Below are 58,390 nucleotides of genomic sequence, written 5' to 3'. Positions count from 1 at the left end.
AAAAGACACAGAGAGAGAAAGAGACAAAGAGCAAAAAAGGAAGAGAAAAGGAGAGACACAGAGAGTGAAAGAGACAGAGACAGAGACAGAGTGGGAGAAAATGGGTGAGAGAGAAAGAGAGAGAAAGAGAGAGAGAGAGAGAGAGAGAGAAAGAGAGAGAAACAAAAGATAAAAAATTGTGAGAGAGGGGAAATAAGAAAGGGAGAGGAAGAAAGAAATCCAAAGAGAAATAGAAAGACAGAAGGAGAGAATAGAGAAAAGAAAGCGTAAAGAGAGAAAGAGAAAAGAGAGAAAAAGGAAAAAAGGAAGTTAGAGCAAAAGAGGTTAAAAGACACAAAGTGAGAAAGAGACAAAGAGCAACAAAGGAAGAGAAAAAGAGAGACACAGAGAGTGAAAGAGACGGAGACAGAGTGGGAGAAAAGGGGTGGAGAAGAGAGAGAGAGAGAGAAAGAGAGAGAGAGAGAGTGAGAGAGAGAGAGAGAGAGAGAGAAAGAGAAAGTGAGAGAGAGAGAGAGAGAGAGAAACAAAAGATACAAAGTTGTGAGAGAAGGGGAAAAAAGAAAGGGGGACTAAAGAGGAAAAACAAAAAGTCAAAGAGAGCAAAAATAGAGGAAAAGAAAGATATGAAAAGGGGTAGAAGGAGAAAGGAAGACTAAAGGGGGGGAAATAAACAAAGCATGACAAGGGGTAGGGAGAGAAAAGAAGAGTAAAGGGGAGAGAAAGAAAGCGTCAAGGGGGAGAGAGAAACAAAGAAAGAGAGGGAGGGGAACTGAAAGACAGAAAGAGGGTAAAAAACAAAGAGACAGATAAAGTGAAAGAGTGAGAGCTAGTGGAAGAAAGATAGAAATAAATACAAGTACAGTGTCTTTGTTGGAGGCACCTGGCTTTGGCAACATCAAGTAGACATATTTCAACCTGCAGCTTGTTTTTCTCTTGCGCTTCTCCGAGTCTTGTCTCGTGGGCCAGATTCAATCGCTTAGCGGGCCTGATCTGGCCCGCGGGCCGCCCTTTTGACACCTGTGGACTAGATTATGAAATGAGTTTCTCTCTCCGTTTCTTTTTAACTTATTTTGCTCTAACTTTCTTTGTTCCTTTTCTCTCTTTTCTCTTTCTCTCTTCCTACCCTGCGTGCTTTCTTTTCTCTTTTCTCTCCTTCTGTCTTTCTATTTCTCTTTAGATTTCTTTCTCCCTCTTCCTTTCTTTTCCCCCTCTCTCACGACTTTTTATCTCTTTTGTTTCTCACGCTCTCTCCCTCTCTCTCTTTTTCTTTCTTTGTCCCGACCTCTCTCCTTTTCCCTCCCTCTTTCTCTTATTTCTTTACCCTTCTTTTTCTTTCTCTTTAATCTACTAATCCGTTTTTTTCTTTCATTCTTCCTTTTTTCTTCCTTTCTGTCGTTCTTTCTTTCTTTCTTTCTTTCTTTCTGTCTTTCTTTCTTTCTTTCTTTCTTTCTTCCTTTCTTTCTTTCTGTTTCTCTTTCTTTCTGTCTTTCTTTCTTTCTTTCTGTCTTTCTTTCTTTTTGTCCATCCCTCTTTTTCTTTCTCTTTAATCTACTAGTCCGGCCCCCGACAGAATCTTTGTTCTATCGTGTGGCCCCCGAGTTCAAATGAGTTTGACACCCCTGCCCTAAACAAACCATATCATAAAACTACAAACGGCATGTACGTAAAACATACACAAAAACAGACGGAAACGCGAACGAAAACATGCATCCAGACAAATTTAAACATACATACATGCACAAAAAACACAGGTAAACGCACCCAAAAACATACGGAAATAAGCACAAAAACGTATGTCAAGAATCAGAACCGGATCAGGACCCAAACGCGTGACGTTCTCACACAAGCCTTTTATTTGACGGGAAATGGGGAGACATGCACGTTAGGCAGCGGTCTGGCGTGGAAAGACAGGAAGCCAGAGGCCGACGAGATCGATACCAATTGCCCGAGCAGATATCGGACTGATGGGGTCGATACCGGACAGGACAGGATTGATATTGAAACAGGATATCGAAAGTAAACAGGGCAAACTAGACGGGAACGAAAACTGGAGAGGAAAATAAACAGGACATAAATAGACGGGAACGAAACTGGAAACCGAAAATTAAACAGGACAAAAATAAACGGGAACAATACCCAACAGGAAAATAGGACCGAGTCAGAACCCACGTCTTGCAGGGCAGAGGTTCGTTGATGGACTGACAAAGGAAAAATGAGTGCACTGAGTTAAAAAAGACGGAAAGCCAATCTGTCAATGAGCCGCAGCTGGCCCCACACGGGCGGGGCATATTGGGCACCATGGCAACCGTGACAACAAAATCATATGTAAACACGCAATAGCATACGCGAAAACACAAAACTGGACGTAAATACGCACAAAAACGTACGTAAACGCACAAAAACCTACATAAACACACACAAAAACATACATAAAAACAAATAAAAATGTCTGTAAACATGCACAAAAATGAACATTAACACACACAAATACATAGGTAAACTCACACAAAAATATATGTAAAGACGCAAAAACATACGTGAACGCGCACAAAAACATACGTAATAATGAATAATAACATCGACAAATACCTAGAAAAACGTACGTAAATATGCAAAAAAATATACTTAACTACAGACAAAAAAAGTGCCGGTATGTAAACAGACACAAAAACGGACGTTAATACGTACAACACTTTAAGTAAACATGTCACAGTTGCCATGGCGCCCAATTGGCCCTGCCCGTGTGGCGCCAGCTGCGGCTCGTTGACAGATTGGCTTTCATTCTATTTAAGTTCAGCGCCCTCACCCTCCCTTTGTTAGTCCGTCAATGAACCTCTGCACCCGCAAGACGTGGGTTTTGACTCTGTGTCTGCTTGTGTTTCCTGTCCGGTATCGTTCCTGTCTATTTTGTCCTGTTTAATATGTATCTCCAGTTTCGTTTCCGGCTATTTTGTTCTGTTTGTTATTGATCTCCAGTGTCTGGTAGCGTTTCCGTCTATCTCGTCCTGCTTGTTATCAGTCTCCAGTGCCTGATATCAATCCTGTCTGTCCTGTCTTGTCCGGAATCGACCACATCTGTCCGATATCTGCTCGTGCAATCGGTATCGATCTCGTCGGCCTCTGGCTTCCTGTCATTCCACGCCAGACTGCTGCCTTACCTCTTCCGCCCAACAATCGTTTGGGTTAACGTGCATTTCCCATGAAATAAAGCTTGTGTGAGAAACGTCACGCATCTGGGTTCTCCTCCTGTTTCGGTTCATGACAAAACACACGCAAAAACGTACATAAACATGCACAAAAACGTAAATATACAAGAAAATGTACCTAAACACCACAACTGATTAAATCTTGGTGAAGAAAAAAATATCAAGAGAAAAAACCCTCGAAAATGGTTACAACCGTTTTATAATCAAATCTTACATCCATGACTTTCTATCCTGTGGTTATGGGTTTTAACCCACAAAAATGCGTTCATTCGAGGAATCAACTCCTTGCCCTGAAGAATTCCGAGCCGGCGTGATAAGGGGGCCCTATCGTGGATGGAGAGCCGGAGCTAGCTAAGCGGCTAGCGGCGTTATAAGTCTTCAGTACCGTCCGTGATCGTGGTAAATGTGAACTCTCTACCAAATAAGACCGAGGAACTGGCTGTGCTGGTGAAAAACATCAAAGAGTACAGGGAGTGCAGTTTGCTGTGTTTTACGGAAACGTAGCATCCCGGACGCTAACGCTTTAGCGCTGTTAGGGCAGACAGAGATACAAAAGCCTGCGGGAAGCGGAGAGGAGACAGACTTGCTATCTACGGGAACACGAGGTGGTGTAACCCTGAGCACAAAGATTTCCGTCTGCTGCAGGGACGTCCAACTTTTGGCCTAGCATGTGACGTCATCCACTCCGCTGTTGCTAAACTACAACACAGCACCCCGAGGCCATCCCGTTAATCTGTTAATAATCAACACAAGGATACTGCTTTAAGTATGAATTTTCCTACGGGTAATGAATAAAGTATCGATCTATCTATCTATCTATCTATCTATCTATCTATCTATCTATCTATCTATCTATCTATCTATCTATCTCTCTCTCTCTTTCTCTCTGTCTCTCTTTCTCTCTCTCTCTCTCTCTATCCATCTATCTATCTATCCATCTATCCATCTATGATATCTATATCTATCTATGGTATCGATGGTATCATTGGTATCTATGGTATCAATGGTATCTATAGTATCTATTGAATCTATCTATGGAGTATATCTATCAATCTATCTATCTATCTCTTTTTCTCTCTCTCTCTCTATCTATTTATCAATCTATCCATCTATCTATCTATCTATCTATATCTACCTATGGTATCTATGGTATCGATGGTATCAATGGTATCTATGGTATCAATGGTATCTATGGTATCTATGGTATCTATGGTATCTTTGGTATCTATGGAATCTCTCTCTCTCTCTCTCTCTCTCTCTCTTTCTTTCTCTTTATCTATCTATCTATCTCTCTATCTATCTATGGTATCCATATCTATCTATGGTATCAATGGTATCAATGGTATCTATGGTATCTATGGTATCTATGGTATCTATGGTATCTATGGTATCTATGGAATCTCTCTCTCTCTCTCTCTCTCTCTCTCTCCCTCTCTTTCTCTCTCTATCTATCGATCTATTTATCTATCTATCCATCTATCAAATAGCCAATCGCAGCTGATCTTTCAAATGTCACATGACCAAATTCGGAGGAAAGACAAAAAGGGGTAAATAGTACTCGAGGCAAAATGCTAATTCAGGCGCTAGCGTCCGCTAAAAAAGGATAAAAACACGTTTTGTTTTTCCTCAGTTCATCTTCGGTAAACACATTATTATCGGGTCGGAGGAAGGAGGGAAACTGAACATTTTTTGGTTTGTCTCGAAAACATCCGTGTAGCGGCTATTGAGAAGGTCTTTGCTGATTCCTCAAAGAGGGTCTACCCCGAGACAGGTCCTTGGTGGCATCCCGATCTCCAGTTTCCAGATGTTCTCAGCACAAATGAAGAGTCCATTGTGTCCAGCAGTGCATGTCTGTCTAAGTGAGCGTGAGTGAAGATGGAAGCAGCGATGCCAAACATGGAACGCGGCGACCGCATGGAAAATACTCAAGAATGCATTTGGAATGATCCTTTTTTTTTGGTTTGTTGTTTTGGTTTTAGTCAATTGTCACGATCGAACATCTTGAGACTGTTTCTGTAAAGGGATGCAATGTTCCTCTCCGCAGTCAAGTCAAGTTCTGTTTGTTTTTGTGGCCCTTAATCACAAAGAGTCTCAAAGGGCTGCACAGACCACAAATTATTGCAAACCAAGGACTATTATGGCACAGTCCCCTGATCTAAAACCTACATGAGGGCAAGGAAAAACTCAAAACCTCAAGTCAAGTCCTGTTTATTTGTGACGCCCTTAATCACAAGAGGTCTCAAAGGGCTGTACAGACTATTATGACACCATCCCCTGATCTAAAACCTACATGAGGGCATGGAAAAACTCAAAAACCTCAACATGTTTATTTGTGTGGCCCTTAATCACAATGAGTCTCAAAGGGGCTGCACAGACCACAAATTATTGCAAATCACAGACTATTATGCCACCATCCCCTGATCTAAAACCTACATAAGGGCAAGGAAAAACTCAAAAACCTCAACATGTTTATGTATGTGGCCCTTAATCACAAAGAGTCTCAAAGGGCGGCACAGACCACAAATTATTGCAATCCACTGACTATTATGACACCATCCCCTGATCTAAAACCTGCATAAGGGCAAGGAAAAACTCAAAAACATCAACATGTTTATTTGTGTGGCCCTTAATCACAAAGAGTCTCAAAGGGCTGCACAGATCAAAGACTATTGCAAACCACAGACTATTATGGCACCATCCCCTGATCTAAAACCTACATGAGGGCAAGGAAAAACTTAAAAACCTCAACATGTTTATTTGTGTGGCCCTTAATCACAATGAGTCTCAAAGGGGCTGCACAGACCACAAATTATTGCAAATCACAGACTATTATGCCACCATCCCCTGATCTAAAACCTACATAAGGGCAAGGAAAAACTCAAAAACCTCAACATGTTTATGTATGTGGCCCTTAATCACAAAGAGTCTCAAAGGAGTGCACAGACCACAAATTATTGCAAACCACTGACTATTATGACACCATCCCCTGATCTAAAACCTACATGAGGGCAAGGAAAAACTCAAAAACCTCAACATGTTTATTTGTGTGGCCCGTAATCACAAAGAGTCTGAAAGGGCTGCACAGATCAAAGACTATTGCAAACCACTGACTATTATGGCACCATCCCCTGATCTAAAACCTACATGAGGGCAAGGAAAAACTCAAAAACCTCAACATGTTTATGTATGTGGCCCTTAATCAAAAAGAGTCTCAAAGGACTGCACAGACCACAAATTATTGCAAACCACTGACTATTATGACACCATCCCCTGATCTAAAACCTACATGAGGGCAAGGAAAAACTCAAAAACCTCAACATGTTTATTTGTGTGGCCCTTAATCACAAAGAGTCTCAACGGGCTGCACAGACCACAAATTATTGCAAACCATAGACTATTATGCCACCATCCCCTGAAGAAAGAAATCCAAAGAGAAATAGAAAGACAGAATGAGAGAAAAGAGAAAAGAAAGCGCAAAGGGTATGAAGAGAGAAAGAGAAGAGAGAAAAGGGAAAAAGGAAGATAGGGCAAAAGAGGTTAAAAGACGCAGAGAGCGAAAGAGACAAAGAGCAACAAAGGAAGAGAAAAAGAGAGACACAGAGAGTGAAAGAGACAGAGACAGAGAGTGGGAGAAAAGGGGTGGAAAAGAAAGAGAGAGAGAGAGAGAGAGAGAGAGAGAGAGAGAGAGAGAGAGAGAGAGAGAGAGAGAGAGAGAGAGAGAGAGAGAGAGAGAGAGATAAACAAACACAGTGTCTTTGTTCGAGGCACCTGGCTTTGGCAACATCAAGTTGTTATATTTCAACCTGCAGCTTGTTTTTCTCCTGCGCTTCTCCGAGTGTTGTCCCACGGGCCGGATTCAATCCCTTAGCGGGCCTGAGTTGGCCCGCGGGACCCTGTTTGACACCAGTGTTCTTAAGTCCAGGGCCTCAAATCATCACCCTGCGGGCCGCAATTGGTCCTCGGGCCTCAAGGTTGAGACCCCTGATCTAAACGTATTCGACTGATTAAACCAATACGGTGACTGACCCGCGAGGGTGCCGGTGTTACTCTGACGACGTCACGGTCTATATATTCATGCAGTTTTGATCACTTCAGATCTTTCAGTTCATATATTCTTGGTGGTTTGCTGTCCCGCCACAGTTGTAATGCTTTCTCAAGATCCGATCCATTATCATCCTCCTCGTAGCGTCACCAGGTATATAATTGAGTCCATTTTGGCAGAAAAGTCCTTTTCCTGCGAGGAGTATTCTTTTGTTTATCTTTCGTCGAATCGTTGGCTTCAACACGCGTGTTTTCCTTGCCTCCGCTATCTTCCGAAGAATTTCTCCGCCGTTTTTTCATGCCGGAATGATTGCCGTTATTATCACTTTTTGTATTATGTTTCGACTTATTACCGACACTAAAGAAATGACCAATTTTTTGTTGATTTGCACCTAATACCAACTGTTTTTTACGGAGGCATACTTCTCTTTCACTTGACAACCACCAAAACAATGACGTCATTTTGAAGCAACCAGATCTCGTTTGGCAGCACGGCGGTGCAGTGGTTAGCGCGTGTGCGGCACAGTTCTGAGGTCTTGGGAACCTCCTGCGTGGGTTCAAATCCAGCTACCGGCCTTCCTGCGCGGAGTTTGTATGTTCTCCCCGTGCTTGCGTGGGTTTCCTCCATACATCCCAAAAACATGCATTTCAGGTGAACTGGCCGGTCCGAATTGTCCCTAGGTGTGAATGAGCGAGCGAGTTGTCTGTCCCTGTGTGCCCTGCGATTGGCTGGCAACCAGTTCAGGGTGTCCCCTGCCCACTGCCCGGAGATGGCTGGGATGGCCTCCAGCACCCCCGCGACCCTACTGAGGATAAGCGGTACAGCTAATGGATGGATGGATGGAGATCTCGTTTGCCGAGATCAGCGCGAGACCAAAACAACAATGGCGGATCTGCCTGACGAAAAGTTTAGGGTGCGGTAAAAAAAAAAAGTAATCGGGTAATAATGAAAATTTGGTGTCCAAAAAGCTGCGTCCCGGGGACGCACGTTGACTTGAGACTATGCGTCCCCAGAAGAAATGATGCGTCTAGGACGCAGGGACGCGGGTAAACCAGAACACTGGAACTATTTGTAGATGTCATGCAAAAACACGTCCTATTTACTCCCGTTTTAGAATTTGGGAATCCCTTTAAGTTTTACTGCGTCCACCTGTTCTTGTCGAAGACACCCCCCCCCCCCCACTTCGTCTCCATTCTAAAGATCCTCTTTGTCACGTCTGGTTGGTTTTCTTTGTATATTCATTTCCGTATTCCGTTCGGGCTTTACGGCTTGATTGTCCAGGTCACGTTTCCGTTCATGCGGTAGTTTGCATTTTTCTTACAGGTGTTTATCTTCCCAGTCTTTTGTTTACGGAATTCTATCGTGGACAACTTTTTGGGTCAATTTGTTGAGAGTGTTCCCTTTCACAAGAGACCAAGAAGAGCTTTCGGGGACATGAAGGCTTTAACCGTTTAGGATAGTAACAATACTCGGATACTTTCCGATGTAAGACCCTTTCAATGTCTGCCGTCTTGCATATTAGTAGAATAGAATAAAATAGAATATACCCTTATAGTCATTGTTACAACATGGGTTGAATATATTGTGACAACGGAATTGCACGTGGCACTCCAGGTCCACATTTTACAGTGAGGATAAAGAAAACAAAGAGATAAAGGAACAAAGAAGACAAGGTTGGGCAAACTACAGCCGGCGTGGCTGATACGGCCGTCCAGGTTTCTTAATCCGGCCCGCTAAAGGAATGTTTTTGTCACGGTTGCCTTTTATTTAAGCTCAGTGCTCTCACTCTTCCTTTGTCAGTCCGTCAATGAACCTCCGCCCCGCAAGAAGTGGGTTCGACCCGTTTGTGTATCCTGTCCGGTATCAATCTCGTCTTTTTCTATCCTGTTTCGATTTCGGTCTCCGGTCTTTGGTGTCTGGTATCATGCCCGTCATTCTCGTCCTGTCTGATATCTGTCTCCAGTCTCCTATATTTGTTATCAATCCTTTCAATCCTGTTCTGTCCGGGATCGACATCATCTGGTATTTCCTGTTGGTATTTCCTGTTCTGTAGTGTTCCGGTACATTGCATACTGTTTGATTTCGATATCCTGTTTCGATATCAATCCTGTCGGTCCCGTTGTTTAATTTCGGTTTCCAGTTTCGTTCCCGTCTAGTTTTTCCTGTTTAATTTCGATATCCTGTTTTGATATCAATCTTGTCGTCCCGTTGTTTGATTTCAGTTTCCAGTTTCGTTCCCGTCTAGTTTGTCCTGTTTTATTTAGATATCCTGTTTTGATATCAACCCTGTCCACCCTGTTGTTCAATTTCGGTTTCCAGTTTCGTTCCCGTCTAGTTTGTCCTGTTTGATTTTGATATCCTGTTTTGATATCAATCCAGTCTGTCCCGTTGTTTAATTTCGGTTTCCAGTGTCGTTCCCGTCTAGTTTGTCTTGTTTAATTTCGATATCCTGTTTTGATATTTATCCTGTCTGTCCTGTTGTCTAATATCAGTTTCCAGTTTCGTTCCCGTCTAGTTTGTCCTGTTCACTTTCAATATCCTGTTTTGATATCTTTCCTGTCTGTCCTGTTGTTGAATATCGGTTTCCAGTTTCGTTCTTGTCTAGTTTGTCCTGATATTAATCCTGTCGGTCCCCTTGTTTAATTTCGGTTTCCAGTGTCGTTCCCGTCTAGTTTGTCCTGTTTAATTCCGATATCCTGTTTTGACACCAATCCTGTCTGTCCCGTTGTTTAATATCGTTTCCAGTTTCGTTCCCGTCTAGTTTGTCCTGTTTATTTTCGATATCCTGTTTCGGTATCAATCCTGTCTGTCCCGTCCTGTTCGGTATCGACCCCATCTGTCCGATATCTACCCGAACCGTTGGTATCGATCTCGTCTGCTTTCGGCTTCTTGTCATTCCACGCCAAACCGCTGCCTAACGTGCATGACTCCCCATTTCCCGTAAAATATAAGGCTTGTGTGAGACACCTTACGCGATTGGGTCCTGATCCTGTTCCGGTTCATGACAGTTTTAAAGGGATATATTCGCTGCAGGTAATTAGCTTTGTGTATAGTGTTTGATCAGGTGGGCGAGCGGGCCTGCGCGATTGGCTAGAATCCCCTCCTTCGAATATCTCACATGTTCGTTAATCCCTATCATCCGAGATGGAAACCTATGCCAAAGCAACCGTACTTAACGCGATTCCGTCCCTATCGCCTCGCACGTGCACCCCCCGCTTGGAACATCGACCGAAACGAGAACAGAGGACCTCCACGTGCTCGACCACGTGCCTGGCGCTCGCTGGGAACGAGAAAAGAGAGAATCCAATAGGGCTCATCGACGAGCCCATCCTTTTACGTAACCGCCGAGCCGCGGTCGGAACCGTTTATCCACCCGACCTTCCCCGGAACGGGGCTTTCCGATATACTGCTCTCCGGATCGCCGACTCTAATTATGGATTTGCTTAAGTAAGTAAATGTAGATGTAAATGGTTTGCATTTCTATAGCGCTTTTCAAGTCAAGGAAGACCTCCCAAAGTGCTTTACAACGTGCTTCACACTTACCCATTCACACACACACTCACACACCAATAGGGAGTCAGCCTCCAAAAGTTTTGAGGATAATCAAGATGCTAAATGGTAAATAGTCTGCATTTCTATAGCGCTTTTCAAGTCAAGGAAGACCTCCCAAAGCGCTTCACAATGTGCTTCACACTTACCCATTCACACACACTCACACACCAATAGGGAGTCAGCCTCCAAACGTTTTGAGGATAATCAAGATGCTAAATGGCAAATAGTCTGCATTTCTATAGCGATTTTCAAGTCAAGGAAGAACTCCCAAAGCGCTTTACAATGTGCTTCACACTTACCCATTCACACACACACTCATACCAATAGGGAGTCAGCCTCCAAATGTTTTGAGGATAATCAAGATGCTAAATGGTAAATAGTCTGCATTTCTATAGCGCTTTTCAAGTCAAGGAAGACCTCCCAAAGCGCTTCACAATGTGCTTCACACTTACCCATTCACACACACACTCACATACCAATAGGGAGTCAGCCTCCAAACGTTTTGAGGATAATCAAGATGCTAAATGGTAAATAGTCTGCATTTCTATAGCGCTTTTCAAGTCAAGGAAGACCTCCCAAAGCGCTTCACAATGTGCTTCACACTTACCTATTCACACACACACTCACATACCAATAGGGAGTCAGCCTCCAAACGTTTTGAGGATAATCAAGATGCTAAATGGTAAATGGTAAATAGTCTGCATTTCTATAGCGCTTTTCAAGTCAATGAAGACCTCCCAAAGCGCTTTACAACGTGCTTCACACTTATCCATTCACACACACACTCACATACCAATAGGGGGTCAGCCTCCAAACGTTTTGAGGATAATCAAGATGCTAAATGGTAAATAGTCTGCATTTCTATAGCGCTTTTCAAGTCCAATGAAGACCTCTCAAAGCGCTTTACAATGTGCTTCACACTTACCCATTCACACACACACTCACACACCAATAGCGGCCGTCAGCCATGCAAGGTGCCTACCTGCTTATCGGGGGCATTAGGGATTCAGTGTCTTGCCCAAGGACACTTTGACTTATAACACGGAGGAGCCGAGAATCGAACCTGCAACCTTTTGATCCCAAGACGTTATGCTGACGGCTACATGCTAGTAGCTACATGCAATCGAGTCTTGCCAACCACTAAGTGCTAACTGTTACATGCTAACGAGTCATGCTAACAGGTACAAGCTAACGGCTGCATGCTAACGAGTCATGCTAACGGCCGTATCCGAACGTGTCATGCTAACGGCTGCATGCTAACAAGTCATGCTAACGGCCACATCCGAACATGTCATGCTAACGAATACATGAAAAGAGTTATGCTAACAGTTACATGCTAACGGCTACATCCTAACGGCTACATGCAAATGTGTCGTGCTAACGAGTTATAAATGTAGATGTAAATGGTTTGCATTTCTATAGCGCTTTTCAAGTCAATGAAGACCTTCCAAAGCGCTTTACAATGTGCTTCACACTTACCCATTCACACACACACTCACACACCAGTAGCGGCCGTCAGCCATGTAAGGCGCCGACCTTCTTATTGGGGGCATTATTTGTAAGCATGAAGCAGTTAGCATTTAGCCTTAAGCATGAAGCGTTAACATGTAGCCGTTAGCATAATTTTCCAGGAAGTAGCTGTCAGCATAATTTGTTAATTTTGAACTGTTAGCAAGTAGCTATTAGCATATTTTTTCAAGAAAGTGGCAGTTAGCATGTAGCCGTTAGCAGCCATGCAGCCATGCAAGGCGCCAACCTGCTTATCGGGGGCATTAGGGTTTCAGTGTCTCACCCAAAGACACTTCGACATATAACACGAAGGCGGGAATCAAACCTGCGACTTCTTGATCCCAAGACGTTATACTGACGGCTACATGCTAATAGCTACATGCAAACGAGTCTTGCCGACCACTAAGTGCTAACCGTTACATGCTAACGAGTCATGCTAACGGCTAAATGCTAACAGCTGGATGCTAACGAGTCATACTAACGGCCACATCCCAACATGTCATGCTAACAGATACATGAAACGAGTTATGCTAACGGCTACATGCTAACGGCTACATGCTAACGGCTACATGCTAACGGCTACATGCTAACGGCTACATCCTAACAACTACATGCAAATGTGTCGTGCTAACGAGTTATAAATGTGAATGTAAATCGTCTGCATTTTTATGGCGCTTTTCAAGTCCAATGAAGACCTCCCAATGCGCTTTACAATGTGCTTCACACTTACCCACTCACACACACTCACACACCGATAGCAGCGTCAGCCACACAAGGCAACAAAGTCATGACAATCCTCGCGAGATGAAGTTTCAAATCAGTTTTAATTCCAAACTACCGTCCTCCCACTCAGCATCCACCTGCTACTCCACTTGACCAGCTCAAGTCATGTCACAAATGTAAATTTTATAGTTCTTATACATGAATATTTATTTACATTGTTATTTAATCTCATATATGACACATAAGAAGTATTTACTTCATACTGTTTTGATGTTCGTCATTTTCATAGTCGATTGAGGATTCGAGTGAGGTCGGGCTAAATAGGGTTTTTCACAAAAACCTTCCAGTGTTTGATATTTGTCCACTAGATGTCGCTGTCATGTGTAGTGCAACCAAAAAGGGAGACCACAAAAGGTAAAAACACCATTTTTACTTAGCCTTTCTCAAAGAAAGACAAAAAGAAGGGAGAAAGGTTTTCTTTTAAAAGAAGGGATAAAAATAGGGAATTACTGATGTGACTCAGATGTGCCCGTGGGTTCTGATTGGCTCCCTGTCACTATTTGAACCCAGTCCTGTCAATCCCCTGTTGTCAGCCCGTCTGCAAACCTCAGTGTATACCAGGCAAGCCTTTTTAGAACTTGACTCCCACCTGTCCAGTTTTTGCTTCCGTTTGTCTCCGGCTACGACCTGTTTTGCTCCTGAGCATGTCTGTTCTCCCGTCCCGGCTTACGACCTCTTTTGGTCCCCGACGACGTCTACTCTCCTGTCCCGGCTTACGACCTGTTTCCGACCCGACCACGTTTTTGCTCTCCTGTCCCGGCTATCGACCTGTTTTTCCGTCCTTGACACCGCCATCGCTCGTTACGGAAGATCCACTTCTGTGTTCGGATCCCAGTTCGAATCCGAGAGTGACTTTCCTCCCGCGTCCAGCGAACACCGGATCGTGGGCGGAGCCTTTTTTCTTTCTTTCATTAAAACTTGTTACGCTATTGGGTCCTGTTTCTGTTCTGGTCTTGACAAAGGAAAAGAGGAGAAAAAGGAAAATGGGAATGAAAAGAAAAGTAGGGGAAAAGAAAGCAAAAAAATGAAAATTGAGAAAAAGAAATAAAAATGAAGGAAGGAAAAGAATTAAAAAGAAAAAAATAATACTCTTTCTTTTCTTTTCCTATTTCTCTTGAGTTTCACTTTTTGTATTATCTGTTTTTTTTTTCTTTTCTTTTATTGTTTTTTTTTTTTACTCCTGTTTTCCTTTTTTCTTTTTGTCTTGTTTCTATTCTTCTCTTTTCCTTGAGTTATATTTTTTGTCTCCTTTCTTTTTTCTGTTTTCCTGTTTTCTTTTGTCCTTTTTTTTATTTTCTTTTTTAATTTATTTTTTCTTTTCTTTTATTATCCTTTTTTCTTTTCTTTTACTTTTGTTTTCCTTTTTCCCTTGAGTTTAACTTTATGTTTACCTTTTCAGTTTTTAATTTCTCTTTTTTTAATTTTGATTTTCCTTTTCCTTCAGTTTTACTTCCTGTCTAATTTCTTTATTTTCAGTTCTATCTTTTCTTTTTTGTCCTTTTAAATGTATTTCTTTTTTTACATCTCTTTTCTTCAAAAGTAGTTCACTGCATTTGGCCCACTTTGAGTCTCCCTATTTTGTTTTCTTCCGTTGTGCTTTCTGCACTCGTCTTTGGTGGCACAACAGAATACAGCGACATCTAGTGGCAAATTAAAACACGCTGTCCACTTTCATATTAAGGCGGGTCCTTGAGCTATGATCTTGCCAGCAGCAAGTTTGAGACCCTTGATTTAGATGTAAGATCGGGCCTAAAATATTCAGCTCAACCCGACCCTGCCCGAGGATAAAAAAGCCTGACCTGGCCTGAGCCAGAAAAAATTAACTTGGGGACCGTGCCTATAATGAACAAATTTACAAATTTTATCAAGAGGAAAATGATTTTTGCTGAATAATAATCAGATAAAATACATGAACAACCATATATTTTTTTTTATACTGATATACCTCCCCTGCAAAACTTAAATAAATTGACTAATTACAAAATAGTTTGGTGCATAATTTTTTCACAATACCGATAATATTGTCAGGAACAGAACGGAAACAGGACCTAGTTGCGTTACGTTTCTCACAAGTTTTATTAAAGGAAAGAGGAAGGGCTGCGCCCACGATCCGGTGTTCGCTAGGCGCGGGAAGTCGCTCTGAACACGGAAGTGGATCTTCCGTGGCGAGCAATGGCGGTGTCGGGAACGGAAAAGCGGGTCAGTAGTAGTAGGAGAGCAAAAACGTGGTCGGGGTCGGAAGCAAGTCGTAAACCAGGAAAGGAGAGTAGACGTGGTCGGGGAGAAAAAGAGGTCGAAAGCCGGGACAGGAGAGTAAACGTGGTCAGGATCAAAAACGGGTCAGAACTGGAGGAGAGAAGCAAACAAGTAGGGCGAGTCAGGGTCGAAAAAGGCTTGCCTAGTTTTAACTGATGTTCGCAGACGGACTGACAACAGGGGACAGATAGGAGTGGGCTTAAATAGGGACAGGGAGCCAATCAGAGTCCAAGGCAGTTCCCGCCAAAGGAGCGGGCACAGGTGATTCACATCGGTAATCATGACAAATTTATCATTAAAAAAAAATCTGAGGAGCCGTTTAAAGGCTCTTCTCAGTGAGTCGAGCCAAAAGAGCCGGTTTTCCAAATCGAGCTGTCCTCTTGGATGCGACGAGTAGGGTGCGGTGACGTTTCACATGACAACCACCGGAGCAGGCATATTGGCGTCATTTTCATTGACCTTTTAAATTTTTTTTATTGCGTGGTCTATGGAATCAGACTGCCAAAAAACAAGCATTTTCCTAAACTTGAAAACAAAATAAAATTCAAGCATTTTCAAGGAATTTAAGACCCGTACAACCCCGAAAGTTCCGAACCAGCTCCATCACGAACCAGGGCTAAGACCCACAGTCTTGAATGATGTTCCACGTGAATATAAGTTATTCATATGCTATAGAATAGAAGTGTGTTTTAAGCCTAGATGGATTCCGTGGCGCCCGTACAGCTTAAGATTCCGTGGCGCCCGTACCGCTTAAATCAGGACCTAAAAGACGCACGCCTTGGTTTACTGATGAAAGCGGGTCGAACAGGCAAGTAGTTGGTTTGGAATATCAACCACCTGTTTAAGATTATCAAGTGACAGATCACTAAATCGGAAAAAAATACCTGGACAGCCACCATGTCGCGCATCTATAGATTTCAGACCTTTAATCCGTGATGTATTAACAGTGTTTTTAGAAACTTGTTCCCGTATGCGTTGAATCTTCTTATTAAGGAAGACCATAAAATCATGGGCTGAATGGGAAGAACTATCTGGGATAATCTGTTGCCTCGCTAGCGATGCTACATTGTCAAAAAGGATTTTGGGGTTATTCTTTTGTGCCGCAATCACCTCTGAAAAATCTATAGATTTCAGATCTGTAATAAGTGATGTATTAACATTGTCTTTAGAAATTTAGAATTTAAGACTTGTACAACCCTGAAAGTTCCAAACCAGCTCCATCACAAACCAGGGCTAAGACCCTCGGTCTCGAATGATGTCCCCCGTGAATTCCTTCGGCTTCTCGGTGAGGGGAAATGCAGGGCTGTAGGACGTCGAGATGTTGGCCTGTGGAGGCTTTACGGTGGGTTTGCATAGGCGCCGAAAACGCTAGACAAGGGTGAGACCAAAGCCCAGATGTCAAAAAGGCATCCATTTGGATTGGAGGAGCACGGGCTCCCGAAGAACCTGGTTCAACCTGCATGAAGGTTCCAGGTGTAACGGCCAGTGCATAGATGGCCCAGATCGGGAGCAGAGAAATCGAGGAGAAGGTCAGGAGCCAACCGAGCGCCGTCGCCCAAACCGGAGCTACCAGACCTTTCCCTAAGCTCAGAGGAGACCAACAGACCAAGGAGAACACGAAGGTGGCCTAGAAGTCACGTGAAGGTGGTCTTCACCACAAAGTCACATGGAATCGAGCATGTCTGAAGCTCACTTACGGTGCAGACGGCCGGCGTCAGGTATTTCCAGCACACCTTGAAGAGAAGAAGGGGTTGGTGGCCTGTCATGTCCTTGATGTTCGAACAAAAGGTATCAGCACCTTTTGTGCAAAAAAAAGAGAAAAAATTTTTAGCAATCAAAATGGATGAGGACACAGGGTTCGTACGCCCGTGCTTGCTCATTTGGCGCCAACCGCCGCGGGTTCTGATTGGCTCCCTGTCACTGTTTGAACCCAGTCCTGTAAATCCCCTGTTGTCAGTCTGTCAGTGAACCTCAGTGTATACTAGGCAAGCCTTTTTCAACCCTGACTCCCACCTGTCCCGTTTTTGCTCCCTACTGTCTCCGGCTACGATACGTTATGATCCTGACCATGTTTGCTCTCCCGTCCTGGTTTACGCCCCATTTTTAATTCCGACTACGTCTACTCTCCCGTCCCGGCTTACAACTCGTTTCCGACCCCGACCACGCTTTGCTCTCCCAGTCCCAGCTACCGACTAGTTTTTCTGTCCCTGACACCGCCATCACTCACTACAGAAGATCCACTTGGAGTATCAGAGCGACTTGCTTCCCGCGTCCAGCGAACACTGGATTGTGGGCCCTATTTTCAACTCTGAGCTCAAGATTATTCCACATATAAAAAAAATATAACCAAAACTTCTCGTTTGGATCACTGCATGTCACGGTTGCCATGGCGCCCAATTGGACCCGCCCGTGTGGTGCCAGCTGCGGCTCGTTGGCCGATCCTATTTAAACCCAGTCCTGTCACTCTCCTTTTGTCAGTCGGTCTGGAAACCTCCGTGTATACTAAGCAAGCCGTTTTCGACCCTGACATATCCCGCCCGATTCTGTTTCCTTTTAAAAGGGACCTAAAAAGTCCATATTCTCCAAACGGTTCAAAAACAGCATTTGATTGACTTTGGGTACGTAGTGAATTGGGATTTGAGGACAATTTGACAGGAACACTAAGGGGTTAAGAAACCTTGTGCCAAAATTTGCCAATTGCCATCACCTGTGCTCAGCCTTTCAGCCCCAGCTGCAATTTTGACTCTGGCTCCCGTTTTGATCCCGACCTGTTTCCTGTATCGATTCCCGATCCAAGCTTTGTTCTCCTGTCCCGGGTACCCGTAACCTGATTCTGTTTCCTGTATTCTGTGTTTCCGATCCAAGCTCCGTTCTCCTGTCTTGGCTATCTGTAACCTGATTCTGTTTCCTGTATTGATCCCCGATCTAAGCTCTGTCCTCCTGTCCCGGCTACCCATATCCTGATTCTGTTTCCTGTATCTATCCAAGCTCCGTTTTCCTGTCCCAGCTACCCATATCCCGCCCGATTCTGTTTCTGTATCGATCCCTGATCTAAGCTCCGTTCTCCTGTCCCGGCTACCCGAATCCTGATTCTGGTTCCTGTGTCTATCCAAGCTCCGTTTTCCTGTCCTGGCTACCCATATCCCGCCCGATTCTGTTTCTGTATTGATCCCCGATCCAAGCTCTGTTCTCCTGTCCCGGCAACCCATATCCTGATTCTGTTTCCTGTATCTATCCAAGCTCCGTTTTCCTGGCCCGGCTACCCATATCCCGCTCGATTCTGTTTCCTGTATCGAGCTCGTATCCAAGCTCCGTTTTCCTGTCCCGGCCACCCATATCCCGCCCGATTCTGTTTCCTGTATCGATCCCCGATCCAAGCTCGGTTCTCCTGTCCTGGGTACCCGTAACCTGATTCTGTTTCCTGTATCGATCCCCAATCTAAGCTCTGTCCTCCTGTCCCGGCTACCCGTATCCTGATTCTGTTTCCTGTATCTATCCAAGCTCCGTTTTCCTGTCCTGGCTACCCATATCCCGCCCGATTCTGTTTCTGTATTGATCCCCGATCCAAGCTCTGTTCTCCTATCCCGGCAACCCGTATCCTGATTCTGTTTCCTGTATCTATCCAAGCTCTGTTTTCCTGGCCCGGCTACCCATATCCCGCTCGATTCTGTTTCCTGTATCGATCTTGAATCCAAGCTCCGTTTTCCTGTCCCGGCCACTTATATCCCGCCCGATTCTGTTTCCTGTATCGATCCCCGATCCAAGCTCCGTTCTCCTGTCCTGGGTACCCGTAACCAGATTCTGTTTCCTGTATCAATCCCCGATCTAGGCTCCGTCCTCCTGTCCCGGCTACCTGTATCCTGATTCTGTTTCCTGTACCTATCCAAGCTCCGTTTTCCTGTCCCGGCTACCCATATCCCGCCCGATTCTGTTTCTGTATTGATCCCCGATCCAAGCTCCGTTCTCCTGTCCCGGCTACTCGTATCCTGATTCTGTTTCCTGTATCTATCCAAGCTGTTTTCCTGTCCCGGCTACCCATATCCCGCCCGATTCTGTTTCTGTATCGATCCCCGATCCAATCTCCGTTCTCCTGTCCCGGCTACCCGTATCCTGATTATGTCTCTCCCTACCATATATACTGACATCCAATTTACTACTATAAAATAAAATATTGAAATCAGGGGTTGAGCTTAAATGCGCAGGTTTGGTTGTTTGTCACCCGTAACGAATGGTAGAAAGCGTGTGGGGGCGTGGCTTATACAGGAACAAAATAACAACGGGAATTCACGGTAAACATGTGCTGAATTTAATATAGAGAGGCACTGCCAGACTACATCAAGTGAACTGGAATCCAACGTTGTGAGAAGGTGAAGCAACTGGAAGCTGTTTTCACAGCACAGCAGCACCTTTTCATGAGACCCTCAAATGAAAACGCTACAAAGGCGAGCGATGAGGTGGCTAAGCACTGCAAACGTAGGGTGAATTTGTAAAGAGTATTGAAGGATGCCAGGCTGAATTGTCGGCCCTCGCCCATTTTCAGGTTACAAAATCTGGCCCCCGGGTTTTCTTCCAAGTTTGGAGACCCCCTGTAAAAACCATCACCTGCGAAGCGTTTCCTCTCTTTGTCGAAACAGGGTACACTCCCACACCCTTTTTGACTGAACGCTTCATTTCACCCAGTTGTTTTTAAAAGTGTTTCTTCCCGGGCCAAGTCTGCGTAGATATGTGGCCCCCCGGGGCCACCAGACTCAGAAAAGAGGAGGGGCGGGGTTCCCGGGGGCCGATTGCGGGTCTGGAGGAGACACACAAGGCCTTGGCTGGCGGCCATTCTCCTTACAACAGAGGGTAAGCGGCGGCCATGTTCGGTCTACTGACTTTGAGTGGAATGCTGGTGGAGTGGAGCGCTTGAGTTTGTGAGTAATCTCATAATGTCATTCTGCTCCCTGCTCTCCAATGTTCCCCCTAAACTGCGTGTGTTCTGTTTTGTTCTATTGGAGTACTCAGAGTAATCTGATTCCAAAATAGACGTTTTAGATCAGGGGTCGGGAACCTATGGCCCGCGAGCCATGAATGGCTCTTTTCGTGAATACATATGGATCGGAGATAGCATTTAATTACAGCACGTTTCAGGACAGTGATCCAAAGTCGAGTGATACAAAGAAAAAGAGAGAGGGAGAGGGAAAAAAGAGAGAGTGAGAATGTGAGAAACAAAAGAGATAAAAAAGAAATAGTGAGAGAGGGGGAAAGAAAGAGAGAGAAAGAAATCCAAAGGAAAATAGAAAGAAAGAGAGGAGAGAAAGTAGAAAGAGAGGAGAGAAAGAAGGGGACAAAAAGAGAAGGGAAAAACAAGAGAGAAAGAGAGAAAAGGAAAAAAGGAAGAGAGAGCAAAATAAGGTAAAAAGACACAAAGAGAGAAAGAGACAGAGACTAATTAAAAAACAAATTACCGTAAATTCAGGACTATAAGCCGCTATTTTTTTCCCAAATGTTCAGCCCTGCGGCTTATTCAGTGAAGCGGCTAATTTATGGAATTTTTCCAACGGCCACCAGCGGCGCTCGAGTACAAAAGGTAAAATTTAGACCGGTGGAATATATGCGCCGAGGAAGACTGCAACCTCTAAGTTTATGCATACATTGTCTGTAAAGGAAAGGTACGTTCCGAAAATGAGGAAGACGCCCTTGATGGCGATTGTTATGAGAAGGAAGTTGAGGACGATCTACCGTGAATTTCACAATTACAGGATGCTTTCTTTTGAAAGACACGTTTGATGCATTGCGAGCGTGTTACTAGTAGCGTCTTGCTACCTGTCACAGTCACGCTTTGGGACGAAAGCTATATTATTATTATCAAAGCTTTGAAAACTCTCTCGGTGTACCGTCTTTCTTCGTAAATATGTGTAACCATGTATAATATGTATTTGCAACTGTATATTTTTGTAACGTATTTATTTTAGAGATTTATTATGTTACGTGTTCTACGGACGAATCAAAAAGAAGGGGCGGAGAAAACGCGGCCTGATGGGAAATGTGGTAAAGCTGAGTTACCGGTAGATCTGTCTGTTGTCGCAGCAAACAAAAATGAATATATTTTTCCCACCCTTAACTTTGGAAATATACATTTTGTTTCCTCGGATTACTTTCAACGACACGCCGACTTTAGAAGTCTGCATCATATTTTAATTACAGGTATCATTTGCTATATGTGATGTCAACTGTGATTCAGAATTTGTATACTGCCTATGAAGTTACATTTATGGAACTTACAGTGTAGCCCGGATTAAACTAGCGACACTGCGCCCGCGGCTTATCCATGTGTGCAGCTTGTATGAGTACAAAAGCGCCAAATCACTCAAAAAGTGGTGGGTGCGGCTTATAGTCAGTAGTCAGGTGCGCTCTATAGTCCGGAATTTACGGTAAGTCAAAGTTACAGTGCATGAAGTATAATACACGAGCTCCCCTGACGTTGTGTTCTAAATGCAGTATTTGGAAGTCAAGGTCGAAGTAGAACGAAGTTGAGCAAAGTCAGTAGAGTTTTTCGAGAACCGGCTTCTTCGGCTCGGCTCACTAAAAAGAACCGGCTCAACAACCCAACAGCAGCATCCATCCATCCATTATCTGCACCGCTTCTCCTCAGTAGGGTCACGGGCGTGCTGGAGCCCATCCCAGCTATCTTCGGGCAGCGGGCAGAGGACACCCTGAACTAGTGACCAGCCAATCGCAGGGCACACAGGGACAACTCACTCGCTCAGGGACAATTTGGACCGGCCAATCAAAATCAACCCAACATGCATGTTTTGTTCTAAATGCAGTATTTGGAATTCAAGGTCCAAGTAAAACGAAGTTGAGTAAAGTTAGTAGAGTTTTTCGAGAAGCGGCTTCTTGGGCTCGGCTCACTAAAAAGAACCGGCTCAACAACCCAACAACAGCATCCATCCATCCATTATCTGCACCGCTTCTCCTCAGTAGGGTCACGGGCGTGCTGGAGCCCATCCCAGCTATCTTCGGGCAGCGGGCAGGGGACACCCTGAACTGGTTACCAGCCAATCGCAGGGCACACAGGGACAACTCACTCGCTCAGGGACAATTTGGACCGGCCAATCAAAATCAACCTAACATGCATGTTATGTTCTAAATGCAGTATTTGGAATTCAAGGTCCAAGTAAAACGAAGTTGAGTGAAGTCGGTAGAGTTTTTCGAGAAGCGGCTTCTTCGGCTCGGCTCACTAAAAAGAACCGGCTCAACAACCCAACAGCAGCATCCATCCATCCATTATCTGCACCGCTTCTCCTCAGTAGGGTCACGGGCGTGCTGGAGCCCATCCCAGCTATCTTCGGGCAGCGGGCAGGGGACACCCTGAACTGGTGACCAGCCAATCGCAGGGCACACTGGGACAACTCACTCGCTCAGGGACAATTTGGACCGGCCAATCAACCTAACATGCATGTTTTGTTCTAAAAGTGGTATTTGGAAGTCAAGGTCCAAGTAAAACGAAGTTGAGCGAAGTCAGTAGAGTTTTTCGAGAAGCGGCTTCTTCGGCTCGGCTCACTAAAGAGAACCGGCTCTTTCGGGTCCCAAACGGCTCTTCAGGTTGTTTTAGCTTCTTTAATCCCAACATGACCAAATATTATGTAAAATGATGCACAAAATGACTTAAAGGAAGGGGGAATAGAACAAAAAAAATACTTTGATTCCCAAAAATTTGGAGGGAAAGATGGGATTCGGAAACGCCGTCTCCTACCGTAAATCCAGCCAATCGCAACAGACTGGAATATGGAGAGAAGCAGGAGGCTGGCTCCGCTGCAGGAGAAATGATCGTAAATCTGGAAAACATACAGACCACCCTGCAGAAAGACACAAAAAATGGAGTACTCAGAGTAATCTGATTCCAAAATAGACGTTTTAGATCAGGGGTCGGGAACCTATGGCCCGCGAGCCATGAATGGCTCTTTTCGTAAATACATATGGATCGGAGAGAATATGTAATGAAAGCAGGTTTCTCGACGTGATCCAAAGTCGAGTGATACAAACGTTCCGGTACTTACGAAAATTCGACTTACGCAAAAACTGTATTTTTTCGGCATGTCGAAAAATATCCGGACATTGCTTTAGGTTAGGTTGGGTATTGTGTTCCCCTCTCACTATTTAAACCCACTCCTTTCTGTCACCTGTTGTCAGTCCGTCTGCGAACGTCAGTGTACTCTAGGCAAGCTTTTTTCGACCCTGACTCCTGTTTTTGCTCCCGTCTGTGCTTCGACCCGTTTTTAGATCCTAATGTTTCTCCAAAAGTATTGAGGATAATCAAGATGCTTTTTGACAAAAGTGAGACCACTCTGTGACAGCAGTGTTTTTTTTGCCTAGGAGCTCTCTAATGGATTCCATTTTTGGCCAATGTTTTTCCGATAGTAGAGTCACAAAGACAGACTTTACCTGTGTCAGGATTACATGATTTTGGCGCCAACTGCCTCAGACTCTGATTGGCTCCCTGTCCCTATTTAAACCCACTCCTTTCTGTCACCTGTTGTCGGTCCGTCTGCGAACCTCAGTTTACTCTAGGCAAGCTTTTTTCGACCCCGACTCCTGTTTTTGCTCCCGTCTGTTCCCTGGCTTCGACCCATTTTTAGATCCTCATGTTTCTCCAAAGGTCTTGAGGATAATCAAGATGCTTTTTGACAAAAGTGAGACCACTCTGTGACCGCAGTGTTTTTTTTGCCTAGGAGCTCTCTAATGGATTCCATTTTTGGCCAATGTTTTTCCGATAGTCGAGTCACAAAGACAGACTTTACCTGTGTCAGGATTACATGATTTTGGCGCCAACTGCCTCGGACTCTGATTGGCTCCCTGTCCCTATTTAAACCCACTCCTTTCTGTCACCTGTTGTCGGTCCGTCTGCGAACCTCAGTTTACTCTAGGCAAGCTTTTCGACCTTGACTCACTCCTTTTTGGTCTTGACCACGTCTACCCTCCTCTCCTGGCTTCCGACTCCCTGCTGATCCCGACCACGTTTTTTTGCTTTCCTGTCCCGGCGACTGACCCGTTTTTTCCGTTCCTGACACCGCCATCGCTCTCCACGGAAGTTCCACTTCCGCGTTCGGAGCGACCTGCTTCCTGCGTCCATCAATCACATGATTGTGGGTGCAACCCTTTGTCTTTCTTCCAATAAAACGCAACACGAGTGGGTTCTGTCTCCGTTCTGGTCCTGACACATATGGGACACAGGCCCTGGCATTATTATTATTCAAGAGATTTAAAAAGACACAGAGTGAATTTAAGAAATGATGATAAATTAGCTTTGGTCTGGAGTTTGGTGGTTTTGTTGAATTTGGTTTTTAAAACGATTCGAGCTTTTTTGACTCTCTGGGTCAGAAATGTTCCCGACCCCCGTTTCAGGTGACGCAGAATTCAAGTTACCGGCGTCACCATGATAAGCCCGAGCGAGAAGCAAACCAAGCAGATAAAAAGCAGGAGCAGCTCTCTCCGGTAACCACGTCGGATCAGACGAGGGTACAAGTCGGTGACGGAAGTCATCAAAGCCTCCAGACTCACAAACTGCAACAAAAGAGAAAGGATTTAGGACCATTGTCGGGACACAACTCTGGGACAGCCTTGTCCTTTCAGGTAGACAAGAACTTGGAACATGTAGCATGCTGGTGACCAATGTTCCTTGTATTTTTCCCCGGATCTGAGCGTTCACACAAAGTCGGTGAGCAACGCTTGAAACAACAGTGAGCAACAGCAATCCCAAGTGTGGCAACTAAGTCATTATCAAACATGTCCAAAACTTGACATCACGTTACATTTTACTGAGTTTCCGGCGATGCATGATTATTTTTCACTTTTGAATGAATTGACTCATGTACGGTTGCAAAGGCTGCAGGCTCACAAACGTCGTTTGTTTTTACGATTCTTTCACAAGATTTCCATTTCTTTTTATTTCCTGATATATTTTGTCGCATAATATTAACATTTTTGGGGGCTTATTGAGTCGGTTGCAAGATGCACAACTGTACTTAATCACATTTTGTAGTGGAAGTACGATGTTGGCAACAAAATTCACTTGATACAATTCGAAATTATTTGAATGCAACACAAAAATTTTCTTCTTTTTTCCGTGTTGTTTTCTACTTTTTTTTAAAAGTCTGATTGTGTTTATTTTTCCCGAGCTGTTACTTTTTTCTTTTTCTTCTCTATTTACTTTTTTTCCTACATTTCTTTCTTTTCTTTATTTCTGGCTTTTTTTTCTAAAAACAAATTTCTCTCCCTTTTGTTTCTTTTTTTCTCAGCTTTTCATTACTTTTTCATTTTGGTATTTTTTTCTTTTTTGTTCTATTCCCCCCTTCCTTGAAGTCATTTTGTGCATCATTTTACATAATATTTCGTCATGTTGGGATGAAAGAAGCGAAAACAACCTGAAGAGCCGTTTAGGACCCGAAAGAGTCGGTTCCTTTTAGTGAGCCGAGCCGAAGAAGCCGGTTCTCGAAAAACTCTACTGACTTGACTCAACTTCGTTCTACTTCGACTCGACTTCCAAATACCGCATTTAAAACACAGCGTCAGGGGAACCGTGTATTTTTACCATCATGCACTGTAACTTTGACTTAATTGGCTTCTTAATGAGCAATTTCAAGCCCTGATTTTTGTGCGCTGGCTAGATTTTCTTGTGCGCTGAGAATGTGCAAGCAGTGCTCAATTGCCCACGCGCGCAACTTAGAGGGAACACTGCTGGTGACCCACCTGCGTGTCCAACCCCAGCATGATGATCATGAGGAAAAAGCAGACCGACCACAGTTGGGGAAGAGGCATCATGGCTACCGCTCTGGGGAAGGCAATGAAGGCCAGACCAGGTCCTGTGAGGACACGAATTGTCTTTATTGTCATTGATATCATTGTATTGTGTATTGTGTTCTGATGGATGTCAGACGGCAGGGACAGATTAGGTTGCTGCCCCTCAAATTTAAACTGGGAAGCTTGGAAACGCTAGTATTTTACACTGAAAAGAAATTCATCAATTCATTCGGACTCTGAGGACAGTCAGAAGAGCGAGAAAATATGGTGATCACCAGTGGGTGCTCCGTGGATTATTAGCGGATTCGAGAAACGACTGAGGCGGAGCTGCAGGTCCGGGCTACTGAGGCTAGGCTTACGTTAGCAACCCTCAAAATCATCCCCTGTGTGGCCTATATTTAAGCAGCACCAGATCCATTACCTGTTGAAACGGATGACCTGGAGCTACAACTTCTGGGAAACCTTTACATTTGGGACTCTACATTCAAATGTCGCAAGGACTTGGGTTAAATAGCGGACACCCGATGCTAGCACGAAGCTAGCCAGCTGCTCTTAAAATTGCTTTTAATTGCAATAAAACTGTTCATTCTGTCACGGTTGCCATGGCGCCCGATGCAGGACCCAATCGCGTGACGATCTCACACAAGCCTTTATTTTACAGGAAATGGGGAGTCATGCACGTTAGGTAGCCAGTCTGGTGTGGAGAAACAGGAAGCCAGAGACCGACGAGGACAGACAGGGTTGATATCAAAACAGGATATCGAATATAAACAGGACAAACTAGACAGGAATGAAACTGGAAACCGAAATGAAACAACGGGACGGACAGGATTGATAACCTAAACAGGACAAACTAGACCGGAACGAAAATGGAAACCGAAAGTAAACAACAGGACAGACCGGATTGATATCAAAACAGGATATTGAAATCAAACAGGACAAACTAGACGGGAACGAAACTGGAAAACCGAAATTGAACAACGGGAGGGACAGGTATGATATCAAAACAGGATATCTAAATAAAACAGGACAAACTAGACGGGAACGAAACAGGAAACCGAAATTAAACAACGGGACGGACAGGATTGATATCAAAACAGGGTAACAATATTTAACAGGACAAACTAGACGGGAACGAAACTGGAAACTGAAATCAAACAACGGGACGGACAGGATTGATATCAAAACAGGGTATCGAAATTAAACAGGACAAACTAGACGGGAATGAAACTGGAAACCGATATTAAACAGGACAAAATAAACTGGAACAATACAGGACAGGAAATGCCTACAGGAAACAGGACCGAGTCGAAACCCACCACTTGCGGGGCAGAGGTTCGTTGACGGACTGACAAAGGAAGAGTGAGAGCACTGAGCTTAGAATAGACAGAAAGCCAATCTGTTAACAAGGGCCGTGACAAAAACATTCCTTTAGTGGGCTGGATTCTGGAAAGACCGGAAGCCAGAGACCGACGAGACCGATTCCAGATGCCCGAGTTGATATCGGACGGATGGGGTCGATACCGGACAGGAAGTGACAGACAGGATAGATAACGGATCAGGAAATCAAAAATTAACAGGAGAAACTAGACGGGAACGAAAACTGGTGAGAGTAATAAACAGGACAAAAACAGACGGAAAGTAAACTGGAACCCGAAATTAAACTGGACGACAATAAACGGGAACAATACCGGACCAGAGATATCACAGGAAAACAGGACCGAGTCAGAACCCACGTCTTGTGTGGCGGAGGTTTGTTTGACGGGCTGACAACCGAAGCAAGAGAGCGCTGAGCTTTATATAAACAGAAAGTCAATCTCTCAACGAGCCGCAGCTGGCACCACACGGCCAATTGGGCACCGTGGCAACCGTGACACACACGGGCGGGGCCAATTGGGCACCATGGCAACCATGACAAAATCAAACATTTACAACTCTTTCATAATGTCTAAACCACAGGCCAAAGTAAAACAAACAGACGCAAAGGTTTTAGGGCTGTAAACCTTTGGGAATGCTTTTAAAATACTTTTAGAAAATATAGAATACAATGTTTGGATTTTCAGATTGTGAAAATTAAAGGATCAGTGTACAAGCAATACTGGATGTGATTTTTACCTGACTGAGCCACGGTTGCGATGTCTACCTCTTGCTCCTGCGCCATAAAACCCAAGACCGAGAAAATGGCAAAACCCGCCAGGAAACTGGTGGAACTGTTCAAGAGGCACAGGAGATACGAGTCTCTGTTTGCGGAGAAAGACACAAAAAAAACGAAAAAATGACAAAAATGTCATATTTGGACACTCAAACGGCATTTGGCATCAGTCTGTAGGGAGTTAATGGCCTCGAGACTGAACTGAGGTCTTAAACTTTTACCAAAACTACAAGATTTGAGACTCTGAGTTTAAGATGAAACATGTCCATTTTGCTGAGTTTCCGGCAATGTAAATTTTTTTTCACTTTCGAATGAACTGACTCATGCAGAAAGAGAAAAAGGAGTGTGAGAGAGAGAATGAGACAAAGCAAGAAAAAGAAATGAATAGAAAGAACGAGAGAGAGAAACAAAGACAAAGAAAGTGAGAGGAATAGGGGGAAAAATAAAGTGAGGAAAAAATAATTAGAGAAAAAGAGGAAGAACAATGGAGGGAAAGAGAGAAAGAGAGAGAGATAAAGCAAAAGGGAGAAAATAAAGATGAGAGAAAGAATAAAAGAAAGGAAGAGACAGAGCGCAAGAGATTGAGAGAGAGATAAAGCGAGAGACAAAGAGAAAACAAAAGATAAGAGAGAAAGGAGATAGAGAGATAGAAAGGAAGAAAGAGAGCGAGAAAGAAAAGAGAGGAAAAAATAGAGGCAAGAGAAAGACAAAAAGGAGTGTGAGAGAGAGAATGAGACAAAGCGAGAAAAAGACATGAATAGAAAGAACGAGAGAGAGAAACAAAGACAAAGAAAGTGAGAGGAATAGAGAGAAATAAAGTGAGGAAAAAAGAATTAGAGAAAAAGAGGAAGAACAATGGAGGGAAAGAGAGAAAGAGAGAGAGAGAAAGCAAAAGGGAGAAAATAAAGATGAGAGAAAGAATAAAAGAAAGGAAGAGACAGAGCGCAAGAGATTGAGAGAGGGACAAAGCGAGAGACAAAGAGAAAAAAAAAGACAAGAGAGAAAGGAGATAGAGAGATAGAAAGGAAGAAAGAGAGCGAGAAAGAAAAGAGAGGAAAAAAGAGAGGCAAGAGAAAGAGAAAAAGGAGTGTGAGAGAGAGAATGAGACAAAGCGAGAAAAAGAAATGAATAGAAAGAACGAGAGAGAGGAACAAAGACAAAGAAAGTGAGAGGAATAGGGGGAGAAATAAAGTGAGGAAAAAATAATTAGAGAAAAAGAGGAAGAACAACGGAGGGAAAGAGAGAAAGAGAGAGAGATAAAGCAAAAGGGAGAAAATAAAGATGAGAGAAAGAATAAAAGAAAGGAAGAGACAGAGCAAGAGATTGAGAGAGGGACAAAGCGAGAGACAAAGAGAAAAAAAACAAAAGATAAGAGAGAAAGGAGATAGAGTGATAGAAAGGAAAAAAGAGAGCGAGAGAGAAAGAAAAGAGAGAGGAAAACAGAGAGACAAGAGAAAGAGAAAAATGAGTGTGAGAGAGAGAGAGAGAGAATGAGACAAAGCGAGAAAAATCAATGAATCGAAAGAACGAGAGACAGAATCAAAGACAAAGAAAGTGAGAGGAATAGAGAGAGAAATAAAGCGAGAGAAATAGAGTAAAAATGAATTAGAGAGAAAGAGAAAGGAATAAAAAAGAATAAGAGAAAGAAAAGAGAAAGAAACAGAGAAAGAAAAAGAGAGGAAAAGAAAGAATGAGAAAAGGGAAGAGAGAAAGCGAGAGCTCAATAGAGACAGAGAGAGAAGAGGAAAAAGGAGAAAAGGAGGGTGACAAAGTGTCAAGAACCGGAACAGGCTCAGGACCCAAACGCGTGACGTTTCTCACACAAGCCTTTGAGACTCTGAGTTTAAGATGAAACACGTCCAAAACTTGACATCAACTTACATTTTGCTGAGTTTCCGGCAAAGTAAATTTTTTTTCACTTTTGAATGAATTGACTCATGCAGGGGTGTCAAACTCATTTGAACTTTGGGGGCCACACCATAGAACAAACATTCTGTCGGGGGCCGGACGAGTAGATTAAAGAGAAAGAAAAAGAGGGATAAAGAAATAAGAGGAAGAGGGAGGAAAAAGGAGAGAGGGCGGGACAAAGAAAGAAAAAGAGAGAAAGGGAGAGAGCGTGAGAAACAAAAGATCAAAAGTCGTGAGAGAGTGGGAAAAAAAAGGGAGAGGAAGAAAAAAAATCAAAGAGAAATAGAAAGACAGAAGGGGAGAAAAGAGAAAAGAAAGCACGGATGCTAGGGAGAGAGAAAGAGAAAACAGAGAGAAAGAGAGAGAGAGAGAAAGAGAGAGAGAGAGAGAGAGAGAGAGAGAGGGAAAAGAAAGGGAGAGGAAGAAAGAAATCCAAAGAGAAATAGAAAGACAGAAGGGGAGAAAAAAGAAAAGAAAGCACGAATGCTAGGAAGAGAGAAAGAGAAAACAGAGAGAGAGAGAGAGAGAGAGAGAAAGAGAGAGAGAGAGACAGAGAGAGGGAGAGAGAGAGTGGGAAAAGAAAGGGAGAGGAAGAAAGAAATCCAAAGAGAAACAGAAAGACAGAAGGGGAGAAAAAAGAAAAGAAAACACGAATGCTAAGAAGAGAGAAAGAGAAAACAGAGAGAGAGAGAAAGAGAGAGATAGAGACAGAGAGAGGGAGAGAGAGAGTGGGAAAAGAAAGGGAGAGGAAGAAAGAAATCCAAAGAGAAACAGAAAGACAGAAGGGGAGAAAAAAGAAAAGAAAACACGAATGCTAAGAAGAGAGAAAGAGAAAACAGAGAGAGAGAGAAAGAGAGAGATAGAGACAGAGAGAGGGAGAGAGAGAGTGGGAAAAGAAAGGGAGAGGAAGAAAGAAATCCAAAGAGAAACAGAAAGACAGAAGGGGAGAAAAAAGAAAAGAAAGCACGAATGCTAGGAAGAGAGAAAGAGAAAACAGAGAGAGAGAGAGAGAGAGAGAGAGAGAGAGAGAGAGAGAGAGAGAGAGAGAGAGAGAAAGAAATACAAGTACAGTGTCTTTGTCCAAGGCACCTTTCTTTGGCAACATCAAGTGGACATATTTCAACCCGCAGCTTGTTTTCCTCTTGCGCTTCTCTGAGTGTTAAATCCCTTAGCGGACCTGATCTGGCCCACGGGCCGCCTGTTTGACACCACCACCTTTTCTCTTCCTTTTGTTTTGATGAAGGGGGTGAGGGTCAAACAGAGTTGCTGGATACAACAGGAATGTTTGATGTTTCATCTTACATTACACATTACAGATAGTCCAGTGTTTTTCCAAATTGCTCAGTCCACAATATATATTTTATTTTTTTAAATATTTTATTTTATCATTATTTTTTTTTAGACCCGCGAAGCTCTGAAGCTGCGAACGTGGAACTGCGAAGTAGCGAGGTCCTACTGATTGACTTGGTGTAATTGGAAATTATTTGAATGCAACACAAACTTTTTCTTCTTTTTTCCTTTTTTTTCTCTTTTTTTTTTAATTCCTTTAAAAAAACTCATTGTGTTTATTTTTTCCGAGCTGTTACTTTTTTCTTTTTGTTCTCTATTTACTTTTTTCCTTTGTTTCTTTCTTTTCTTTTTTTCCTTTTTTTCTGAATTTTTCCTTATTTTTTCTCTTCCATTTGTTTCTTTTTTTCTAAACTTTTCACTACTTTTTCCATTTTGGTATTTTTTTCTTTTTTGTTCTATTGCCCCCTTCCTTGAAGTCATTTTGTGCATCATTTTACATAATATTTGTTCATATAGGAATGAAAGAAGCAAAAACAACCCGAAGAGCCGTTTAGGACCCGAAAGAGCCGGTTCCTTTTAGTGAGCCGAGCCGAAGAAGCCGGTTCTCGAAAAACTCTACTGACTTTACTCGACTTTGTTCTACTTTGACATTAACTTCAAAATACTGCATTTAGAACACAGCGTCAGGGGAACCCGTGTATTTGTACCTTCATGCACTGTAACTTCGACTTAATTCTCTTCTTAATTAGCAATTTGGAGCCCTGATTTTCGTGAAAGGCGATTTACTTTACAGAAATTTTTGATTTGATTTGAAGTTAGCTCGTCCTGCTGCGTTTTCTGTGCAAGACTGAACTGAGTGTGAAAACGGGTTAGCAAGGCTTTTCCTGAGGGTGTGGTTGTGTCCAAACGTGTGTTTTGGACCATTCCATTCATTCCTTCTGGAAACCCTCTGACCAATAGCATCTACTATTTCACAGACGACGGCCTGAAAATCGGATTTGGGTGCCTGAGCGTGTTGGACTGTATAAAAGACTCACTTGTAACAATCGTTGTTGTATTTGTTGTAGCTGCCGAGAGCCGTCAGGCTTCCCAAACAGATTCCGTAAGAGAAGAAGACCTGGGTACCTGCATCCATCCATACCTGTGAAGTACACGCTTTTGTTACTATGAACAGGGTTGGGTCGGGTTACTTTTACTGGATTACTTTCAATGACTTTTGGATTACTCCAATACCAAACATGCTAATAAAAGACAAAAGAAACTAAATATGAATAAAATTACTCCATTTTGTGCAGGCTTGGGGAGTAACGGAATACATGGAAGGGCAAAAATGATGTTGGATTGATTTTCATTTTGTTTCTGTCGCATTTTGTGTTCGTTTTGCCGGAGATCCAAGAGATCAAAGCCAGGAGAGAAAGCTTACCACGTGTTGTGAGTCATCATTTGATTCATATTTACTTTATTTTGTCTTTTACTAGCATATTTGTTATTGGAGTAATCCAAAAGTCATTGAAAGTAATCCAGTTAAAGTAGCCCTACCCAACCCTGGTCGCATTTTATGTTCGTTTTGCCGGAGATCAAAGAGATCGAAGCCAGGTGAGAAAGCTTACCACGTGTTGTGAGTCATCATTTTCTTCATATTTAGTTTCTTTTGTCTTTTATTGGCATATTTGGTTTTGGAGTCATTGGAAGTAATCAAGTTAAAGTAACCCAGCCCAACCCTGCAATTTATGTTAGTTTTGCCTGAGATCAAAGAGATCAAAGCCAGGAGAGAAAGCTTACCCTGTGTTGTGAGTCATTATTCTATTCCTATTTAGTTTCTTTTGTCTTTTATGAGCATATTTGTTATTGGAGTCATCCAAAAGTCATTGAAAGTAATCCAGTTCAAGAAACCCTACCCAACCCTGGTCGCATTTTATGTTCGTTTTGCTGGAGATCAAAGAGATCAAAGCCAGGAGAGAAACCCTACTGCGTGTTGTGAGTCATCATTTTATTCATATTGAGTTTATTTTGTCTTTTATTAGCATATTTGGTATTGGAGTCATCCAAAAGTTATTGAAAGTAATTCAGTTAAAGTAACCCTACCTAACGAAATTGGACGTGACACTCCAGGTTCACATTTAACAGTGAGGATAAAAGAAAACAAAAAAGATAAAGGAACAAATAGAATAGAATATACCTTTATTGTCATTGTGACAAAATGGGTTGAACATATTGTGACAACGAGGGTTGGGTAGGGTTACTTGAACTAGATTACTTTCAGACTTTTGGATTACTCCAATACCAAATATGCTAATAGAAGATAAAAGAAACTAAATATGAATAAAATGACTACATTGTGTGCAGCCTTGGGGAGTAACGGAATACATGGAACGGCAAAAATGATGTTGGCAAGCTTTTTGGATTGATTTTCATTGTGTTTCTGTCGCATTTTATGTTCGTTTGGCCGGAGATCAAAGAGATCAAAGACAGGAGAGAAAGCTTACCACGTGTTGTGAGTCATCATTTTATTCATATTGAGTTTCTTTTGTCTTTTATTAGCATATTTGCTATTTGAGTCATCCAAAAGTCATTGAAAGTACCGTATTTTCCGCACTATAAGGCGCACCGGGTTATAGGGCGCACCCCGAATAAATAGTTTTTGGTCCAATTTTTGACATACATAAGACGCACCGGATTGTAAGGCGCTACAATGGGAACGTCGACAAAACAGTCAGATGGTTCAGTCCAACTTATTACCCCCTTAACATTCCCAAAGCTTGCAAAGAAGCAAATACGTGTCGTAGACACGTGCGGATGCGGTGTCCGTACGATGCCACTCAAATGAATCGTTCCATCATCCGGAAGGTTAAAGTCTTGGGATTCAAGAAATGCCAACCATTCCTTAGTTTCTATTTTCTTTTTCGCTCGCAACTTTACTGGGCATATGACAAAAAACACTTGGAATTGAGTTTCATTTAAAAATAGACACTCCATTCCATCCATTATCTGCACCGCTTATCACAGAAACATCGAGTTCAGTCTGAAACAAGATACAGGGACAATATAAAACCCGAAGTAGCTCACCGAAGTCGTTGCGTTCGATAATAATGTGCAGCCATGGTCCTCTTATATCCGTGAGTGTAGTAAATCCAGGAGAATAAAATATTCACAAATACAGAACAGTAAAAAATGCTTTCTCTATGCCGTCAGCCACGTGCCATAAACATTCATCTTTTTTGGCCAATTGCAGGCTTTGTTTCGCCACTTTAGCCTATGCCAGCCTGTAAATGATAAAAAGGATCCGCCCCCTTTACCTCCGAATAACTTTAGCCAATAGTGATTGATTGAAATGATGATTGACACATTGGTTAGCCAATGAAACGCAGGTAAATAAATCCCAGCATACGCCGCGTAATACTTAGCGTTCGGGGGAAAATCGAGTCGGCGACTGTTGCGTAAGTTGCAAGACTTTGCAATTTTAAAATTGATCCATAAATAAGGCGCACTGTATTATAAGTTGCATGGTCAGCTTTTGAAAAAAATAAAGGCTTTTAGGTGCGCCTTATAGTGCGGAAAATACGGTAATCCAGTTCAAGTAACCCTACCCAATCCTGGTTAGAAAACATATATGGAAACCCTGCTTGTACATCCGCTCATTTGGCACCAAGCGCCGCAGTTTCTGATTGGCTCCCTGTCAGTATTTGAACCCAGTCCTGTCAATCTCCTGTTGTCAGTCCGTCTGCAAATCTCCGTGTATACTAGGCAAGCCTTTTCGACCCTGACTCCTGCCTGGGTCAGGGTCGAATTTGATGGAGTTCATTTAGTTAAATACTTTAAGAAATTAAATCTGCCACCGTGTGCATTTAAAATGGAGGCCAAAAAGTGATACAAAAATACAAAACCTAGTTCCCATTGGATTGTCTCGTCCTCTGTCTTTACCTGCGGGTCCGCCAAGCGAGTGTGGTTGGGTTTAAGGTAGTAAACGATCCCCTGAGCTGCTCCGGGTAGAGTGACACCGCGCACCAGCAGCACAAAAAGCATCAAATAAGGAAAAGTGGCCGTGACATACACCACCTAGAAAAAAAACAGTGCAAAAGAAATGAGCAAAATGGAAATATTCAGCGAAAAAGTACCGTCCTGTTCAAAATAATAACCAGAGTATCTCAGGTTTTCATACATTTTTATTGTTACATGCCAAACAAGTTAGCAACAGGCAGGGTTGGGTAGGGTTACTTGAACTGGATTACTTTCAATGATTTTTGGATTACTCCAATACTAAATATGCTAATAAAAGACAAAAGAAACTAAATATGAATAAAATGATGACTCACAACACGTGGTAAGCTTTCTCTCCTGGCTTTGATCTCTTTGATCTCCGGCAAAACGAACATCAAATGCGACCAGGGTTGGGTAGGGTTACTTGAACTGGATTACTTTCAATGACTTTTGGATTACTCCAATACCAAATATGCGAATAAAAGACAAATAAACTAAATATGAATCAAATGATGACTCACAAGACGTGGTAAGCTTTCTCTCCTGGCTTTGATCTCTTTGATCTCCGGCAAAACGAACATCAAATGCGACCAGGGTTGGGTAGGGTTACTTGAACTGGATTACTTTCAATGACTTTTGGATGACTCCAATACCAAATATGCTAATAAAAGACAAAAGAAAGTAAATATGAATCAAATGATGACTCACAACACGTGGTAAGCTTTCTCTCCTGGCTTTGATCTCTTTGATCTCCGGCAAAACGAACATCAAATGCGACCAGGGTTGGGTAGGGTTACTTGAACTGGATTACTTTCAATGACTTTTGGATTACTCCAATACCAAATATGCTAATAAAAGACAAAAGAAAGTAAATATGAATCAAATGATGACTCACAACACGTGGTAAGCTTTCTCTCCTGGCTTTGATCTCTGGCAAAACGAACATAAAATGCGACAGAAACAAAATGAAAATAAACCCAAACATAATTTTTGCCCTTCCATGTAATCCGTTACTCCCCAAGCCTGCACGAAATTCAGTCATTTGATTCATATTGAGTTTCTTTTGTCTTTTATTAGCATATTTGCTATTGGAGTAATCCAAAAGTCATTGAAAGTAATCCAGTTAAAGTAACCCTACCCAACCCTGGCAATAGGTGGAGTAGATTTTCATTTGGAAAATAGTTCAAAGGAGTGTGTTCCAAAAATAGCAGTGTCTGCTGTTGACTGTACAACCTCAAAACAATGCTATATTTTTTAAAAGGGTAGGATTTAGAAATTCTAATATTTTGTTGCATGCAGTGTTCCCTCTAAGCTCACATTCTCAGCGCACAAGAAAATCGAGCCAGCGCACAAAAATCAGGGCTCAAAATTGCTCATTAAGAAGCGAATTAAGTCAAAGTTACAGTGCATGAAGGTCAAAATACACGGGTTCCCCTGACGTTGTGTCCTAAATGCGGCATTTTGAAGTCGAGTCGAAGTAGAACGAAGTTGAGTAAAGTTAGTAGAGTTGGTCGAGAACCGGCTTCTTCGGCTCGGCTCACTATAAGGAACCGGCTCTTTCGGGTCCTAAACGGCTCTTCGGATTGTTTTGCTTCTTTCACAACAACATGACCAAATATTATGTAAAATGATGCACAAAATGACTTAAAGGAAGGGGGGAATAGAATAAAAAAGTAGTGAAAAGCTGAGAAAAAAAGAAACAAAAGGAAGAGAAAAAAAGAAGGAAAAAATTAGAAAAGCCAGAAAAAAAGAAAATAAAGAAATGTAGGAAAAAAGTAAATAGACAACAAAAAGAAAAAAGTAACAAAAAAGTGCATGAAGGTCAAAATACACGGGTACCTCTGACGTTGTGTCCTAAATGCGGTATTTTGAAGTCGAGTCGAAGTCGAACGAAGTTGAGTAAAGTTAGTAGAGTTGGTCGAGAAATGGCTTCTTCGGCTCGGCTCACTATAAGGAACCGGCTCTTTCGGGTCCTAAACGGCTCTTCGGGTTGTTTTTGCTTCTTTCACAACAACATGACCAAATATTATGTAAAATGATGCACAAAATGACTTAAAGGAAGGGGGAATAGAACAAAAAAAGAAAAACATATCAAAATAAAAAAGTAGTGAAAAGCTGAGAAAGAAAGAAACAAAAGGAAGAGAAAAAAAGAAGGAAAAATTTAAAATAAAGAGTTGTAGGAAAAAAGTAAATAGACAACAAAAAGAAAAAAGTAACAAAAAAGTGCATGAAGGTTAAAATACACGGGTTCCTCTGACGCTGTTTTCTAAATGCGGTATTTTGAAGTCAATGTCGAACAAAGTTGAAAAGTAAAGTCAGTAGAGTTTTTCGAGAACCGGCTTCTTCGGCTCGGCTCACTAAAAGGAACCGGCTCTTTCGGGTCCTCAACGACTCTTCGGGTCATTTTTGCTTCTTTAATCCCAACATGACCAAATATTATGTAAAATTATGCACAAAATGACTTCAAGGAAGGGGGGAATAGAAAAAAAAAGAAAAAAATACCAAAATGAAAAAGTAGTGAAAAGCTGAGAAAAAAGAAACAAAAGGAAGAGAAAAAAGAAGGAAAAATTTAGAAAAAAGCCAGATAAAAATAAAAGAAAGAAATGTAGGAAAAAAGTAAATAGAGGACAAAAAGAAAAAAGTAACAGCTGGGAAAAAGTAAACACAATGAGATTTTTTTAAAAGAATTTCTAAAAAAGTAGAAAAAAACACTGAAAAAAGAAGAAAAAGTTTGTGTTGCATTCAAAAAATTTCCAATTATATCAAGTGAATCTTGTTTCCATCTTTGTACTTCCACTCAAAAATGTGATTAAATACACTTGTGTATCTTACAACCGACTCAATAAGCCCCCAAAAATGTTAATATTATGCCACAAAATATATCAGGAAATAAAAAGAAATGGATATCTTGTGAAAGAATTGTAAGAACAAACAACGTTTGTGAGCCTGCAACCTTTGCAACCGTACATGAGTCAATTCATTCAAAAGAGAAAAATCATTTTGCATTGCCGGAAACTCCGCAAAATGTAACTCGATGTCAAGTTTTGGACATGTTTGATAACGACTTAGTTGCCACACTTGGGATTGCCGTTGCTCACTGCTGTTTCAAGCGTTGCTCACTGACTTTGTGTGAACGCTCAGACCCGTAAGGAAAATTACAGGGAACATCGGTTTCCAACTAAATGCTATTTCTATACATCTCCAATGTAAACGCCACAATTGTCTGGCATGCGCAGAAGAGGACATGTGACATCACACGCAATGCATTGTTTGCGGAAGCACTCATGGATGCTAACCCCGTAGCGTAGTGTGCTACAGTAGAATGAACAGAGTTGTACCTTTAAATATTATCTAAATCCAAAACCACTTTCCCCTCATTGAATGCGTTGGGTGTTTTTCGTTCCCCTGCAAAACCTGAGCGTGTGTCACAATCGTAGTCAGTTTAAGGTGTTCATTAATGAATATCTATTGGAACGATAAAAACGAAAAAGCGACCGTAGTCTATAAAATGAGTTTATTGAGAAAACAACAGCTGGCACAGTATAGGGCAGGGGTGTTAAACTCATTTTAACTCAGGGGCCACACCATAGAACAAACATTCTGTCAGGGGCCGGATAAAGAGATAAAGAAAGATAAGAGAAAGAGAGAGAGGTAGATAGCGTGAGAAACAAAGGATAAAAAGTTTTGAGAGAGGGGTAAAAGAAAGGGAGAGGATGAAAAAATTCTAAAAGGAAATAGAAAAACAGAAGGAGAGAAAAGAGAAGGGAAAGCGCAAAGGGTATGAATAAAGGAAGTTAGAGCAAAGAGGTTAAAAGACAGAGAGAGAGAGACAGAGAGAGGGAGAAAATGGGTGAGAGACAGAGAGAGAGAAAGGGGTGAGAGAGAGAGAGACGGAGAGAGAGAAAGGGGTGAGAGAGAGAGAGAGACAGAGAGAGAAAGAAAAGGGGTGAGAGAGAGAGTGAGAGAAAAGGGGTGAGAGACAGAGAGAGAGAGAAAAGAGGTGAGAGAGAGAGAAAAGGGGTGAGAGAGAGAGAGAAATGGGGTGAGAGAGAGAGAAAGAGAGAAAAAAGGGGTGAGAGAGAGAGAGAAAAGGGGTGAGAGAGTGAGAGAGTAAAAAGGGGTGAGAGAGAGAGATAGAGAGAGAGAAAGAGAAAATTGGTGAGCGAGAGAGAAAGAGAAGAGGGGTGAGAGAGAGAGAGAGAGAGAGAGAGAGAGACAGAGAGAGAGTGAAAGAGAAGAGAGGTGAGAGAGAGAGAGAGAGAGAGAGAGACAGAGAGAGAGAGAGAGAGAGAAATACAAGTACAGTGTCTTTGTCCGAGGCACCTGGCTTTGGCAACATCAAGTTGACATATTTCCACCTGCAGCTTGTTTTTCTCTTGCGCTTCTCTGAGTGTTGTCCTGTTTGACACCTGTGGTATAGGGCAACCGCACCCTATCATGCGGTGCGCCCTGTGTAGTGTTAAAAACAAAACTAGAACCAGAGACTGCGCCTTTTTACATAGTACGTCCTATGTTCCTGAAAATACTCTACTTGTTGAAAAATCCAAGGGTTAGAAAGTTACAATTACCTTCCCGGTGGATTTAATTCCTTTCCACACGCAGAAGTAACAAACCAGCCAGACGACAGCAAGGCACAATGCGAGTTTCCAGCTGACTGGACCGAGCTCGTTGAAGTTATCGGCCAAGTGTAGTACTTCTCGCCTAAAACGTACACAAAACAGGAAAAAAACGTGTCATGTTATGAGCAATTAAAGCAGGGAATTGAAAATGGCTTCCCGAATCGATTCGGTTTGAACCGGCAATCGTCAAAATGAATTCAAATGTTATCTTTTTCCAATTTTGATTCATCTGAGTTCAAACACGGAACATCATTAATTTTTGTACTGTGCTGTGGGAAATGATCTGATATGTGTGCCTGTGCGGTCTAGCGAATGCTATCTTTCATTTGGAGAAGCAATGGCGCCAACCGGTGGCGATCCGCGGGATTTCAGTCAAGAACTGTGCCTTGGCTCAAAAATGCTCGAAATTGCTAATTAAGAAGCGAATTAAGTCAGTTACGGTGCATGAAGGTAAAAAATACACGGGTTCCCCTGACGCTGTGTTCTAAATGCGATATTTTGAAGGCCGAAGTAGAACAAAGTTGAGTAAAGTCAGTAGAGTTTTTCGAGAACCGGCTTCTTCGGCTCGGCTCACTAAAAGGAACCGGCTCTTTCGGGTCCTAAACGGCTCTTCGGGTTGTTTTTGCTTCTTTCATCCCTATATGACCAAATATTATGTAAAATGATGCACAAAATGACTTAAAGGAAGGGGGAATAGAACAAAAAAAGAAAAAAATACCAAAATGAAAAAGTAGTAAAAAACTGAGAAAAAAAAGAAATAAAAGGAAGAGAAAAAATAAGGAAAAATTCAGAAAAAAAGGAAAAAAAGAAAAGAAAGAAACAAAGGAAAAAAAGTAAATAGAGAACAAAAAGAAAAAAGTAACAGCTAGGAAAAAATAAACACAATGAGATTTTTTAAAGGAATAAAAAAAAATTTGAAAAAAACAGGGAAAAAGAAGAAAAAGTTTGGGTTGCATTCAAGTAATTTCCAATGATACCAAGTCAATCTTGTTGCCAACATTGTACTTCCGCTCAAAATTGTGATTAAATACAGTTGTGTATCGTGCAATCGAGTCAATAAGCCCCCCAAAATGTTAATATTGTGCGACAAAAAAATACCAGGAAAAAAAAGAAATGGAAATCTTGTGAAAGAATTGTAAAAACAAATGACGTTTGTGAGCCTGCAACCTTTGCAATCATACATGAGTCAATTCATTCAAAAGTGAAAAATAATTTTAAATCATGTAACTTGATGTCAAGTTTTGGACATGTTCGATAATTAATTATCTTGCCACACTTGGGAATATGGTTGCTCACTGTTGTTTCAAGCGTTGCTCACCGACTTTGTGTGAACGCTCAGACCCGTAAGGAAAAATACAGGGAACTCTGGTTAGCAGTGAAAGCAAGTAGCTTATGTAGCAATAGCAGTGTCATCTGTTTTTGTCTAATTATGCGACGGATATAAATAAGTAAAGGATTTAATACATTTTACAATAAAGGATTTTATATGTTTAAACACAAGTTACATTTATCGAGTGCAATGAAGATTTTCACTGATCCGAATGCGGAATGTTTTGGCTGGGGAATTTTGATAACAGGACTCCGACGGAGGGACGGAAGGCGATGTTTGGAGAACAAGGCCCTGATGACGTAGAAACGCTCTCCTGTTTTGAGTTTCTCCAGACATCCAGGCGAGGGAGTGGACCCCACGTGGGGTTTGTTCCTGGCATATAAAGGATTTTATACGATTAACTACAAAGTACATGTATTCAGTTCAGTAAAGATATTCACTGACTGTTTTTATTCAAGGTACATTAGAAGGATAGGCTGTGTGGAAATGCATCAGGCGTATTTCTGATAACAGAATTCCCGTGAGTGCTGACGGAAAAGGCCAGACGTAGAAGGGCAGACGTCGGGGCGCCGCTGGTATGCGAAGATTGTGGAGCCCAGCTGGCACGCCCTCATGCGAGGGGAAGACTAATGAGAGAAAGCTAACGTAAACTACGCATGATACATAGCACATAGCCAATGGGATGTCTTTTCTTTGTTTGTGAAATGTGTAAATGATCCGGAGCAACTGGGAGGGGGACGCGGTCTCCTGTTGATACACTTAGGTCTTCTGTTAGGAACAATAAACATCCCCCCTTGTGTGATCCTTCTGGTCATCTCATCTCATTAGCTGTACCGCTTATCCTTATTAGGGTCGCGGGGCCTTCTGGTCATTTCTCTCTCCAAAAACGAATGCGCATAATTGTTGGATGAATGTAGGTCGTGTTTGGTTAATGCAGTCAAATCACTTTTTATAACAATTTGGTAAACTAGATTTTTGATAGAAATTTCCCAACAATAGCCATAAAGTGGTAATTGAGGGTGGAATTCGTTCAGCCTACTGAAAGCCTCGGTGTGAAATGCACGGCCTGCCATTACTCACTCCCAAAACTCCATAATAGGGGATGTGGCGTTCTCAGGCAGACTGCTCCCATTGAAAATCTGGTTTTGATGGTCAAACATGAAACAGGCCTCTGCAGGGAAGCACACAGCAACACATTAAAGCGCAAAGATTGGACCGGGGCACTCATCAAAAACGGGTTTTCAGACCGACCGGTGTTCCAGGAGTTGTTACAGTGTGACCAGGGCAACTCGGCCTGAAAACTGTTGGACAGATAGAGGACAGCCCAGGCTAATATGATAACGTAGTACACGCATCCATGCAGGATCATCACCTGGCTAGCGTAGCCTAGACCTGCAGATAGACGACAAACAGCGCAGCTTAGTGGCCGATTCAAATAATAATAATTAGAAAATACAAATAGATGATTGCAAAAGTTTAAATAAATAGGTTCACGGTGTTCGATTTTTTTGTTCGAATGAGTTATCTGACTCCATTAACCAAACACAACCTTCATTCTCTAACAATGCGCGCTCGTTTCTTGATGGAAAAATGAATTTCTTAAATCATTTAACTAAGTGGACTCCATCGAATTAGCCGAATTAGTGTCGCTCGAGTCTCCGTCAAGCCTCCTCTCTCGGTCTTCTGCCTCCTCCTCGGCCCAGGTTTTTTTCCCGCAAGCTGATGTGCCGGCTCCTCCCATGGGCGTGCCAATGAAAATCCTCACGTGGCACTACCATCTCAGAGAAGAGCGTCCCGATGTCTGAAAAACTCATTACAGCAGAGCGCTTATCAAAACAACTTCTCCAAACAATGCCTGCCGTTCTGCGTCAGAGTCCTGTTATGAAATGATCTGCATTTCTATAGCGCTTTTCAAGTTAATGACTTCCCAAAGCGCTTTACAATGTGCTCCACATTTCTCAATAGCGGCCTTGCAGCCATGTAAGGAGCTAGCCTGCTGATTGGGGGTATTAGGGGTTCAGTGTCTTACCCAAAGACACTTCGACATGTAACACGGACGAGCCGGGATTCGAACTGAGATCCTCCTGAGCTACTGCCGTTATCAAAATTTCCCAGCCAAAACATTCCGCATTTGGAACGGCGTGACCTGAAGCCCACTCAGTGAAAATCTTCATTGCACTCGATAAATGTAACTTGTATTTAATCGTATAACATCCTTTATAGTAAAATGTATAAAATCCTTCAACAGGAATTTTTCATTTTAAGATATTTGCTTAAGCTCAAAAAGCACGGGAGAACACCGATTTAAAGCCTCCTAGTGGTCACAAAATAAACTTCATTTATTAACTCATTCAATGCCAGACTTTTCTCTTAAATGGGAAAAGTAGGTGCCAGCCGATTTTTGCCATTTTGACTTATTTCTGAAGGCCTACAGAAAATTTTGTCCTGTCACTATAGCTGAAGATATAGGAGATGAACAGGAACTCTGAGATCTAATCAATCACTTGGACAAAGCATTAAGCCAGTATGGGAACCGGGAACGGAGAGTAGACGTGGTCGGGGACGAAAAAGGTCGAAAGCCGGGAAGGGAGAGTAGACGTGGTCAGGATCAAAAACGGGTCGAAGCCGGGGGACAGACGGGAGCAAAAAACAGGTGGGTGTCAGGGTTGAAAAAGGCTTGCCTATTGTTAACTGAGGTTTGCAGACGGACTGACAAAAGGGGACGGATAGGAAGGGGTTTAATTAGGGACAGAGAGCCAATCAGAGTCTGAGACAGTTGGCACCAAAGGAGCTGGCACAGGTGATATATATTGGTATTCATGACACAGAGAGTTAGAACCTGGCACCAAATTGAAATATCTTGGAGCTGTCATTATCAGGAGAAGAGTCAGAACCATAATTTATGGCCAGGATAGCTCAAACCCATCTGGAGGGACAAGAACATGGCATTGGATCCGACCAAGAACTTTTGCCAACTGTGCCAGAGAGAAGCGTGAGTGGTATGGTCTCAAGGTCATCAGGACTGACCGGGAGGGCAGAAGAACTGGGCCCTCAACATCAAGGAATGGACTGGTGCCAACTTTGCCACAAAATAGGCCAGGAACTGTCAACAGTGGAGAAAGACGTCCAGAGTTGGGTCTTCATTGGTGCCCCTTTTGGAGAGAAGGTCGTTGGGCGTCGCCCCCAAAAATACGCAGAGAGGAGATATGGCGAAAAGGGAACGGGACACGTTCAAAAGTTCCAGAAGTTCAACATTGGCTTTTTATTGTGTTCTCAAATAAAGTTAAGATATCTCGTGAAGGTCGTCCGCCCCGGCAACGACGTCATCCCACACGGGCGGGGCCAATTGAGCACCGTGGCAACCGTGACACACACGGGCGCGGCCAATTGGGCGCCATGGCAACCATAACACTTGATGTGTGGACAGGTTAGTTCAAAGCCATTATGACCATCTAATGGTGATTTCTCATACTGAAATCTTTCCCAGAGGCTTGATACTTACTCATGAAGTGCGCCAAACCATTTTATGATTGTTTTTTACGTTTTGTGCACTCAGGGACAATTGGCTTCTGAAAAAAATCATATTTTATGGCACCCAATGAGTTAAAGAATTCGTAAGTAATTAAATTAGCATTTGTTGTACATGACATAAACTTCAACTAAAGGGAGCTAGCATTTAAGTCTCCATAGTTTGTATTCTTCTTTGTGTTCTTTAACATTCATTTTTGGTTGCACGACACCATGCAGCAACATCTGGTGTTAAAATAACACCCTGTCAAAAGTAGAAATATGAAAATGCTACACAAATTATTTTGTTAAAACGTCACAACATTCTGAGAACAGGGAGCCTGATGTGCTTACCTTTGGCGCAGACGGAGTAGGGCGAGCGATGGGAGGGAGTGCTGGCACTTTTTGCATAGCTCCACCCATCCCTCCCACTCACCCAATCATCTCATCTCATCTCATTAGCTGCACCGCTTATCCTCAGTAGGGTCACGGGGGTGCTGGAGCCCATCCCAGCAATCATCAGGCAGTGGGCAGGGGACACCCTGAACTGGTTGCCAGCCAATCGCAGGGCACACAGGGACAGAAAACTCGCTCGCTCATTCACACCTAGGGACAATTTGGACCGGCCAATCCACCTGAAATGGATGTCTTTGGAATGTGGGAGGAACCCGGAATGCCCAGAGGAAACCCACGCAAGCACGGGGAGAACATACAAACTCCGCACAGGAAGTCCGGTAGCTGGATTTGAACCCACACAGGAGGTTCCCAAGACCTTAGAACTGTGCCGCACATGCGCTAACCGCTGCGCCGCCGTGCTGCCCTCACCCAATCAAATAACTTTAAATTCTCTTCCGGTGTTTTGGGGTATTTACAGTTTGTTCCGTGGATTCATCAGAAAGTATCTGAACACTGAACACAGATTCTATGAAATGAAAATGAAATGATCTGCATTTCTATAGCGCTTTTCAAGTCAAGACTTCCCAAAGCGCTTTACAATGTGCTTCACATTTCCCAATAGCGGCCGTGCAGCCATGTAAGGCGCTCACCTGCTTATTGGGGGTATTAGGGGTTCAGTGTCTTACCCAAGGACACTTCGACATGTAACACGGAGGAGCCGTCAATCGAACCTGCGATCTCTTGCTCCCAAGACGAGCGCTCTACCTCCTGAGCCACTGCCGTCCCGGCTTTCGACCGTTTTTGTCCCCGACCACGTCTACTCTCCGTTCCCGGCTTACGACTCGCTTACGACCCCGACCACGTTTTTGATCTCCTGACCTGTTTTTCCGTTCCCGACACCGCCATCGCTCAGACCGACCAGCTTTCTGCGTCCAGCAAGTGAGCTTTTATATAAAGGATTCTTTAGCGTTGTACAGCCAAAACGAGTTTTTTTTGCGTGACACCTTGACTGTAAATTGTAGTAAAAACGTGCCCTATATATTCTGAGAAGTACTACTTGTTAATTCCGCTTTGGTTTGGCTTTGCGTGTATGTGAACAGGATCAACGGCTCAAGTTTTTAACTGGGCTCCGCGATCTTTGCATAAAAGCGGCGCCCCGACGTCTGCCCTTCTACGTCTGGCCTTCTCCGTCAGCACTCACAGGAATTCTGTTAACAGAAATACGTCTGATGCATTCCACTCAGCCTAACCTTCTAATGTACCTTGAAGAAACGAGAAATTTGCATGCAATTCAATTTGTCTCGGAGCCATGAGGACTCATAGAAAGAGCCATATCTGGCTCGCGAGCCATAGGTTTCCGACCCCTGGTATATAGTATAATATACATGAAGGAATAGGTACAGTGACTAAAACGTCGGAATATGATGTCCAGGGATGAGACGCCGTTGTTCATATTGTAAAATGGTCTTGCGGGCCGGATATGATTACACGGCGGGCCGGAGGTGGCCCGCGGGCCGGGAGTTTGACATATGTGCTTTTGAGCATGTACCTCCAAATAACGGGCAGATGTTTCTCCAAGCGCTGACGCCACCCAGGCTCGTGTATTGGCCCAGCGAAGTCTCCAGGAGAAACAAGGGAACGCCACACAGCACCAGGAACAAAAGGTAAGGTACAAAGAAGACACCTGGACACAAACATAAGTTGTTATTGCAAAACCTGGTCAGTGCAAGAAAAAGCCAAAAACCACAAAGCCGGGACGGATAAGTGGAAATAAGCTTGTTTATAATACATCGTTCCTGCATTCGAGACCTTTTCATAGCCAAAGTCAGGGGTGTCAAATGGGCGGCCTACGGGCCGGATTCGATCCCTTAGCGGGCATAAACCGGCCTCCTCAGAGAAGCGCAAGGGAAAAACAAGCTGCAGGTTGAAATATGTCCGCTTGGTGTTGCCAAAGCCAGGTGCCTCGAACAAAGACACTGCACTTGTAGTTCTCTATCTCTCTCTATCTCTTTTTACTTTCTTACTTTCAACTTCTCTCTTTATCCATTCCTCCCTCTCTTTTCTCCCCTTCTAAGTTTCTCTCTTTCAATTTTTCTTTGGATTTCTTTCTTTCCGGCTGTGATTTTTGGACTGTGGACTTTAATGAAGGACATTTAGTTTCAATCGCGGGACTCGAAGTCGGGTTTGGGTTCATTTTGTGTTTGTGTTACATGCTTAAATGTGGGCGCATGCGGCTTATATACAGGTGCGGCTTGTGTATGTACAAAAGCAGTTATCCTCCTAAAATGAGGTGGGTGCGGCTTATAATCAGGTGCGCTCTATAGTCCGGAATTTACGGTATGTATAATATGTATTTACAACTTTATACTTTGTAATGTATTTATTTTACACACTTATTCTGATATGTTTTGCACGGGTGAACGAAAAATGAGGGGCGGAACAAACACGGGGTGCCGAGTTTAAGTGGGGACCGCTAAAGGTGAGGGACGGACAAGGAAAGAAGAGGGGGTAAAAAGTTGGTTCAAGAAAAAGGAGTTGCGTGAGTAAATGTGTTCATCTGATATATTTTTCCCACCCTTACCTTTGGAAATAAACACCTTTTTCCTTGGATTACTTTCAACGGGACCCGGACTCTGCAGGTCTGCATCAAACCTTAAGTACCGGTATCATTTTCCGGCCATTTTGCCGGCTGTGATTTTTGGACTGGGGACTTTAATGAAGGACATTTAGTCTCAATCGCGGGACTTGAAGTCGGGTTTGGGTTAATTTTGTGTTTGTGTTACACGCTTAAATGTGGGCGCCTGCGGCTTATATACAGGTGCGGCTTGTGTATGTACAAAATCGGTTTACCTCTTAAAATGTGGCGGGTGCGGCTTATAATCAGGTGCGGTCTATAGTCCGGAATTTACGGTATATGTTCCCTTGTTCCTTTCACTGTACCTCCTCCATTTTTGTAGCAAAGATATGGAAACCTCCACACGTTGCCCAGGCCAATGATCTGTCCCGCCACAGCCAGGAGGAACTCTGCCTTGCTGGCCCATTGTCCCCTGGCATGCAGGCTTTCAATTTTGTGGAGCTCCGTCTCTTTCTGGTTGGGGGTTGTTCCTTTTCCAATGTTATCCAGCAACGGTGCGCCTTGAGTCGGCAGTGATTCCGACGTCATGGTGGAAAAACATGCAACACCTATAAAGGTACAAAGCAAAGGTACAACAATTCTTTTTAAAAAGGAGCCTATAATTCATAGACGGGGACGGAAAAACGGGTCAGTAGCCGAGACAGGCGAGCAAAAACATGGTCGGGGTTGGAAGCGAGTTGTAAGCCAGGAGAGGAGAGTAGACGTGGTCGGGGACAAAAGAGGTCGAAAGCCGGGACGGGAGAGTAGACGTGGTCCGGATCAAAAAAAGGGTCGAAGCCGGGGGACAGACAGGAGCAAAAAACAGGTGGGAGTCAGGGTCGAAAAGGGCACAGAAAATGCACTGTTCCTTTAAAATCGCAAATGGCACCGAATTTGCAACAGGCCTAGGTTTTCTCCCAAACTCGTGCTTGAGTCGGCAGTGATTCGTATGTCATGGTGGAAAAACATGCAACACCTATAAAGGTACAAAGCAAAGGTACAACAATTCTTTTTAAAAGGAGCCTATAATTCGTAGACGGGACGGAAAAACGGGTCAGTAGCCGAGACAGGCGAGCAAAAACATGGTCGGGGTTGGAACGCGAGTTGTAAGCCAGGAAAGGATGTCATGGTGGAAAAACATGCAACACCTATAAAGGTACAAAGCAAAGGTACAACAATTCTTTTTAAAAGGAGCCTATAATTCGTAGACGGGGACGGAAAAACGGGTCAGTAGCCGAGACAGGCGAGCAAAAACATGGTTGGGGTTGGAAGCGAGTTGTAAGCCATGAGAGGAGAGTAGACGTGGTCGGGGACAAAAGAGGTCGAAAGCCGGGACGGAAGAGTAGACGTGGTCCGGATCAAAAAAAGGGTCGAAGCCGGGGGACAGACAGGAGCAAAAAACAGGTGGGAGTCAGGGTCGAAAAGGGCACAGAAAATGCACTGTTCCTTTAAAATCGCAAATGGCACCGAATTTGCAACAGGCCTAGGTTTTCTCCCAAACTCGTGCTTGAGTCGGCAGTGATTCGTATGTCATGGTGGAAAAACATGCAACACCTATAAAGGTACAAAGCAAAGGTACAACAATTCTTTTTAAAAGGAGCCTATAATTCGTAGACGGGACGGAAAAACGGGTCAGTAGCCGAGACAGGCGAGCAAAAACATGGTCGGGGTTGGAACGCGAGTTGTAAGCCAGGAAAGGATGTCATGGTGGAAAAACATGCAACACCTATAAAGGTACAAAGCAAAGGTACAACAATTCTTTTTAAAAGGAGCCTATAATTCGTAGACGGGACGGAAAAACGGGTCAGTAGCCGAGACAGGCGAGCAAAAACATGGTTGGGGTTGGAAGCGAGTTGTAAGCCAGGAGAGGAGAGTAGACGTGGTCGGGGACAAAAGAGGTCGAAAGCCGGGACGGGAGAGTAGACGTGGTCCGGATCAAAAAAAGGGTCGAAGCCGGGGGACAGACAGGAGCAAAAAACAGGTGGGAGTCAGGGTCGAAAAGGGCATAGAAAATGCACTGTTCCTTTAAAATCGCAAATGGCACCGAATTTGCAACAGGCCTAGATTTTCTCCCAAACTCATGCTTGAGTCGGCAGTGATTCGGATGTCATGGTGGAAAAACATGCAACACCTATAAAGGTACAAAGCAAAGGTACAACAATTCTTTTTAAAAGGAGCCTATAATTCGTAGACGGGACGGAAAAACGGGTCAGTAGCCGAGACAGGCGAGCAAAAACATGGTCGGGGTTGGAACGCGAGTTGTAAGCCAGGAAAGGAGAGTAGAAAGCCGGGACGGAAGAGTAGACGTGGTCCGGATCAAAAATAGGGTCGAAGCCGGGGGACAGACAGGAGCAAAAAACAGGTGGGAGTCAGGGTCGAAAAGGGCACAGAAAATGCACTGTTCCTTTAAAATCGCAAATGGCACCGAATTTGCAACAGGCCTAGGTTTTTACCCAAACTCGTGCAGCCCTCATCCATCTCTCCGAGTAAGTAAATTTTATTTACAAATAAATAAGTTGTGCCCTAGCAAACCATCGTGTTTCTGCAGTATACAAACAAGCATAGGAATAAATACTCCTTATTAGAGACAATTAAACTTGGGATTGTCCATTTATTGAACGATTGGTCTACACACCTGTCAAGCTGTACGTTTTTGCCGTACAAATTACGTTTATTATGCATTTTAAGACGTGTACTAAGACGTGTACGACGTACAAGAAAATCTGTACAGAAAAACGAAAATTTTTCAAGGATGAGTACCAGCCGGTATACACTGACTATCACCAAACGGCAAATCGATCGAGTCAAACGAGTTCGCCGCGGTAGCCTCTATCTTGGTATGGTTTTTATTGTTGCAAACGAAGCTGTCACGGTTGCCATGGTGCCCAGTTGGTCCCAGCCGTGTGGCGCCGGGTTCTGTCGCGGTTGCCACAGTGCCCAATTGGCCCCGCTCATGGACACCAGCTGAGACGCGTTGACTGATTGCTCCTTGGGAGTACTTAAACGCGGTCCTTTGAGCCGTTAGTGCTCTGAGCGTCTGTGAAACTTCTGCAAGAGTCTTGTTAAACTCTGAAATGCCTGGTCTATGAATTTTTCTGCGTTTGATCCTGTTTTATTTTCGGCCTGATTTGTTTGATTTTTACCACTCTTTTGTTTGGATTTCAAACCACTTCCGCGACCATAAATCCCAGATCAAGTGTGCGCGCATTCCTCCTCTCCCTAATAAATTGTGAGTATGTTACGCTATTGGGTTCTCAATCATGTTTCCTGCCCGGACTGTGACAGAAGCTAGCGGTTTGATGCTACTGTGCGCATGCGTCTGCCGCCTGGGGATTTCCCATCATGCATCATTCCGTGGTGGTTGTGTAGTGAAAGAAAGTCCGTCTCTTTTCAGGGAACCGGCTTTTTCGGCTCAACTCATTAAAGAGAGCCGGCTCTCAAATGGCTCACTTGCTTCCCTGTGTGCCCTGCGATTGGCTGGCAACCAGTTCAGGGTGTCCCCTGCCCAGTGCCCGGAGATGGCTGGGATGGGCTCCAGCCCCCCCGCGACCCTAATGAGGATAAGCGGTACGGCTGATGAGATGAGATGAGATGTTGTATAAAGAAGTTAAGAAAAAAACGAAGTATAAAAGGAGAAAATGAAAAAAGACAGATTTGTCGTTATCCCTGGAATCCGTATATTACCAACAATAATCGAATGCAGAAAATAAGTTCATTATTTGAATAAGAAAATGTATTATTCTACTTAATTCTATTTGCATGTATTTTTTTCCTTCTAAGCGACTTCATTTTTGAACTTTTTTCTAATAAACCTCATTCATGTCGAGCAACTCAGGATCTCACAACAAAATGTTAATGTCACGAGGGAGACCGGACCAGAACGAAGGCAGGAGGGGAAAACTCAATTGCGTTGACGATCAAAACTTTTATTTAGCAAAATAAAAGTCGTCCAAAACTCAGGGACAAGACAGAACAAACAGGCTTTAACTAAAAACGTGCAAACACAGGTTTCTTCCGACTCAAACAAATCAGGACAGAGCAAAACAGAACGGGAAATGCAGACGGAAAATGCAAAACAGAAAATGCAATGAGCCAGCACCCGCAAAACCCACAACCCCCCTTAAGAAGCAAACGCGCAAATTAGGCGATCTGCTTCAGCTGTTGCCCAGGGGGGCGGGGCCAGCCGGTTGCCACGGCGACCATGCTGGACACGACTGAACAATATATATATGATATAAGGAAACACATGTTAAACTACATAAATAAACACGTTTGAAAAAAGATTATTTTGTATTTTGTAAGGGAAAATACGACAATTTGTAAGGAAATGGAGCCCTGGAGCGCGACAGGTATCGGCAGGGTTGGGTAGAGTTACTTTAACTGGATTACTTTCAATGACTTTTGGATTACTCCAATACCAAATATGCTAATAAGGTCAGTAGCCAGGACAAGAGAGCAAAAATGTGGTCGGAATCAAGTCGAAAGCCAGGAGAGGAAAATTGACGTGGTCAGGATCAAAAAACAGATCGAAGCTGGGGAACAGACTGGAGCAAAAACAGGTGGGAGTCAGGGTCAAAAGAGGCTTGCCTAGAATAAACTGAGGTTCGCAGCAGACTGACAAAAGGGGACGGATAGGAGTGGGTTTAAATAGGAACAGGGAGCCAATCATGACAATATATTATTTTTTTCGGTGTTTCATTTTCTGTTTTTGGTAAATAGTTGACATTTTAATTTCCAACCCGCCATTTTTATTTGGGTGCATGCTTCATAGTCAGGGTTGGGTAGGGTTACTTTAACTGGATTACTTTCAATGACTTTTGGATGACTCCAATACCAAATATGCTAATAAAGACAAAAGAAACTAAATATGAATCAAATGATGACTCACAACACGCGGTAAGCTTTCTCTCCTGGCTTTGATCTCTTTGATCTCTGGCAAAACGAACATCAAATGCGACCAGGGTTGGGTAGGGTTACTTTAACTGGATTACTTTCAATGACTTCTGGATTACTCCATTACCAAACATGCTAATAAAAGACAAAATAAACTAAATATGAATCAAATGATGACTCACAACACGTGGTAAGCTTTCTCTCCTGGCTTTGATCTCTTTGATCTCCGGCAAAACGAACGTCAAATGCGACCAGGGTTGGGTAGGGTTACTTTAACTGGATTATTTTCAATGACTTTTGGATTACTCCAATATGAAACATGCTAATAAAAGACAAAAGAAACTAAATATGAATCAAATGATGACTCACAACACGCGGTAAGCTTTCTCTCCTGGCTTTGATCTCTTTCATCTCCGGCAAAACGAACATCAAATGCGACCAGGGTTGGGTAGGGTTACTTTAACTGGATTACTTTCAATGACTTTTGGATTACTCCATTACCAAACATGCTAATAAAAGACAAAATAAACTAAATATGAATCAAATGATGTCTCACAACACGTGGTAAGCTTTCTCTCCTGGCTTTGATCTCTTTGATCTCCGGCAAAACGAACGTCGAATGCGACCAGGGTTGGGTAGGGTTACTTTAACTGGATTACTTTCAATGACTTTTGGATTACTCCAATATGAAACATGCTAATAAAAGACAAAAGAAACTAAATATGAATCAAATGATGACTCACAACACGCGGTAAGCTTTCTCTCCTGGCTTTGATCTCTTCGATCTCCGGCAAAACGAACATCAAATGCGACCAGGGTTGGGTAGGGTCACTTGAACTGGATTACTTTCAATGACTTTTGGATTACTCCAATACCAAATATGCTAATAAAAGACAAAATAAACTAAATATGAATCAAATGATGACTCACAACACGTGGTAAGCTTTCTCTCCTGGCTTTGATCTCTTTGATCTCTGGCAAAACGAACATCAAATGCGACCAGGGTTGGGTAGGGTTACTTGAACTGGATTACTTTCAATGACTTTTGGATTACTCCATTACCAAACATGCTAATAAAAGACAAAATAAACTAAATATAAATCAAATGATGACTCACAACACGTGGTAAGCTTTCTCTCCTGGCTTTGATCTCTTTGATCTCCGGCAAAACGAACATCAAATGCGACCAGGGTTGGGTAGGGTTACTTGAACTGGATTACTTTCAATGACTTTTGGATTACTCCATTACCAAACATGCTAATAAAAGACAAAATAAACTAAATATGAATCAAATGATGACTCACAACACGTGGTAAGCTTTCTCTCCTGGCTTTGATCTCTTTGATCTCTGGCAAAACGAACATCAAATGCGACCAGGGTTGGGTAGGGTTACTTGAACTGGATTACTTTCAATGACTTTTGGATTACTCCATTACCAAACATGCTAATAAAAGACAAAATAAACTAAATATAAATCAAATGATGACTCACAACACGTGGTAAGCTTTCTCTCCTGGCTTTGATCTCTTTGATCTCCGGCAAAACGAACATCAAATGCGACCAGGGTTGGGTAGGGTTACTTGAACTGGATTACTTTCAATGACTTTTGGATTACTCCAATACCAAATATGCTAATAAAAGACAAAAGAAACTAAATATGAATCAAATGATGACTCACAACACGCGGTAAGCTTTCTCTCCTGGCTTTGATCTCTTTGATCTCCGGCAAAACGAACATCAAATGCGACCAGGGTTGGGTAGGGTTACTTTAACTGGATTACTTTCAATGACTTTTGGATTACTCCAATATGAAACATGCTAATAAAAGACAAAAGAAACTAAATATGAATCAAATGATGACTCACAACACGTGGTAAGCTTTCTCTCCTGGCTTTGATCTCTTTGATCTCCGGCAAAACGAACATCAAATGCGACAGACACAAAATGAAAATAAATCCAACATCATTTTTGCCTGCACAAAATGGAGTCATTTTATTCCTATTTAGTTTCTTTTGTCTTTTATTCGCATATTTGGTATTGGAGTCATCCAAAAGTCATTGAAAGTAATCCAGTTAAAGTAACCCTACCCAACCCTGGGTATCGGTCTATTTTAATATCAAACTATCATAAACTGATTACTTTCATTTGAAAATGAATGTGAAAACGTTTTTTTATGTAAAACATCTCTTTATGGCTAAAAAACTCAACCAAATGCACATGTAACAGATGAGTCATATCATAAAGCACAAAATGGATACACTTTATTGCAAAACACAACGCCTGCAAGATACGAATTTTTCATGACTTTAACTTACCTTAGCGTGCAATGTGCAGCGTTTTCTATGAGAGTAGGTTCCCGGGTTCTCTGGTACCCTGGATCCCGGGTTCCCTGGCAAACGGACTCAAAGAGTTTGTTCCCGTGACGCGCGCACGCGGCCAGAGCGAAAATGACGTCACGGCCAACGCGGAAGTCCTGGAACGCTTGTTTACGCAATAATCACATTTATTTTGGAACGATTTGAGAGAGAATTGGGTTTGATTGATTATGTCTGGTTGGATTTTATATTTAGAATGGAATAGAAATTTGTTCAAACCATTAATTGTTGTTAAAAATGTTGAAAAAAATGTTAAAATGTCATATTGTCAGATATAAAAAAAAGAAAAAAAAAAAAAGAAAAGGGACTGCTTAAAACATTGTTTTTTTTTCATTTTACTTAAAGCAGGGGTGGCAAACTCATTTTACCTCGGGGGCCACACGATAGAACAAAACATTCTTTCGGGGGCCGGACTAGAATATTAGAGAGAAACAAAAAGGAAGAAAGAAAAAGTGAGAAAGAAATAAGACAAAGTGAAAGGGAGAAAGAGAGAGAAGAGAGAGGGAGAGAGAATGTGAGAAACAAAACAGATATAAAGACAAATAGTGAGAGAGGGGGAAAGAAAGAGAGAGAAAGAATGATATCCAAAGATAAATAGAAAGAGAGAAAGAGGGAAGGGGAGAAAAGAGAGGGAGAGAAAGAGAATGGGAGAAGGGGAGAAGGGGAAAGCAGGAGAGAGCAAAAGAGAGAAAAGGAGAAATGGAATAGAGAGCAAAAGAAGGTAAAAAGACACAGAGAGAGAAAGAGACAAAGAGAAACAAAGAAAAAGAGACACAGAAAGTGAAAGAGAGAGAGACACAGAGTGAGAGAAAAAGGGAGGAAAAGAGAGAGCGAGAGAGAGAGAGAGAGAGAAAGAGAGAGAATGTGAGAAACAAAAAAGATATAAAGACAAATAGTGAGAGAGGGGGAAAGAAAGAGAGAGAAAGAATGATATCCAAAGATAAATAGAAAGAGAGAAAGAGGGAAGGAGAGAAAAGAGAGGGAGAGAAAGAGAATGGGAGAAGGAGAGAAGGGGAAAGCAGGAGAGAGCAAAAGAGAGAAAAGGAAAAATGGAATAGAGAGCAAAAGAAGGTAAAAAGACGCAGAGAGAGAAAGAGACAAAGAGAAACAAAGAAAAAGAGACACAGAAAGTGAAAGAGAGAGAGACACAGAGTGAGAGAAAAAGGGAGGAAAAGAGAGAGCGAGAGAGAGAGAGAGAGAGAAAGAAATAGATTCAAGTACACCGTCTTTGTGAGACGCACCTGGTTTTGGCAACATCAAGTGGACATATTTAGACCTGCAGCTCGTTTTTCTCTTTCGCTTCTCTGAGCGTTGTCTCACGGTCCGGATTCAATCCCTTAACGGGCCTGATCTGGCCCCCGGGCCGCATGTTTGACACCCCTGACTTAATGCATTCCTGTCGTATTTTCCCTTACAAAATACAAAATAATCTGACACCATATTTTTTTTAATTTATGTAGTTTAACATGTTACATTGTACATTTTTCATTATATCATATATATTGTGAATGAACATTTTGTTGTGAGATACTGAGTTGCTCGACATTGCTTCAAAGCAAGTGAGCCGTTTGAGAGCCGGCTCCCTTGAACGAGTTGAGCCGAAAAAGCCGGTTCTCTAAAAAAAGACGGATTTCCTTTAACCACACAACTACCACATGAAATCCGATGTTGAATGATGCATGATGGGAAATCCCCAGGCGGCAGACGCATGCGCACAGTAGCATCAAACCGCTCGCTTCGCTTGCAACAAAAAAAAAAACGATACCGAGATAGAGGCTTAGAGTTTAACAGGAGTCTTGCAGAAGTTTCACAGACGCTCTGACAACTAACGGCTCAAAGGAGCGCGTTTAAGTACTCCCAAGGGCAATCAGGCAACGCGTCTCAGCTGGTGTCCATGGGCGGGGCCAATTGAGCGCCGTGGCAACCGCGACAGAACTCGGCGCCACCTGGCTGGGACCAACTGGGCACCACGGCAACCGTGACAGCTTCGTTTGCAACGAAACAAAACGATACCGAGATAGAGGCTACCGCGGCGAACTCGTTTGACATTGATAAATTTGCCTTTGTCTGTACAGATTTTCTTGTACGTCGTACACGTTTTAAAATTCATAATAAACGTACTTTGTACAGCAAAAACTTAGAGATATATGATCTAATATTCAAATATGATAACATTTCTATTAAATGTTTTGCTAAAATCTTTCTTTTCAACTACCTTTTTTTATCAATTAAATGTTTGTTTTATGGCTATTTTTATTGATCAACTTTTCCTTTTCCTGAATTGAATTCTGGCACTCTTGGGCTACCGTAATAGTATACTCTTACCGTAATACACCGGAGCCTCCTGTCACGGTTGCCATGGTGCCCAATTGGCGCCAGCTGCGGCTCGTTGACAGATTGGCTTCCCTTCTATTTAAGCTCAATACTCTCACTCGCCCTTTGTCAGTCCGTCAACGAACCTTTGCACCCGCAAGACGTGGGTTTCCCGTTTGTATATCCTGTCCTGTTTCGATCCCGTCTGTTTCGTCCTGTTTTGATTTCAGTCTCCGGTCTCCAGTGTCTGGTATTGTTCCAGTCATTCTCGTCCTGTCTGATAGCTGTCTCCAGTCTTCTATGTTTGTTATCAATCCTTTCAATCCCGTCATCCCGGTATCGGCTCGTGTAACTGGTATCGATCTCGTTGGTCTCTTGCTTTCCGTCATCCCTCGCCAGAATTCTGTCTTTCTTCTTTCACCCAGCGATCGCAGAATCATTGGCATTTTGTGACTCCCCATTTCCCGTAAAATAAAAGCTTGTGTGAGAAACGTCACGCATTTGGGTTCTCCTCCTGTTCCGGTTCATGACGCCTCCACTCGGCCACAATGCTGCAAGTGACAGGAGCCGAGAGAGAAGGCAGCGGGGAGGGGGGGAGGCGAGAGCGGTGCTAGGAATCAAATAGACTGAACCATTTCAAGGCAGTGGAGTATTTCAGACACTGCGTTGTTCACAGTTATCGTTTGTTTTTACTTTTTAAAATATTTATAGGGTTAGGGTTAGGGTCAATGTTCCTTGTAATTTTCCTTACGGGTCTGAGCGTTCACACAAAGTCGGTGAGCAACGCTTAAAACAACAGTGAGCAACGGCAATCCCAAGTGTGGCAACTAAATCAGTATCAAACATGTTCAAAACTTGACATCAAGTTACGTTTTGCTGAGTTTC

General features: G+C 42.9%; 1 protein-coding gene across 1 annotated transcript; it reads right to left on the bottom strand.

Moving 5' to 3' along the window:
* Window positions 1-15,552: 15,552 nt before the first annotated feature.
* On the bottom strand, window positions 15,553-55,263 carry LOC148368481 (sodium- and chloride-dependent GABA transporter 2-like). The gene is made up of 15 exons (XM_088330498.1): window positions 55,133-55,263; window positions 48,251-48,493; window positions 46,860-46,994; window positions 42,659-42,799; window positions 42,488-42,578; window positions 40,027-40,159; window positions 35,402-35,536; window positions 32,518-32,621; window positions 28,246-28,370; window positions 26,080-26,192; window positions 24,757-24,894; window positions 23,087-23,189; window positions 17,046-17,146; window positions 16,805-16,975; window positions 15,553-16,716 (listed from the first exon to the last, which is right to left on the bottom strand). Exons 2-15 carry the CDS (start codon window positions 48,471-48,473, stop codon window positions 16,582-16,584), a joined length of 1,848 nt encoding a protein of 615 aa, XP_088186624.1. The 5' UTR covers window positions 48,474-48,493; window positions 55,133-55,263; the 3' UTR covers window positions 15,553-16,581.
* Window positions 55,264-58,390: the final 3,127 nt, after the last annotated feature.

This window comes from Urocampus carinirostris, chromosome 3 (assembly GCF_059441175.1).
Source record: "Urocampus carinirostris isolate Australia breed hairy pipefish chromosome 3, RoL_Ucar_1.0, whole genome shotgun sequence".
NCBI classification, from domain to species: Eukaryota; Metazoa; Chordata; class Actinopteri; order Syngnathiformes; family Syngnathidae; genus Urocampus; species Urocampus carinirostris.
Note: the sequence above shows the minus strand (reverse complement) of the source record. Positions and strands in the feature narration are given on the sequence as shown.

Excerpts from the sequence above, each read along its gene's own strand:
- LOC148368481 (XM_088330498.1), bottom strand. The coding sequence starts at position 48,473 with ATGACGTCGGAATCACTGCCGACTCAAGGCGCACCGTTGCTGGATAAC. Across the intron at positions 42,800-46,859 it reads CATCTGCCCGTTATTTGGAG|GTCTAGGCTACGCTAGCCAG; the intron begins GTACATGCTCAA and ends GTCTATCTGCAG. Across the intron at positions 28,371-32,517 it reads TACAACAACGATTGTTACAA|AGACTCGTATCTCCTGTGCC; the intron begins GTGAGTCTTTTA and ends CTCCGCAAACAG.